The sequence below is a fragment of the Piliocolobus tephrosceles genome, chromosome 16, assembly GCF_002776525.5.
Source record: "Piliocolobus tephrosceles isolate RC106 chromosome 16, ASM277652v3, whole genome shotgun sequence".
Taxonomy (NCBI): domain Eukaryota; kingdom Metazoa; phylum Chordata; class Mammalia; order Primates; family Cercopithecidae; genus Piliocolobus; species Piliocolobus tephrosceles.
In genome coordinates this window covers 23811606-23883139 of record NC_045449.1, presented here as the reverse complement: position 1 = coordinate 23883139, position 71534 = coordinate 23811606, and the positions used below count along the sequence as shown (strand labels likewise).

General features: G+C 42.4%; 2 protein-coding genes across 2 annotated transcripts; one reads left to right on the top strand and one right to left on the bottom strand.

Moving 5' to 3' along the window:
• The first annotated feature begins 18361 nt into the window (after positions 1-18361).
• NUFIP2 (nuclear FMR1 interacting protein 2) lies at positions 18362-57110 on the top strand. Its single transcript, XM_023183942.3, has 4 exons — positions 18362-18869; positions 25470-27194; positions 44674-44706; positions 48354-57110. Exons 1-4 carry the CDS (start codon positions 18593-18595, stop codon positions 48404-48406), a joined length of 2088 nt encoding a protein of 695 aa, XP_023039710.1. The 5' UTR covers positions 18362-18592; the 3' UTR covers positions 48407-57110.
• Positions 57111-58399: 1289 nt separating this feature from the next.
• On the bottom strand, positions 58400-67496 carry CRYBA1 (crystallin beta A1). Its single transcript, XM_023183873.1, has 7 exons — positions 67382-67496; positions 65354-65524; positions 64049-64113; positions 62627-62745; positions 60720-60861; positions 59117-59259; positions 58400-58698 (listed from the first exon to the last, which is right to left on the bottom strand). The coding sequence occupies exons 1-7, from the start codon at positions 67494-67496 to the stop codon at positions 58551-58553; spliced, it is 903 nt and encodes a 300-aa protein (XP_023039641.1). The 3' UTR covers positions 58400-58550.
• Positions 67497-71534: the final 4038 nt, after the last annotated feature.

Below are 71534 nucleotides of genomic sequence, written 5' to 3'. Positions count from 1 at the left end.
TCTCTCTGTCATTAGTCTTAGTCATGTGACTTTTTAGAAGCGATGGACATGAAATGAAGGAATAAGAATTTCTTCCTGATGGCTGGGCTCAGTGGCTCACACCTATAATCACAGCACTCTGGGAGGCCGAGGCGGGTGGATCATTTGACTCCAGGAGTTTGCAACCAGCCTAGGCAACGTAGAGAGATCTCACCTCTACAAAAATAGAAAAAATCAGCCAGGCATGGTGGCGTGTGGATAGAAAAAATCAGCCAGGCATAGTGGCATGTGCCTTTAGTCCCGGCTACTCAGGAGGCTGAGGTGTGAGGATCACCTGAGCTTGGGGAGGTGGAGGTTGCAGTGAGCTGTGACTGCCCCACTGCACTCCAGCCTGGGCAACAGAGTGAGACCCTGTCTCAAAAAAATATTTTTTCTTCCTCTACGCAACGTTGTGCAAATGCATCACACTTGTAACCTATAGGCCAAAACAGAATAGGGCAACTTAATTGTTCAACAAGTGATTAAATACCTGTTGTATGCTAGACACTGCACTAGGAGCTAGATAGACATAAACAGACGACACATAGTTTCCAGGGAGGAAAATTAATCAAATATATTAATTACATAAGGTGTTATGAAGAAAATGTGTAGGATACAATAAATGCAAATAAGAGTAGGAGAGGCAAGAAATACTTTGACAAGACAGGAAGGAAAAGATTATTTGAAGTGGCACTTAAATCAAGCCTTAAGAAGAGCAGGAATGTACTATGGGAAGAGCAGAATAAACAGAATGTGCTAAGGCTCTGACTTGTGCAAAGATGTAAAAGTCATGATGAATGGTGGTGACGCAGTGGTTGAGCAGAGAGTGAGATAAAATAAGGTTAGAGTGGAATGGAGTGATTAGATTCATGTTTTAAGATTACTCCATGTGTTTTGTGGGGGAATGGGTAGGAGTTGGAGAATGAAGGTAGACAGGATGACACCAAGATTGAGGGGGGAACAAAAGAATGAAAGTAGAGAGACCTATTGGGAGACTATTGTAGCTTAGACTAGGATGTAGAGGAGACAGAAGGAAGAAAATCCAATTAGTATATATTTGTAAGTAGAGTTGATAGATCTTATCAATGAACTAGTTGAAGGAGTGGAAGAAAAAGAAGAAACAAGTATGACTCCCAACTTTCTGGAGCAAGTCACTGGCGAATGGTGGTACCATTACAGATGGTGAAGATCAGAGAGAAAGGGATTTGGAGAAGAAAAACTAAGAGTTTTTTGTTTGTTTGTTTGTTGGTTTTGTTTTGTTTTGTTTTGAGATGGAGTTTTGCTTGTGTCACCCAGGCTGGAGTACAGTAGCACGATCTTGGTTCACTGCAACCTCTGTCTCCCGGGTTCAAGTGATTCTCCTGCCTCAGCCTCCTGAGTAGCTGGAACTACCGGCGCGTGACACTAAGCTGGGCTAATTTTTGTATTTTTAGTAGAGACGGGGTTTCACCATGTTGGCCAGGCTGGTCTCAAACTCCTGACCTCAAGTGGTCTGCCCACCTCAGCCTCCCAAAGTGCTGGGATCATAGGCATGAGCCACGGCAGCTGGCCAGAGTTTGGTTTTGGACATGATAAATTTGAAATGCTTGTGATGTATCTAAAAAGATATCACAGCTAGACAGGTGCGTGTCTGGAGCTCAGAGGAGAGGACTGGGGACATATACTAGGAGTGAACACTACTGGGATAATATTTTAGCCCTGGAAATGGGTAAGATCTCCTAGGAAGACAATGTAGAGAGTAGAAAAGAGAGTGCATACCAGCACCAATGAGAGGGTAGGGGAAAAAAGGAAAGAAAAGAAATCCCAGAATTGAGCCTGGAGAACTAACCAGGTGAACAGTTACGTTACTGAAAAGAAATGCTGAAAGAAATTAAGAGGAGCACATGGTTTAGAGAGGAAGTTGATGATTTATGTTTGGAACTTGACAAGTGTGGGGTCCTAACTGGGTTCCCATTGTTCCTAATACGGTGCCTGAACAAAATATATAGGTCCCTTTTCAAATGTTCATGCTACATTTATAGTTTATTTTATGATTCAGTCTTATTGTATCTCCATGAATTTTCAGAATAAAACATCCCTAATCACGCCTGAGTTGGAGTTTGGAATGAGAGAAAACAACTTTACTAAGATCCATGACACTGCAGCTGTTTCTGAATTATGCTGCTAAATGGCTCTCTATTTCACCAATCTTAGACAACAAGCAGCTACTTTATTTTAGTAATGGACATGAGGTGAAGAATGAAGGATTTGTCCAATGTTGAGCAAATGCACTTTGCTGGCAGCACAGAAACTGAGGAGAACACAGTGGTAATAGACATATATTGAGCATCTACCATGTGCCAGGCACTGTGCTAGGCTCTCGGGATAACTTAGAACATGACAGACAAGTATAGGAGCTTACAGACTAGTAAGGGAGATGGAAAAAGTTAACTTACAAATAAAATAACTACAAATTTTGGTAAGTGGAGTGAAAGAAATACAGGAAATAAGCGGGGGATGGTACTTCAGGTTTGGATAGGTTTTTTTTTTTTTTTCCTTTTTTTTTAAAATTATACTTTAAGTTCTAGGGTACATGTGCACAACGTGCAGGTTTGTTACATATGTACACATGTGCCATGCTGGTGTGCTGCACCCATTAACTCATCATTTACATTAGGCATATCTCCTATTGCTTTCCCTCCCCACTCCCCACACCCCAGGACAGGCCCCAGTGTGTGATGCTCCCCACCCTGTGTCCAAGTGTTCTCATTGTTCAATTCCCACCTATGAGTGAGAACATGAAGTGTTTGGTATTTTGTCCTTGCAATGGTTTCCAGCTGCATCCATGTCCCTACAAAGGACATGAACTCATCCTTTTTTATGGCTGCATAGTATTCCATGGTGTATATGTGCCATATTTTCTTAATCCAGTCTATCACTGATGGACATTTGGGTTGGTTCCAAGTCTTTGGTATTGTGAACAGTGCCACAATAAACATATGCGTGCATGTGTCTTTATAGCAGCATGATTTATAATCCTTTGGGTATATACCCAGTAATGGGATGACTGGGTCAAATGGTATTTCTAGTTCTAGATCCTTGAGTAATCGCCACACTGTCTTCCACAATGGTTGAACTAGTTTACAGTCCCATCAACTGTGTAAAAGTGTTCCTATTTCTCCACATCCTCTCCAGCACCTGATCTTTCCTGACTTTTTAATGATCTCCATTCTAACTGGTGTGAGATGGTATCCCATTGTGGTTTTGATTTGCATTTCTCTGATGGCCAGTGATGATGAGCATTTTTTCATATGTCTATTGGCTGCATAAATGTCTTCTTTTGAGAAGTGTCTGTTCATATCCTTTGCCCACTTTTTTATGGGGTTGTTTGTTTTTTTCTTGTAAATTTGTTTGAGTTATTTGTAGATTCTGGATATTAGCCCTTTGTCAGATGAGTAGATTGCAAAAATTTTCTCCTGTTCTGTAGGTTGCCTGTTCACTCTGATGGTAGTTTCTTTTGCTATGCAGAAGCACTTTAGTTTAATTAGATCCCATTTGTCAATTTTGGCTTTTGTTGCCATTGCTTTTGGTATTTTAGACATGAAGTTCTTGCCCATGCCTATGTCCTGAATGGTATTACCTAGGTTTTCTTCTAGGGTTTTTATGGTTTTAGGACTAACATTTATGTCTTTAATCCATCTTGTATTAATTTTTGTATAAGGTGTAAGGAAGGGATCCAGTTTCAGCTTTCTACATATGGATAGCCAGTTTTCTCAGCACCATTTATTTAATAGGGACTCCTTTCCCCATTTCTTATTTTTGTCAGGTTTGTCAAAGATCAGATGGTTGTAGATGTGTGGTATCATTTCTGAGGGCTCTGTTCTGTTCCATTGGTCTATATCTCTGGTTTGGTACCAGTACCATGCTGTTTTGGTTACTATAGCCTTATAGTATAGTTTGAAGTCAGGTAGCATGATGCCTCCAGCTTTGTTCTTTTGGCTTAGGATTGTCTTGGCAATGCGGGCTCTTTTTTGGTTCTATATGAACTTTAAAGTAGTTTTTTCCAATTCTGTGAAGAAAGTCATTGGTAGCTTAATGGGGATGGCATTGAATCTATAAATTACCTTGGGCAGCATGGCCATTTTCACAATATTGATTCTTCCTATCCATGAGCATGTAATGTTCTTCCATTTGTTTGTGTCTTCTTTTATTTCGTTGAGCAGTGGTTCGTAGCTCTCCTTGAAGAGGTCCTTCACATCCCTTGTAAGTTGGATTCCTAGGTATTTTATTCTCTTTGAAGCAATTGTGAAGGGGAGTTCACTCATGATTTGGCTCTCTGTTTGTCTGTTATTGGTGTAGAAGAATGCTTGTGATTTTTGCACATTGATTTTGTATCCTGAGACTTTGCTGAAGTTGCTTATCAGTTTAAGGAGATTTTGGGCTGAGACGATGGGGTTTTCTAAATATACAATCATGTCATCTGCAAACAGGGGCAATTTGACTTCCTCTTTTCCTAATTGAATACCCTTTATTTCTTTCTACTGCCTGATTGCCCTGGCCAAAACTTCCAACACTATGTTGAATAGGAGTGGTGAGAGAGGGCATCCCTGTCTTGTGCCAGTTTTCAAAGGGAATGCTTCCAGTTTTTGCCCATTCAGTATGATATTGGCTGTGGGTTTGTCATAAATAGCTCTTATTATTTTGAGATACGTCCCATCAATACTCAATTTATTGAGAGTTTTTAGCATGAAGGCTGTTGAATTTTGTCAAAGGCCTTTTCTGCATCTATTGAGATAATCATGCGATTTTTCTCTTTGGTTCTGTTTATATGCTGGATTACGTTTAATGATTTGCATATGTTGAACCAGCCTTGCTGGATAGGATATTTAGGGCAACTTTCCTTGAGAAGGTGACATTTACTGATTCCTGAAGGATGGGGAGTCAGTCATACCAAGATTAGGGGGTGATGAGCAACCAAATTGTCTTTTGCAGTATTTGGCCCTGAAAAGTTAAGGCAGGCCAAATAGCTTGCATTGGAATATTCAGTAGTGGCGCACCAAGAAGGCGGGTGGCTGGGAGTGGCCTGCTCCCATGGGGAGTATTTTATCATCACTGACAATTAAAATTACCAGCTGGAGGCTGGGCATGGTGGCCCAGGCCTATAATCCCAGCACATTGGGAGGCCAAGGCTGGAGGATCACTTGAGGTCAAGAGTTTGAGACCAACCTGGCCAACATGGCGAAACCCCGTCTCAACTAAAAATACAAAAATCAACCAGACATCGTGGAGCATGCCTGTAATCCCAGCTACTAGGGAGGCTGAGGCAGGAGAATCACTTGAACCTGGGAGGCAGAGGTTGCTGTGAGCAGAGATTGAGATCCTGCCGCTGCCCTCCAGCCTAGGTGACAGAGAAAGACTCCATCTCGCTGACTCTGTTTCAAATAATAATAATAATATAAATAAATAAAATTGCCAGCTGGGCAGGTGGCACACACCTGTAATCTCAGCACTTTGGGAGGCCGAGGCAGGAAGATTGCTTGAGCTCAGGAGTTTAAGACCAGACAGGGCAACATAGTGAGACTTTGTCTCTCCAAAAGCAAACAAACAAACAAAAAAATCAGAAATTAGCCAGGCATGGTGCCCCATGCCTGTAGTCCCAGCTCTTTGGGAGGCTGAGATGGGAGGATCACTTGAGCCTGTAAGATTGAGGCTGCAGTGTGCCAAGACTGCACCACTGCACTCCAGCCTGGGTGACAGAGGAACAGCCTGTCTCCAAATAAATAAATAAATAATAAAAATAAATAAAATAGTCCAGGTGTGGTGGCTCATGCCTGTAATCCCAGCACTTTGGGAGGTGAGGTGGGCAGATCACCTGAGATCGGGAGTTTGAGACCAGCCTGACCAACATGGAGACACCCCGTCTCTACTAAAAATACAAAAATTAGCTACCTGGGAGGCTGAGGCAGGAGAATCACTTGAACCCACGAGGTGGAGGTTGCAGTAAGCCGAGATCATGCCATCGCACTCTAGCCTGGGCAACAAGAGTGAAACTCTGTCTCTAAATAAATAAATAAAATATAAATATAAATAAAATTGGCTGCACGTGGTGATAATAAAATAGGTGGACTTTTAGTCAGTTTTGCTATTATTCTAAAATTCTCTATAGATAATGACTTTATAGTGGGCTGAATGTTGACACCTAGAAAGATATGTCCATGTCCTGATCCCGCAAACCTATGGATATCACGTCATATGGCAAAAGAGTTAATACCACCTTATGTGAAAAGATGTGATGAGGGACTTTTAGAATAGGAGCTTGTCCTGGATTATCTGGGTGGTCCTTAAATTCAATGACAAGTGTCTGTAAGAGTGAGTCAGAGGCAGATTTAATGGACAGAAAAAGTGACAATGGTCTGCAAATTCAAGATAGAGGAGATGGTTGGATGAATGGATGGATGGAAGGATAGATGGATATATAGAGGGAGGAACATTTACTAAATAACTGACAAATGGTAAATCTGTTTTTACAAAACGGCTGTGGAAATTTCCATGCTGTACTGCTAAGTTAACCATGATTTTTCTTTTGATACATAACAGTGACTTTGATCTAAACAGTTTCATTTTACCTTTTAGACATAACTTTCATGCTTGACAAAATGCTCCATAAGTATTCATATCTCTTTACTTTGTCTTAAAATAAACTTTTTAAGGAGAGGGATATTTTATTTTATTTTTATTTATTTATTTATTTTTTGAGACGGAGTCTTGCTCTGTCACCCAGGCTGGAGTGCAGTGGCCCCATCTCAGCTCACTGCAAGCTCCGCCTCCCGGGTTCACACCATTCTCCTGCCTCAGCCTCCCGAGTAGCTGGGACTACAGGCGCCCGCCACCGCACCGGCTAATTTTTTGTATTTTTAGTAGAGACGGGGTTTCACCATGTTAGCCAGGATGGTCTGGATCTCCTGACTTCGTGATCCGCCCGCCTTGGCCTCCCAAAGTGCTGGGATTACAGGTGTGAGCCACTGCGCCCGGCCTTATTTTATTTTTGAGACGGAGTCTCACTCTGTGGCCACACTGGAGCGCAGTGGCGCAATCTCGGATCACGCCAACCTCTGCCTCCTGGGTTCAAGCGATTCTCCTGCCTCAGCCTCCCAAGTAGCTGGGACTACAGGCGCACGCCACCATGCCCAGCTTATTTTTTGTATTTTTAGTAGAGACAGGGTTTCACTATGTTGGCCAGGATGGTCTCTATCCCTTTTTTCTTTTTTGAGACAGAGTCTCACGCTGTCGCCCAGGCTGGAGCGCAGTGGCGCTATCACAGCTCACTGAAAGCTCTGCCTCCCGGTTTCACGCCATTCTCCTGCCTCAGCCTCCTGAATAGCTGGTACTGCAGGCACCAGCCACCACGCCCAGCTAATTTTTTTTGTATTTTTAGTAGAGACAGAGTTTCAACGTTAGCCAGGATGGTCTCGATCTCCTGACCTCATGATCTGCCCACCTCAGCCTCCCAAAGTGCTGGGATTACAGGCATGAGCCACCGCACCCGGCCTGGATCTCTTGACCTCATGATCTACCCGCCTCGGCCTCCCGAAGTGCTGGGATTACAGGGGTGAGCTACTGCGCTCGGCCGGATATTTTATTTTTTAAATATTAATTAATTAATTAATTTTTGAGACAGGGTCTTGCTCTGTTGCCCAGGCTGGAGTGCCGTGGTGCGATCATAGCTCACTGCAGCCTTGATCTTCCAGGCACAAGTGATCCCTGGACTCAAGCAATCCTCCCACCTCAACCTCCTGAGTAGTTGGGACCACAGGCATGCAACACCATGCCTGGCTAATTAAAAAAGATTTTTCTTTGCAGAGACAGGGTCTCACTATGTTATTCAGGCTGGGTCTCGAACTTCTGAGCTTAAGCAATCCTCCTGCCTCAGCCTCCAAAAGAGTTGTGATTACAGGCATGTGCCACTGTGTCTGGCCTCTTATTTATTTATCGAGACAGAGTCTCCCTCTGTTGCCAGGCTGGAGTGCAGTGGCGTGATCTCGGCTCACGCAACCTCTGCCTCCCTGGTTCAAGCGATTCTCCTGCCTCAACCTCCTGAGTAGCTGGGACTACAGGTGCGTGCCACCATGCCCAGTTAATTTTTGTATTTTTAGTGGAGACAGGGTTTCACCATGTTGGCCAGGATGGTCTCACTCTCCTGACCTTGTGATCTGCCCACCTCAGCCTCCCAAAGTGTTGAGATTTCTGGCATGAGCCACTGTGCCTGGCCTCTTTTCTTATTAATACTTTTTAGTTTTAAGTCAATATTATGCAAGTAAGAATTTTTTTTTTTTTTTTTGAGATGGAGTCTTGCTCTGTCACCCAGGCTGGAGTGCACTGGAGCGATCTTGGCTCACTGCAAACTCCACCTCCCAGGTTCAAGCAATTCTCTGCCTCAGCCTCCCAAGTAGATGGGATTACAGGCGCCCACCACCACGCCAGGGTAACTTTTGTATTTTTAGTAGAGACGGGGTTTCACCATGTTGGCCAGGCTGGTCTTGAACTCCTGAACTCATGGTCCACGTGCCTTGGCCTCCCAAAGTGCTTGGATTACAGGCGTGAGCCACTGCGTCCGGCAGCAAGTAAGGCTTTACAATATAATTACATTGAAAGATAAATAAATAAATTACAGAAGAGGCTGAGGTCTAAATTTACTTTGGGAACAGATTATCTGTCAAAAAAAAAACTTTTCATTTTGGGAGGCTGAGGCAATTGGATCACGAGGTCAGGAGATCAAGACCAGGCTGGCCAACATGGTGAAACCCTGTCTGCACTAAAAATACAAAAAATAGCCAGGGGTGGCGGCTTGTGCCTGTAATCCCAGCTACTCAGGAGGCTGAAGCAGAATTGCTTGAACCTGGGAGATGGAGGTTACAGCGAGCCGAGATCCAGCCACTGCACTCCAGCCTGGGTGACAGAACGAGAGTACATCTTGGGGGAAAAAAAAAGTTACATGTTCACAGGAGGTTGCAAAGAAACATACAGGGAATTCCTACGTACCCTTCCTCCAGCCTCTGCAAATGTTGACTTTTTTTTTTTTTTGAGACGTGGTCTCCCTCTGTCGCCCAGGCTGGAGTGCAGTGGCACTACCTTGGCTCACTGCAACCTCTGTCTCCCGGGTTCAAGCAATTCTTCTACCTCCACCTCCCGAGTAATTGGGTTTACAGGTGTATGCCACCATGCCCGGCTTTTTTTATTATTTTATTTTATTTTATTTTTAATAGAGATGAGGGGGGGGTCTCACCATGTTGGCCAGGCTGGTCTCGAACTCCTCACCTCAAGTGATCGGCCCACCATGGCCACCCAAAGTGATGGGATTACAGGCGTGAGCCACCGTGCCCAGCCAAATGTTGACATTTTACACAGCTATAACACAATATTAAAATCAGGCAGTTGAGACTGGTATAATCCATAGAGCTTATTCAGATTTTACCTGTTACACATGCACTTATTTGTGTGTGTCTGTGTCTGTGTGTGCATTATCTTTTTGCAGATACTGCACTGAGAAATTAAGTCATCTAGTTCTTAAGGTACACAGGTATGTATTTTAATAGAACTATAGAATTTGATGCTGTGTTGGGAGAAATGTTTCTTACACCAAAATTTTCTTATACACAAGTAACGTAGCCCAAGTTATCTGCCTGGCCCATGTATGCATTTTTTTTCAAGTATGCATTCTATATTGTCACTTCTGCTGCCCAGAGCAGCCTCCTAACTGCTCAGGTAGGCCATCTCAAGGCAGAACTATAGTCCTGGGTATGGTCATAAGTTCAGGTTCAGATACTGACTAGCATTAGGGACATGGAATCACAGTAACCCAAATCACAAGTCTAGCAAATGACAAAATTCAAGCATATAAAAATATTTATTAATGTAATAAATGATGAGGAATACCTGTGTGCTGGTTAGTATACTTTCTCTCCTTGTAGATAACTCATATATGAAATAAAATTACATTCAGAATATAGTGATGACATCAGAGCAAGCAGAGTAAGTTTGATGAATGTTTTTATACCTGTAGTAGGGTATGACCCCTGTGAGATGACCCCCAATGATCCCTGCCTTCTACTATTTACAGCTTGTGTGATCCCTTCCCCTTGTATATAGGTTGGACTGACTAACTCACCTTTTTTTTTTTTTCCCCCAGAGGGAGTCTCGCTCTGTCACCCAGGTTGGAGTACAGTGGTGAGATCTCAGCTCACTGAAACCTCTGCCTCCCAGGTTCCAGTGATTCCCCAGCCTCAGCCTCCTAAGTAGCTGAGATTACAGACATGCGCCACCACGTCCAGCTGATTTTTGTATTTTGGTAGAGACAGGGTTTCACCATGTTGGCCAGGCTGGTCTCGAACTCCTGGCCTCAAGCAATCCACCTGCCTTGGCCTCCCAAAGTGCTGGGATTATAGGCATGAGCCACCGTGCCCAGCCTAAATAACTCACTTCTACCAAATGGATGTAGAAGTATTAATAACACTATGCCACTTCAGAGATTAGGTTACAAAAAGACAGTAGCTTCTACTCTTGTTCTTTGCTCTGAGGAAAGACAATTGGTATGTTGTGAGCTGCCCTATGGAGAAACTTTCAGTGAAAAGTCGTGAGGAACTGAGTTATTCAGTCCGACACCTCAACTAAGTCCTTCCAACAACAATGGGTGAGCTTGGAAGTAGATCTTCCCACTGACTTCATGAGTGACCCTGAGCTAGAGGCACCTAGCTAATCAGCACCCAGATTCCTGACTCACAGAAACTGTGAGACAATCAGTGTTGTTTTAAGGCACTAAGTTTTGGGGTAAATTGTTAGTAGCAATAACTAACAATACCAATCATACGATGTGAAATACTAATTTGAAGCATTAAAATAGAATAGAGGAAGGAAATAAAATCAATAGGCTGTAGTTTTGTGGGTTTGGTTTTTTTTTGTTTTTTGTTTTTTTTTTTGAGACATGGTCTCATTCTGTCACCCAGGCTAGAGTACAGTGGTGTGATCATGGGTCACTGCAGCCTCCATCTCATGGGCTCAAGTGATCCTCCTACCTCAGCCTCCTAAGTAGGTGGGACTACAAGCACACACCACTACGCCCAGCTAATTTTTTTTTTTTAAAGAGATAAGTTTTCACCACGTTGCCCATGCTGGTCTTGAACAGTTAGGCTCAAGCAATCCACCCACCTCCGTCTCCCAAAGTGTGGGATTACAAGTGTGAGCTGCCATGCCTGGCCAATAGGTTGTAATTTTTTTATAGCTTCTTAGACATCAAATCATACTGACTAGATTCTTATTAGTGGCTAATTTAATCCAGTTTATGTTGAGTCTTACTAGTTTTACTTTCAGGGATCACTTTTAGACAAACTTCTGGATGCATCTAACTATTGATTCTAACATATTGCATACACCTACTGACAACCAAATATTTATTGATTCATTCATACATAAATTCATCATGTCTTCTAGAGATTTAAAATGGCATCCAAAATGGCATACTAATTTCCTTGGTCTTTATTTTGTTTGCACGTTTTTGCTCGTCACCCAGGCTGGAGTGCACCAGGCTGGCACAATCATAGCTTGCTGCAGCCTTGAACTCACGGGCTCAAGTGATCCTCCCACCTCAGTCTCCCAAGTAGTTAGAACTACAGGTACAGGCCGCCACATCTGGCTAATCTTAAAAAAGTTTTTTGTAGAGAAGAGTCTCACTATGTTGCCCAGGCTAGTCTTGAACTCTCCGTCTCATGTGATCCTCTCACCTCAGCCTCGCCAAATGCTGGGATTACAGGTGTGAGCTACCACGCCCAGCCCCTTGGTCTTTATTTTAGATTAATGTTTATAAGACAGTTGAATGATGAATTCATTCTTTAAAAACAACTATTTTTTCTTTTTACAGGAAAGAAATACATATTTAATGTTCAACATTTAGAGAAATAAACAGAAGAAAGCGAAAGTCACATTTTTTGGGGGGGGATGGGGTTTCACTCTTGCTGCCCAGGCTGGAGTGCAATGGTGTGATCTCAGATCACCACAACCCCCACCTCCTGGGTTCAAGTGATTCTCCTGCTTCAGCCTCCCGAGTAGCTGGAATTACAGGGGCCCACCACCATGCCCGGCTAATTTTTTGTCTTTTTAGTGGAGACAGGGTTTCACCATGTTGGCCAGGATGGTCTCAAACTCCTGACCTCAGGTGATCCACCCACCTTGGCCTCCCAAAGTGCTGGGATTACAGGTGTGAGCCACTGTGCCTGGCCAAAAGTCACTTTGCAATCTGACACTTAGAGAGGACTGCTATTGAGATTGAATGTACTTTTTTGTTTGTTTTTGTTTTTTGTTTTTTCAGATGGAGTCTCATACTGTCATTCAGGCTGGAGTGCAGTGGCATGATCTTAGCTCACTGCAGCCTCCACCTCTTGGGCTCAAGTGATTCTCTTGCTTCAGCCTCTCAAGTGGGAGGGATTATAGGCGCTACCACCATGCCCAGCTAATTTTTTGTATTTTTAGTAGAGATGGGATTTCACCATGTTGGCCAGGCTGATCTTGAATTCATGACCTCAGGTGATCTGCCTGCCTCGGCCTCCCAAAGGGAGGGATTACAGGCAGGAGCCACCGTGCCCGGCCTGTATGTGCTCTTGAATTTCAGTTGACAGCATCTGCCTGTCCTTTCAAAATTTGGGAAAACACTCTATCCTTGGTTAAATAGATAATTGATTTCTTTAAAACTCAGTTTCCTTAATGAAATATCTGAAAGGTTAGCTTTATATACCTAATATTTAATAACTCAGTATCACAAACATTTAATATTTAGTATTAGCCTCGGCAACATGGCAAAACCCTGTCTCTTAAAAAAAAAAAATACAAAAATCAGGTTGGGCGCAGTGGCTCAAGCCTATAATCCCAGCACTTTGGGAGGTGGAGGTGGATGGATTACCTGAGGTCAGGAGTTTGAGACCAGCCTGGCCAACATAGTGAAACCCTGTCTCTACTAAAAAATACAAACATTAGCCAGGCATGGTGGCACATGCCTGTAGTCCCTGTAGTCCCAGCTACTCGAAAGGCTGAGGCAGGAGAACTGCTTGAACCCAGGAGGTGGTGGTTGCAGTGAGCCAAGATTGCACCATTTCACTCCAGCCTGGGCAACAGAGTGAGACTCCCTTTCAAAAAAAAAAATTGCTTTCATTTTTCAAATTCTCTCATGGTCCTTAAATTTATATATATATATATATACACACACACACACACACACACACATATATATTCTTTACTTTAAAAAAAATAAAAAATTTATATGTATGTATTTTGAGACACCCAGGCTGGAGTGCAGTGCAGTGGTGCAATTATGGGTCACTGCAGCCTTGACCTTCTGGGCTCAGGTGATCTTCCCACTATAGTCTCTCAAGTAGCTGGGACCACAGGCACATACCACCACACCCAGTTAATTTTTTGCATTTATTAGAGATGGGTTTTTGCCATGTTGCCCAGGCTGGTCCACCAACTCCTGGGCTCAAGTGATCCAGCCACCTTGGCCTATCAGAATGCTGGGATTACAGGTACAACCCACTGTGCCTGGCTGAAATTTTATATATATATAATTATTATATGGAGTTTCGCTTTTGTTACCCAGGCTGGAGTGCAATTGCATGATCTCAGCTCAATGCAACCTCCGCCTCCTGGATTAGAGCAATCTGCTGCTTCAGCCTCCTGAGTAGCTGGGATTACAGGCACCCGCCACTGTGCCTGGCTAATTTTTGTATTTTTAGTAGAGACAGGGTTTTACCATGTTGGCCAGGCTGGTCTCGAGCACCTGACCTCAAGTGATCTGCCCGTCTCGGTCTTCCAAAATCCTGGAATTACAGGCCTGAGCCAACGCACCCAGCCTGAATTTATATTTTGTATGCAGTCATACTACATATATATAATTTGCTTTGCTTTTTGTACTTGAGTTATTGGTGTCCATGTTTTTCCGTATTGTTATGAAATATAATCCTTTAAAGTACTTACTGCAATTACAATACTTCTAAGTCGAATTCCAAAATGACCATAAGTAGAGGCGAATCCAGGTTTTGGGGAACTCTCATTAAGAGAAAAAAATGTAGCTGGGCACCCTGGCTCACGCCTGTAATCCCAGCACTTTGGGAGGCCGAGTGGGCGGATCACGAGGTCAAGAGATGGAGACTATCCTGGCCAACATGGTGAAATCCCGTCTCTACTAAAAATACAAAAATTAGCTGGGTGTGGTGGCAGGCACCTGTAGTCCCAGCTACTTGGAAGCCTGAGGCAGGAGAATCACTTGAACCCAGGAGGCAAAGGTTGTAGTGAGCTGAGATCATGCCACTGCACTCCAGCCTGGCGATGGAGTGAGACTCCGTCTCAAAAAAAAAAAAAAAAGAAAAAAGAAAAATGCAAAAATTTCTAATGACTTCTGGATTCTGGTCAACAGAAATTGAAGAAAAAAAATTGACTTGTGAGATCTTTGGGGAAAAATAAGAAAAAAATACAAAAATAGATTACTTTTAAAATTTCCACAAGGCCAGGTGCAGTGGCTCATGACTATAATCCCAGCTACTTGGGAGGCTGAGGCAGAAAATCACTGGAACCTCAGAGACAGAGGTTGCAATGAGCCGAGATTGCAACACTGGACTCCAGGCTGAGCGAGAGAACGCGACTGTGTCTCAAAACCAAAACAAAATAAAAACACACAAAACAAAACAAAACAAAACAAACCCAAAATCATCCAGGCATGGTGGCATGTGCCTGTAGTCCCAGCTTGGGAGGCTGAGGTGAGAGGATCATCTGAGCTAGGAAGTTCAAGGCTGCAGCGAGCCGTGATGGCATCACTGCACTCCAGCTTGGACAACACAGTGAGACCCATCTCAAAAAAGAAAAAGTATATGAAAAGTAACAACTACTAAAGAACATTTGGAATACAGAGAAAGTTTAAAAAAAAAAAGCCCCTATAATTTCATCAGACTTATGCTATATTCCCTTCTTGTGTTTTTTTCGTCAATGCAGATTCCATTTTATAAAAACATGCTTGAAATAAGTAGAACCAGTTATTTTCTTTTCACAAAAGGTTAGTATTAGGGCATTATTACTATTATTATTATTATTATTTTGAGACGGAGTCTCGCTCTGGCTCCAGGCTGAAGTGCAGTGGCACAATCTCAGCTCACTGCAACCTCTGATGACTCCCTGGTTCAAGCGATTCTCCTGCCTCAGCTCCCTGAGCAGCTGGGATTATAGGCATGCGCCACTGTGTCCAGCTAATTTTTATATTTTTAGTAGAGATGGGGTTTCACCATGTTGGCCAGGATGGTCTAGATCTCCTGACCTCGTGATCCACCCCCCTCGGCCTCCCAAAGTGCTGGGATTACAGGAGTGCGCCACCACATCCAGCCTAGGGCATTATTATAATAGAATATTTAACATTCATGGCAAATCCCAAACATATTTTGTATACAACAACTTCAGAAAAATCAAGAAGAAAAAGGTCTATGTTTTACTGTTGTATTTCCATTCTTATTTTTAAAATTCATGTTCTTCAAGATTATGATTCTAATATATACAAGAATGTAATATTCTGCATTTTTTCTTACATTATATCATAAGCCTTTCTCCATACTACTGCATACTACTAAGACAACATTCATAGTAACTAGAGTATCTGAGAATAAGATTTAGTTTCTTAAACTCAGTCAGTACAACTGTAAGTGAAAAGCTAAGGCAGGCAAAAGTGTGATAAATCAGAGATACAGAATGAGTGCTTTTGGTTTGCCTGCAAGCCTAATGTAGAAAACCTAGACAGGGAAATTGGAACTCAGAAATTCAAGTCTTCCAACTAAATGTCTAAGTCAACAAAAAATACCAACATAATCCTACATTTTATATATACTTTTCTTTCTTCTTTTCTTTTCCTTTTTTTTTTTTTTTTTTTTTGAGATAGGGTCTCGCTCTGTTGCCCGGGCTGGAGTACAGTGGCACAATCACAGCTCACTGCAGCCTCCACCTTGAGGGCTCAAGTGATCCTCCCATCTCAGCCTCCCAACTATAGGCACACACCACCATGCCAGGCTAATTTTTAAAAATTTTTGTAGAGAGAGTCTCTGTATGTTGCCCAGGCTGGTCTTGAACTGCTGGGGTCAACTGATCTGCCTTGGTCTCCCAAAGCGTTGGGATTACAGGTATGAGCCACCACACCTGACCTGTTTTTTCTTTAATAATTGGAAATGTGGTAGAATATTATTCAATGGCAAAGACTTATTTATTGTGATATGATATTATTATTAGGGTTTTCATTCTCAAAATTGGGTAAATGTACCCCCAAAGAGGTTTTTCTTTAAAATTTAGCAAGGCTGGCTGGGCCCAGTGGCTCATGTCTGTAATCCCAGCACTTTGGGAGGCTGAGATGGGCAGATCACCTGACGTCAGGAGTTTGAGACCAGCTGGCCAACATGGAGAAACCCCATCTCTACTAAAAATACAAAATTTTTAGTATTTTTTGTATTTTACTAAATACACGGTGGCGCGTGCCTGTAATCCCAGCTACTCAGGGGCTGAGGCAGGAGAATCGCTTGAACTCGGGAGGCAGAGGTTGCGATGAGCCGAGACCATGTCATTACACTCCAGCCTTGGCAACAAGGGCAAAACTCCATCTCAAAATTCAATAAAATAAAATAAAATTTTAGCAAGGCAATACAAATCTTCACTATACAGAACATGCCAAAATTTGGTCATGGTTTTCAGGACTCAATGACATTTATTGTTGGAAACCAGCTGTTATGTTTTAAATAAGCTTTTGCATTGACATTCATTAATTTCATAGCATAAACTTTTTGCTTTTAAGCTTATTGTTCCTTTAATGTTGTCCTGTTGTAGGAATTCAAGCCACATTTTAAAAATTCAAAAATTTAACATACATTGAGGAAACAGTCGGTATGTCCGCTGCTGAGTGAATAAACAAAATATGGTATATACATATAATGGAATATTAGCCTTAAAAAAGAGGGAAATTCCGATATATGCTACTCTGAAGACATTACGCAAAAACGCTAGTCACAAAAAGACAAATACGGTACAATCCCACTTAAATGAGGTACCTAGAATAGTCAAGTTAGTAGAGACAGAAAACAGAACAGTGGTTATCAAGGGTTGGAAGGAGGAGGGAAAGGACAGTTATTTTTATTGGGTATGAAGTTTCAGTTGGAATGATGAAAAAGTTCTGGAGATGGATGATGGTCATGGTTCTACAACAATATGAATGTACCTAATGCTCCTGAACTCTACACTTAATATTAAGATGGTAAGTTTTATATTATGAATATTTTACAATTAAAAAAATCCCCCAACCTATAACATACATTGGGAAAAGTACATTTTACCTGTATATTCAGTTTAACAAATAATCACCACCAAATATATGTATAATCACCACCTAGCCCCCAAAATGAAATATTATCAGAGTAACCTGTGTCCCTCCCCATCACAACCCTTTTCCTTCCTGAGTAACCACTATCATGGCTCTAATATTTGCTTTTGAAAATCATATTGTGATGTGGTAATGCAGGATAAGTTAAATCTACACTACAACACGCTACAGAATATTTCTTTAAATTTCATTTTTTCCATAAGTGCCAAAAAAAAATCCCACTTAATAACTTTCAAGTGCTCTTTCTCCCCTTCCTTTGCTCTTGAAACTTCATATTCTAAAACCTATTTTGGTGCCACAGTTGACCTCACCTGCAGAGTTTAATTAAAAAAAAAAAAAAAAACCCACAACCTTCAGTGTAGATTTTCATTCCTCCCGCTCTCCCTTGCCTCCAACTACAAAGAAACAATGATTTAAACCCTTTGTGCCCTTTTAGAAAATTACACAGATACCCCATTGTGGAACCCTATAATCCCTTCGTGGAAAGGAAGAGATTAGCATATGAATACAAAGCAAAATGAATCCAGAATACAAAATGATCTACTGGATTGTGAAGCTCTTGTATTCTTAAAAATGTATTTATTTCCTCTTTTTGTATTGCCCCTTTAGTGGTCTCAGGGTTAAGGGAATTGAGCTTCCCTTTCTGGTTACCCGGAAAAGGATTAAAAACAAAAAACAAAAAACAAAAAAAACAAAAAAATCACCAGATTCTAATAGGTGCAAAACCAACAGATGGCTCCCAGCGCCAGTGGAATCGCCAGTGGAATCTGCTACCCTCGACACGAGCTTGCTTGCCGGTGAGGAGTGTAGAAAGTGCTGTTCGCAGACTGCGTGGTGAAGGAGAGAAAGCGACAGAAGAGAGAGCCATAGTGCTGACGTTGAAAGCCCGGCCCTGTGAGGTTGCACAGGGTAAGTAGCGTTGGCCAGGCGGCAGCGGCGAAGGGGAAGGAAAGAGGATTTGAGCTGGGGGCGGGGCTTGCGGTACAGCGTGGCTCCTGATTGTTGGAGCGCGGCTGCCAATCTCGCAGAATCGCTCGGTTAACCAGTGCGCTGGCGAGACGCGCTCAGATATACTGAGTGAGCCCTGAGAAGCAGTCTCAGATCCTGACGGTGCAGCAGCCCGCAGCCTCAGCCAGGGAGTCCCAGCCGCTTTCAATGGAGGAGAAGCCCGGCCAGCCACAGCCTCAGCACCATCACAGCCACCACCATCCGCACCATCACTCTCAGCAGCAGCAGCAGCAGCCGCACCACCACCACCATTATTATTTCTACAACCACAGCCACAACCACCACCACCACCATCATCACCAGCAGCCTCACCAATACCTGCAGCATGGAGCCGAGGGCAGCCCCAAGGCCCAGCCAAAGCCGCTGAAACATGAGCAGAAACACACCCTCCAGCAGCACCAGGAAACGCCGAAGAAGAAAACAGGTCTGGGAGGGAGGACGGGTGGGGGAAGGGGGTTGGGGGTGGAGGACAGGGAGATGGGGGTGGGGCTGGATCCGAAAAGCGCGGACGGGGTCGGGATGTGTGTGTGTGTGTGCCCTCCGGCTCTGGGGATGCCCCTTTCATTCTAGGGCTCGGGCTGAGCAATGGGGTTTGCAGCGCCCTCTCCTTCCCTCCAGCATGGGAGAGGCCCAGCCAGGCCAGCGTGACCTTCCCGGCCCCCGCCCCGGCTGAAGGGAGACCCACTGGGTCGGCCTTGCAAGTCCAACCTCTTTATTCTTTTCCCATTCACCTCCCTGCGTCCCTGGAGTTACCTCAATATGGGGGCCCTGAGATGGGGTAAACCTACCCCCCAAAAAATCCCTCGAGGTGTAACTCAGGAAGGCCTAGCGAATCCCGCCTCGGATGGTGTCGCGAGACCCTTTTGCAGGCGGCGAGGGGTGGGTAGGTAGGCTGAGTTGAGGAAGTGCCCCTCACCCGCCACGCCAAGCCCACCTGTGGCCTTGGGGCTCCCCATCTTGTTGGGGGGGGGCTGCTGGGACCCTTCATCTCACGGATCGTTTCCACCACTAAACGCCCTTTTTGGGCGCCGAACCCCGCAGTCTTGCCCAGCGGCTCCTCCCGAGGCTGGTGCCCTGGGCCCGCTCCCCCCAGAGCCGGCGCGGCTGGAATGTTCTCTCCTCCTCGCGGGGCCGCTTCCTGTCCGCCATGTTGGAAGCCGATTCCTGTCACCGACTCCGGCCCACTGAGGAGCGGAGGGGGAAGGGTGTCGAGGGCCACACGGCGCGTCGGAGCTGGGTGACCCGGGATCACCACCGGCCGCCGCCTCGCCCCCTGCACTGCGGGGGCGGCGCCACCGCCCCCCCGCTCCGCGGCCGCCCCTCCCCCGTCACCGGCCGGGGTTGTGTAACCCGGTGGCGGCACGAGGCCCCGGGCGGGTCCCTGGGGTGAGGGGCGGGGGCGGTTGGGGTGGGGGAGGGAAGCGGCCACGAGGGGAGCGGCCTGCGCGAGGCCCCGCGCGCCAGCGGCCGCGTTTCCCGCTCCCGGGTGCGGCGGGCGGCGCGGGCAGTCGGGGCGGGGAGCCGGCCTCGAAGCGGAGCTGAGGGGGAAGGAGGCCGCGGGCGGCGGCGGCGGCCGCGGCGCTCCTAGGGGCAGGAGGCCTGCGGGGGCGGCGGGGGGATTCATTTTGGGTAGAGGCGGTGCCTGAGGCCGGGTGGGGTACCCAGCGGGAACCCAGCTCCCCGGTCACGAGTTTCTCTGCCACAGGAACCTCGTCTCCTGCCAGGTTCGCTCACGACTCCGCCTCTGAGGCTTTCACTTGGGCCTTTTCCTTCTAGCAGCTCATTTTCTACAAAAAAAAAAAAAAAAACACAAAACAAAACAAAAACCTTGTTCCATTCCCCTCCCCACCCGGCACTTACCTTCTGAGCTTGGGTAGTGTCTTTGAGGTGAGGGATTTTTTAAAATGTTAGGATGAGGAGGAGGGCGAGCTTTTTGACCCCTTTTCTTGTCCTTAAGGGTGAACCCGAGTGGCTCATGCATGAGGTTAGATTACTACCATCTTGCCTCGGATGAGGCTTCTCTCCATGTTAAAAAGAAAGGTGTTTTTTCGTATTTTAAAATCGATATTGATCCCCAAACTAATATTAACAAACGAGAAATGGAGGGTAAAAGTCATGTAAGAAAGTATTTCACGAGAAGTAAGTTTAAAAGTTTATAACCCACGCAGATTTTAAAAAATAAGGGCTCTTTATAAATCGAAGAGAAAGGAATCATAAAGCGTATGTTAAACCCAGCGTATCAAATTTGATAGAAGGAATTGTTGAGAGCTGGAGAAAAACTAAGTGCTTTTTTTTTTATTGCAGATTGTAACTTGAAGACTGAAATTAGAATGTCAGATTTTCCATTTTGGGAGTTCGTTAGGGACCCGATGGTATGCAACAGAAGTGAACACTTAACACACGAGTTAGGTGTTTAATCCTAAAGATTTGGAGCAGTTTAAAAACTGTTAGGGACTACATAACTAGATTTTTTTAGCATTAGCTCTCGTTCAAAAGATGAGAAAATACTACCGTATTATGGCTGCATAAGGCAATATTACTGTTGAGACTGAAAAATTATATTTCATCGGTCAGGTTAATATACTTTTGCAAGACTTCTCTCTACATGTAGAAGCAGCCCCTAAACCATTCAAGGTGGTATTCCTCCAAATATTTCTTATCTTGGAAGACGTGGATAAAGAGGAGGAAACTGGAATTAGTTTTGACAGAGTATAAACAATTTGGGGCGAGTGTGTGGTTTGGTCACAGTACTGTTGCTTTGACATGCATTATGTTAATAACTAAGAAAATATTACAATATTTTTGAAATTTATTTAACATGTTGAGGTAGGCTTTTGTAACCCATTACTCACAAACCTAAAGAGAAACAGTTTTTTTTTTTGTTTATCCAGAAGAGGGCGCAAGAGAAGGCCAAATGTGTTGAGTAATTTGTTTCTAATTGAAAAGCTAGATTTATAAGGACTCAAGTTTTGCTGAGTCTTTTGAAAGTAGGATTAGTATGTATAAGCAGCCCTAAATAATAAAAGCGCTAGGAGTTCTTTAATTTCTTAAATTTATTCTATAATGTTTACATTTTTCTTAGATGTAAAAAAATTTCTGGCATACTTTATACATATCAACAAGGTTGTCATGAGGAAAGTTTTATGTAGTTAAACGAGATTTTCTTTTTTTTTGTTATTATATTAAAACTTGCAGGTGGGAGCACAGTGGCTTCTAAGCCGTTTTTTCATTGTTTGGTGAATTCTAATAGCTGAGTCACTACAAACTAGAATCTTAGGAAGAATTATGCTAGTTAGTTTTGGTTCAGCTCAGTTTGGAGATTGGATTTTTTGCTATTTCAGGTTGCTCATCTGTAATTGAAATCTGAAAAGTTGTGACTAATGGACCCAAGGATACAAACCTTTGTTTAACCTGTTGGTATGTTAAATGATATAGGTAGTCTTGTATTCCCTCCAGAGTTAGGTAATGTATGTTACATTTTTGAATTTTTTAAATGTGGCTTGAATTCCTGCAACAGGACAACATTAAAGGAACAAGAAACTTAAAAGCAAAAAGTTGTACTATGAAATTAATGAATGTCAATGCAAAAGATTATTTAAAACATAACAGCTGGTTTCCAACTGTTTCCAAGTTGTATCTGTTAAAAATGATGACAGCCTTTATTTAGGGGACTTTCTGCTTTTCTTTGTTTCCTTTCTCTTTTTTTTGAGGCGGAGTCTCATTCTGTGGCCTAGGCCAGAGTGCAGTGGCATGATCTCAGCTCACTGCAACCTCTGCCTCCCGGGTTCAAGCGACTCTCCTGCCTCAGCCCCCTGAGTAGCCGAGATTACAGGAGTACGCTACCATGTCCAGCTAATTTTTTTTTTTTTATTTTTAGTAGAGGTGGGACTTCACCATATTGGCCAGACTGTTCTCAAATTCCTGACCTCAAATGATTCACCTGCCTGGGATCCCAAAGTGCTGGGATTACAGATGTGAGCCACTGCTCCTGGCATTTTTCTGAGGAAAAAATAAGCTTTTAGAAAACATCCTAAACAATAATCTCTTTCTTCCTGTTTCATAGTTAAATTTTGCCACCAAAAATTTGATTTGATCAGCTATCATAGCTTTTCCAGCAGCCAAAAAATTTTTAAAAATGTAACCCTGTGGAATCTAAGAACTCTTTAAGAGTTCTAAGAAATCTTAAGAGGTTGGTGTGGTGGCTCTCACCTGTAATCCCAGCACTTTGGGAGGCCAAGGCAGGTGGATCACTTGAGGTCAAGAGTTTGAAACCAGCTAGGCCAACGTGGCGAAACCAGGCATTGTGGTGCATGCCTCTGTAATCCCATCTACTTGGGAGGCTGAGTCAGGAGAATCTCTTGAACCTGCGAGGCAGAGGTTGTGGTGAGCCGGGATCACACCATTGCACTCCAGCCTGGGCCACAGAGTGAGACTGTGTCTCAAAAAAGAAAGGAAAAAAATAACTCTTATAAGATGTATTATCTCGTGGTACAAGTTTTGTGCCAGTCTGTTTTAGGAATGATTATGCCTTGAATATGTTTTCTTGGGTTACTTTAATACAGTAGAAGAATGCCTTTATTTGTTCAGTTTTAGTATTTGTACTTTCTTTCTTTTTTCTTTTGAGACGGAGTCTTGCTCTGTCGCCCAGGCTGGAGTGCCGTGGCGCGATCTGGGCTCACTGCAAGCTCTGCCTCCCAGGTTCACGCCATTCTCCTGCCTCAGCCTCCTGAGTAGCTGGGACTATAGGCGCCTGCCACCACGCCCGGCTAATTTTTTTGCATTTTTAGTAGAGATGGGGTTTCACCGTGTTAGCCAGGATAGTCTCGATCTCCTGACCTCATGATCCTCCTGCCTCAGCCTTCCAAAGGAGGCTGAGCCACTGCACCCGGCCATTGTACCTTTTTTTCTAATGTAGAATGAGTAAATCTTGTTGTGAATCTGATAGACTTATACATTAAGTTATTTTGGAACAATGATTCTCAGACTTATAAAAATAGCAGTATTTCTATTATACTCCTCATTTCTGCTGCCTTAAATATGTGGAGTATCCTATTGTGTGTTTTTTGTTTTTTGAAACAGAGTTTTGCTCTTCTTGTCCAGGCTGGAATGCAATGGCCCAATCTGGGCTCACTGCAACCTCCGCCTCCCAGATTCAAGCTATTCTCCTGCCTCAGCCCCCCAAGTAGCTGGGATTACAGGCGTGCACCACCATGCCTGGCTAATTTTGTATTTTTAGCTTTGTATTTGTAATTTTGTATTTTATTTGTATTTGTAATTTTGTATTTTAGAGACGGGGTTTCACCATGTTGATCAGGCTGGTCTCGAACTCCTGACCTCAAATGATGCACCCACCTTGGCCTCCCAAAGTGCTGGGATTATAGGCATTAGCCACTGCACCTAGCCTGTATATCTGTTTCTAATGAGTTGACCTCAGGATGCTTTTATGAACATTTCATAAAAAGGTAGATAACTAATAGCACCATTTTGTTATAGTGGAAAACTATTTGCATTAGCTATAATAGAATTGACTTTTTATGGTGGTTGAAGGTTTTTTTTTTCCTTGAGAGAGGGTCTCACTTTGTCACCCAGGCTAGAAGGCAGTGGTGCCATCTCAGTACCTGCTCACTGAAGCCTCGACCTCCGAGGTTCAAGCTATCCTCCTCCCTTAGCAGCCCCAGCTGGGAGTATAGGCACATGCCCCACGCCCAGCTAATTTTTGTGTTTTTAGTAAAGACAGGGTTTCTCCGTGTTGCCCAGGCTGGTCTTGAACTCCTGAACTCAAGCAGTCTGCCTGCCTTGGCCTGCCAAAGTGCTAGGATTACAGACATGAGCCACTGGCAGTTGACGGTTTTTAATTAAACCTGAATACCATAACACTAAAAAATTAGATCCTTTTTATTGTAGTTTTGTTAAATATTTTCTCATCGCATCTTTTGAGTCAAGGCAGTATTGCATAGTGGTAGGAAACCATGGATTGCAGATAGACTGAAGGTCAGATTTCCACTGACAGAACTGGAATTCTGTCAATTGTCAGGATTGACAATTTACTTCATCTCTCAAAGTCTCTTTATCTAAATGTAAAATGAAGAAAATATGTTTTATAAAGGTTAGAAACATTGGGGCATAGATATTTTAGTTTCACGTATTAACGGTGTGATCCAATATCTGGGAAATGTCAAAATGAAATTTAAGAATACTTTAGAAAAAGTTCACACGTTTTAGATAGTTGTCTGATAGATGCATTGGAAACTGCTGATAGTGACTACCACCTATTTATGGTTTTGTAGAAATGAAGCCTTTAATTTCCTTGTAATAATTACTGTTTCAATAAAACTTGATTTTTGCCCAGAGAGTATCTCTGCTCTGAATTGTAAAGAAAATTTTAGGCCGGGTGCATGACTCACGCCTGTAATCCCAGCACTTTGGGAGGCCGAGGCTGGCGAATCACGAGGTCAGGAGATCAAGACCATCCTGGCTAACACAGTGAAACCCCATCTCTACTAAAAATCCAAGAAACATTAGCCAGGCGTGGTGGCGGGCGCCTGTAGTCCCAGCTACTCTGGAGGCTGAGGCAGGAGAATGGCATGAACCCAGGAGGCGAAGGTTGCAGTGAACCGAGATCCCGCCACTGTACTCCAGCCTGGGCGACAGAGCGAGACTCCGTCTCAAAAAAAAAAGAAAATTTTATAACAGCCTTGTGAGAGTGATGGGTAGATTGATTCTGTTAGATGAGAGGTATTTGGCATACTGCTTAAGAGGTCTTGTTTTTTCTGGCCTCAGACTTTGCTGTGAATCTTGGCTCAGTTCTACCTCTTGCTTTGCTTAGCAGTAGATTGCATTTCCTAGTCTGTAAAATGGGGCTGACAAGTGTCTTCTCATAGAGATGTGGAATAATATAAAGCTACAGTTCATAGCATAGTGTCTAGCATAGAGTAAATAAACAGTTCTTAAATGTTAGGTATTAGTGTAATTTACATGTTGTGATTTTTTTTTTTTAAATAAACCGTTTTTTTCCCTCCCCTAGGCTATGGTGAACTAAACGGTAATGCTGGAGAAAGAGAAATATCTTTAAAGAACCTGAATTCTGATGAAGCCACCAACCCTATTTCCAGGGTCCTCAATGGCAACCAGCAAGTTGTAGACACTAGCCTGAAGCAGACTGTAAAGGCCAACACCTTTGGGAAAGCAGGAATTAAAACGAAGAATTTCATTCAGAAAAACAGTATGGACAAAAAGAATGGGAAGTCTTATGAAAATAAATCTGGAGAGAACCAGTCTGTAGATAAGTCTGATACTATACCAATTCCAAATGGTGTGGTAACAAATAATTCTGGCTATATTACTAATGGTTATATGGGTAAAGGAGCAGATAATGATGGTAGTGGATCTGAGAGTGGATATACAACTCCTAAAAAAAGGAAAGCTAGGCGCAATAGTGCCAAGGGTTGTGAAAACCTTAATATAGTACAGGACAAAATAATGCAACAAGAGACCAGTGTCCCAACCTTAAAACAGGGACTTGAAACTTTCAAGCCTGACTATAGTGAACAAAAGGGAAATCGAGTAGATGGTTCGAAGCCCATTTGGAAGTATGAAACTGGGCCTGGAGGAACAAGTCGAGGAAAACCTGCTGTGGGTGATATGCTTCGGAAAAACTCAGATAGTAAACCTGGTGTGAGCAGCAAAAAGTTTGATGATCGGCCCAAAGGAAAGCATGCTTCAGCTGTTGCCTCCAAAGAGGACTCATGGACCCTATTTAAACCACCCCCAGTTTTTCCAGTGGACAATAGCAGTGCTAAAATAGTTCCTAAAATTAGTTATGCAAGCAAAGTTAAGGAAAACCTCAACAAAACTATACAGAACTCTTCTGTGTCACCAACTTCATCATCATCATCATCATCATCTACTGGGGAAACTCAGACCCAATCATCAAGTCGCTTGTCCCAGGTCCCTATGTCAGCGCTGAAATCTGTTACTTCTGCCAACTTTTCTAATGGGCCTGTTTTAGCAGGAACTGATGCAAATGTTTATCCTCCAGGGGGTCAGCCACTGCTAACTACTGCTGCTAATACTCTAACACCCATCTCTTCTGGGACAGATTCAGTTCTCCAGGACATGAATCTAACTTCAGCAGCTGTTGAACAAATTAAGACTAGCCTTTTTATCTATCCTTCAAATATGCAAACTATGCTGTTGAGCACAGCACAAGTGGATCTGCCCTCTCAGACAGATCAGCAAAACCTGGGGGATATCTTCCAGAATCAGTGGGGTTTATCATTTATAAATGAGCCCAGTGCTGGCCCTGAGACTGGTATTGGGAAGTCATCAGAGCATAAAGTGATGGAGGTGACATTTCAAGGAGAATATCCTGCCACTTTGGTTTCACAGGGTGCTGAAATAATTCCCTCAGGAACTGAGCATCCTGTGTTTCCCAAGGCTTATGAGCTGGAGAAACGGACTAGTCCTCAAGTTCTGGGTAGCATTCTAAAATCTGGGACTACTAGTGAGAGTGGAGCCTTATCTTTGGAACCCAGTCATATAGGTGACCTGCAGAAAGCAGACACCAGTAGTCAAGGTGCTTTAGTGTTTCTCTCAAAGGACTACGAGATAGAAAATCAAAATCCTCTGGCCTCTCCTACGAACACTTTGTTAGGCTCTGCCAAAGAACAGAGATACCAGAGAGGCCTAGAAAGGAATGATAGCTGGGGTTCATTTGACCTGAGGGCTGCTATTGTATATCACACTAAAGGTAACTCATTTGTTTCCTATGCAAAGATTTTTATTGGCAAATTTAGTATATTTATATTAAGAGAATTTTAAGAGAATTAGTTGTTCATATTAAGAGTATTTTAAGAGAATGACAATGTGGATAAGCAGCTAACATCAAACTGATTCAGGGTCTTTGGAACTACTATGATTAAAATTTAGAAGAAGGCCGGGCGCGGTGGCTCAAGCCTGTAATCCCAGCACTTTGAGAGGCCGAGACGGGCGGATCACGAGGTTAGGAGATCGAGACTCTCCTGGCTAACACGGTGAAACCCTGTCTCTACTAACAATACAAAAAAAACTAGCCGGGTGAGGTGGCGGGCGCCTGTAGTCCCAGCTACTCGGGAGGCTGAGGCAGGAGAATGGCGGGAACCCGGGAGGCAGAGCTTGCAGTGAGCTGAGATCTGGCCACTGCACTCCAGCCTTGGGCCACAGAGCGAGACTCCGTCTCAAAAAAAAAAAAAAAAAATTTAGAAGAAATGTTCACTTTTCCCACTTAAAATAATTTTTAAAAATACAAACATAATTGACCTACCTGGTTCAAAGAAGTGAGGAGAATTTGCTTAAAGGTGTTGATGTTATATTTTCTCTTGACCAAGTGCTTAAAAAAATTTTTATTGAACATACGTTCTCCTTCCTTTGCTTTTTTGTTTCTCCTTTGCTTTTTGTTTGTTTGTTTTTTCTTTGAGAGGGAGTCTCACTCTTGCCAGGCTGGAGTGCAGTGGTGTAATCCTGGCTCACTGCAACCTCCACCTCCCAGGTTCAAGCAATTCTCCTGCCTCAGCCTCCTGAGTAGCTGAGATTACAGGCACGTGCCACCACACCCGGCTCGTTTTTATATTTTTAGTAGAGATGGGGTTTCACCATGTTGGCGGGATGGTCTCGATCTCTTGACTTTGTGATCCACCTGCCTTGGCCTCCCAAAAAGTGCTGGGATTACAGGTATGTCGCCACCGCGCCCAGCTTCTTGTTTGTTTTTGAGACGTAGTCTCTCTCGCCTAGGCTGGAGTGCAGTGGTGGGATCTCGGCTCACTGCAACCTCCGCCTCCTGGGTTCAAGTGATTTTCCTGCCTCAGCCTCCCGAGTAGCTGGGATTATAGCCATGTGCCACCACGCCCAGCTTAATTTTTGTATTTTAAGAGACTGGTTTCACCATGGTGGCCTGGCTGGTCTCAAACTCCTGACCTTGTGATCCACCCGCCTCTGCTTCCCAAAGTGCTGGGATTACAGGTGTGAGCCACCGCGCCCAACTTCTCCTTTGCTTTTTGTATCATATGCTTCTTTATTAGTGAGCTCATTTAGTAGTTCTAATTTGCTTAAAATGAGTAGAAGCACTATTTTTGAAGAGGAGTCTGATAAGTCTTAAAAGGAGTAATGGATGCCAATTTGTAACTAGAAAATAAGTTAGACAAATTACAATGTCAAGCATGATTAGCATAGTCGAGACCAGGCTCTTGGGAGTCTCCTTTTCATAGCCCCAAAGCCCAAGTTTAAAGGGAACCAGGTGTCTTTCAAGTTTCATGCTAATAACTCTTTCTTTTCTTTTTTTTTGAGATGGAGTCTCGCTCTTGTCGCCCAGGCTGGAGTTCGGTGGCGTGATCTTGACTCACTGCAACCTCTGCTTCCCGGGTTCAAGCGATTCTCCTGCCTCAGCCTCGCACATAGCTGGGATTACGGGCGCCCACCATCACATCTGGCTAATTTTTGTATTTTTAGTACAGATGGGGTTTCACCGTGTTGGCCAGGCTGGTCTCAACTCCTGACCTCAGGTGATCCACCCACCTGGGTCTCCCAAAGTGCTGGGATTACAGATGTGAGCCACCGTGCCAGGCCTCATGTTAATAACTTTCTTAGAAGGTGATATGTTTGTGTCTTAAAGAAAATTTTGCTGTATGGCATAACTGTAATCTAAATCTTCAGAGCAAATAATGAGGTTTAACGAATGATGTTTATATCCTTTTGCTTTTGAGAACAGTGGGTTTCAGTATTCCCATACTTTGCTATGTCTTCCTCCCTTCTCTAACAGAAATGCATACTCCATGCATGCATGTACACACTTAGTACATAGTGTACATTCCTATTTTAATAGTGGTTCATTTAGGCAGTGACTTGCAGGGAAGGGGGACCATACCAGATTGTGGGAATTAGGTCATTACCATATTCTCTTTTTTTTTTTTTTTTTTTTTTTTTGAGGTGGAGTCTTGCTCTGTCGCCCGGACTGGAGTGCAGTGGCCGGATCTCAGCTCACTGCAAGCTCTGCCTCCCGGGTTTATGCCATTCTCCTGCCTCAGCCTCCGGAGTAGCTGGGACTACAGGCGCCCGCCACCTCGCCCGGCTAGTTTTTGTATTTTTAGTAGAGACGGGGTTTCACCGTGTTAGCCAGGATGGTCTCGATCTCCTGACCTCGTGATCCGCCCGTCTCGGCCTCCCAAAGTGCTGGGATTACAGGCTTGAGCCACCGCGCCCGGCCCACCATATTCTCTTTGGAAGAAATATTGCCTGAGAGATGAATAACAAAGCAATTTATTTGATTTTTAAGCAAATTTCCTAGTCTGCATACCTTTCCTTATCTGCAAAGTAGAAGACTTGAGTATAATAAATAGATGGCCTTTTAATATTATTTTACTTCCTTAAAAATGGAAGTAGTTGAATTGCTTAATGGAAGTTTAAGTGTAGGAATTCTCACAGATAACATTTACCTGATTTCACTTGTTCTCCAGCTCTGCTCTTTGGAGGTAAATATAGGAGTTGGTTGTTTTTAGGAATATTAGGACAAAAAGAAATGCTTCATTTTTTAAGACATGTATTGTACATTAGTTAACCTCTGTCGGGAGAGTTGGGTTTTTTGGTATTGCTTTCTGTGCCGTCTGCCCTCTAGAGACTGTCACTAGAAAATGTTTACCCAAGTATTTTGCGCTGGTGATCATTGTGTGAGCCTGAGAGGACATCTAATTGTGTTATGTTCTCTTACCATCTGCAGAAAAATTGTGGGAGGCCCAGTGTGGTGGATCATGCCTGTAATCCCAGCACTTTGGGAGTCTGAAGTGGGAGGATCACTTGAGCTCAGGAGTTTGAGGCCAGCCTGGGCAATAATGTGTAGTCCCAGTTACTTGGGAGGCTTAGGAGGGAGGATCACTTGTGCCTGGGAGATCCAGGTCTGCAGTGAGCTATGATTGCACCACTGCACTCAAGCCTGGGCAGCAGAGTGAGACCCTGTCTTTCAAAACAAAACAACAAAACGTGGGATATGCTCCCTTAGGTGACTGGTTAATAGTTTTGTGTACAATTTCTATTATGTGGAATTGCAGGCCGTTTTTAAATGGGAATGTTAACTTGCATTATTCTTTATGCATTTTCCCTATCCATGGGCTAACTGAATATGAAATCAGTTGTATTTAGATAAGCTAAATACCCCTATATGGGTGCAGTTATATTTAGTTTTGCTGGTGTTAATGAAAAAATTTGCTTTAGGTAAAGTGTGTCATCTTGAGTTTTGTATTTGGACATGATTGGAAATTAATCAGATTGGCATCAAAATTTTTACACCTCTACAACAATAAATAATATTCAGTTCAATTAGGTTCCAGAGTAGCAAGTTCTTTGAATTCCTGCCAAATGTTGATTGGTCCATGAGTGGTCCATTGGCCCACTCATTTTTCTTTACTTGAATTAGATTTGAAGATCTTTTATAAGTGAAGGCTTTTTTTTTTTAAGTTAAACTCTAGAAGAAGTCATAATCAGTTGGGCTACTGGAATATCCTTTAAGAACATCTGTATTATTTTCTTCGTGCTTTAGTGTAGTCTTCAAATATTCAGTAGTAATCTCTAAGTGAGTTAAGTTGGGCTTAGAATTGGAAGTTTTCTGCATTTCTCCTAACTTCAAAAATAAACTGTTCAGCAACTTAATTTGAAAATAGTGGTTAAGAGAGTACATTATGTCACTTCTTTGGGAATGGTGTGCTATTTATATAAAGGAAGGTATTTTTATTTTTATTTTATTTTATTTTTTGTTGTTGTTTGTTTGTTTTGAGACAGGGTCTTAGTCTGTTGCCCAGTCTGGAGTGCAGTGTTGCAATCTCGGCTCACTGCAACCTCTGCTGCCTGGGTTCAAGTGATTCTCCTGCCTCAGCCTCCTGAGTAGCTGGGATTACAGGTGCACACCACCATGCCTGGCTAATTTTGTATTTTTAATAGAGATGGGATTTTACCATGTTGGTCAGGCTGGTCTCCTGACCTCATGGATCCACCTGCCTTGGCCTCCCAAAGTGCTGGGATTATAGGTGTGAGCCACTGCACCCAACAAAGAAAGGTGTTTATTTGACTCAAGGTTTTGGCAGCTGGGAAGTCCAAGTGCATGGCAGTGGCTTCTGGCAAGGGCTTTTTTTTTTTTTTTTTTAATACAGGAACTTTTTAGATTAAGTGTAATACGGATTTTTAAAAATTTGAATGTTAAGTACTGTTGAGGGTATGAAGTAAAGATAGAATAGAGCATAAAAGGGATTTGTGTGGATTCTGATTCTTGGGATTTTCCTTTTAGCCTTTTTTTTTTTTTTTAATTAAAGAGACAGGATCTCATTGTCACCCAGGCTGGAGTGCAGTGGCACTATCATAGCTCATTGCAGCCTGGAACTGGGCTCAATCTCTCCTCCTTCATCAGCCTCCTGAGTAACTGGTACTACAGGTGTGTGCCGCCATGCCTGGCCTCTTTTAGCTTTTTCTTTCTGTTATGCTATTAACTTTGCTTTCTTTTTTTTTTCCTTTTTTTTTTTGTTTTTTGAGACAGGGTGTTGCTGTGTGTTGTTGAGGCTGGAGTACAGTGGTGCAGTCATAGCTCACTGTAGCCTTGAACTCCTGGGCTCAGGTGATCCTCCTGCCTCAGCCTCCTGAATAGCTGGGACAGCAGGTGTGCACCGCAATGCCTTGCTAATTTTTTTATTTTTATTTTTTGAGACAAAGTCTCGCACTGTTGCCCTGGCTGGAGTGCAGTGGCGTGATCTCAGCTCACTGCAACCTCTGCCTCGCAGGTTCAAGAGATTTATCCTGCCTCAGCCTCCCTAGTAGCTGAGATTACACGCATGAGCCACTGTGCCCGGCCGCCCAGCTAAGTTTTATGTGTGTACATATGTATATGGTGACGGTGTCTCTGTATTTTACCTAGGCTGGTCTTGAACTCCTGGCCACAAGGGATCCTCCTGCCTCAGCCTCCCAAAGTGCTAGAATTATAGGTGTGGGCCACCATGCCTGTCCTAACTTTTCTTTTCTTTTCTTTTTTTTTTTTTTTTTTTTTTAGGACAGAGCCTCACTCTGTCACCCAGGATGGAGTACAATGGTGCGATCTTGGCTCGTTGCAACCTCTGCCTCCTGGGTTCAAGTGATTCTGCCTCAGCCTCCCAAGTAATGTGGATTACAGGCGTGTACCACCGTGCCTGGCTAATTTTTTGTATTTTTGGTAGAGATGGGGTTTCGCCATGTTGGCCAGACTGTTCTTGAACTTTTGACTTCAAATGATCCGTCTACCTTCACCTCTGAAAGTGCTGGGATTACAGGCGTGAGCCACTGTGTCCAGCCTAATTTTTGTATTTTTAGTAGAAATGGGGTTTCACCATGTTGGCCAGACGTGTCACAAACACCTGACCTCAAGTAATCTGCCTGCCTCGGCCTCCCAAAGTGCTAAGATTATAGGCATAAGCCATCACACCTGGCTCCGATGGCTTTTTTAAGAGACAAAGTCTCACCCCATGACTCAGACTGGAATGCAGTGGTACAATCCTAGCTCACTGCACCCTTGAACTCCTGGGCTTAAGGGATCCTCCCTCCTCAGCCTCCTGTGTGCGTAGCTGGGACCATATAGGTTCATGCCACCACCCATGTTGTCTGGGCTGGTCTGGAATTCCTGCCCTCAAGTGATCCTTCTGCTTCAGCCTCCTTAAGTATTGGGATTACAGGCATGAGCTACCATGTCTAGTTTGTGATGGCTCTTAGTGTATGTGGGACATATACCTGTGCCTTCTTAAAAGTTGTTATCTCAGTCATTTGAAGCCAAGTCTTTTGAAATAATAATTGATATGAGTTGTGTGTTTGGTCAGAGTGCCAGTTTGAACTGGGTTGATCTGTCTTGCATGGCTATTATGGCACTGAAGGATATGAAGCATTTGAAATGCTGACATTTTGGTCTATTTGTTTTAAAGTAGGCTGGGGCCGGACATGGCTCACACCTGTAATCCCAGCACACTGGGAGGCCGAGGCGGGTGGATCACCTGAGATTAGGAGTTTGAGACCAGCCTGGCCAACATGGCGAAACCCCATCTCTACTGAAAATAAAAAAATTAGCCAGGCATAGTGGTGCAGGCCTGTAGTCTCTGCTAATTGGAGGGCTGAGGTGGGAGAATCGCTTGAATCTGGGAGGTGGAAGTTGAAGTGAGGCCGAGATCTCACCACTGCACTGTATCCAGCCTAGGAGACAGAGCGAGACTTCATCTCAAAAAATGAAAATAAAAATAGTCTGCATACTGTGGCTCTCGCCTATAATCCTAGCTTTTTTGAAGGCTGAGGCAGGAAGAGATCTGCTTGAGCCAAGGAGTTTGAGATCAGCCTGGGCAACATAGCGAGTCCTGATTGCTACAAAAAAATTTTAAGCATTAGCTGGGCATGGTGGCATGTGGAGGCTGAGATGGAGGATATTACCAAGCCCAAGAGGTCAAGGATACAGTGAGCCATAATCATGCTGTTGCACTCAAGGTTATGCAACAGAGTGAGACCCTGTCTCAAAAACAAAACAGTTGGTATTAAGCAATTGCTTACAGATCTATGTTCACGTAAATTAATATGGCACCAGTTTGGGTAGACTGGAAGCCATTTTTCTGTTGACTAGAAGATCAGTTTCTTGGAATAGTGCAGGCAGAGGTATAATAAAGGTTTTCTGCTTTGTATTTTCAGCCATGTAAATGATCTGAAGTTTTAAAAATCATTTTTTAAAAAAGCTTTTAGATTGGGAAAGGGCATAAGGGAATGGATAAGATTACATCAGCAAGATTTGGGAAACAGGATATGAAGAGACAAATTATGATTAATCCATAAAATTGATAGGGACTAGGCATAGTTGACATTTGTTTACAGAAGGATCTGAATATTAAATTTTCTCTTCTAAACACAATGTGAATAAGTATTTTCACGTTTGCTGCATTTTATTGAAATTGCTACCTGAATGCTATGGCATCACAGCTGTCTTCCTAATAATCTTATTAATGTGCACCTGCAAATTTAACAGTTTTAAGGTTTGCTTTGGTTTTAGCCCTGGTTGAATTCCCTAGATTTGGAAAGGATCCCTGTTCATGAGGATATAATAATGTGGGACATGTAGGAATGAATATAACAAATAATTCCTAATTTGATATAAGTTCTCCTTTCTCCCAGTGAGAGAACTCATACTGGCTGTTTAGCACCCATACCGGCTTCTTGATGTGTCATGATGTCTGCTTTATGAATACAGTAATAATAAATTCACCTTGATACTGGTGAAAGATCACTTGTAAGGAATTTATGGAAGTTAAAATTTAACTTCCAGTTTTCACTAGCTTAAGTCCTGAGTGTGAGGGAAATAACCATCTGTGCTGTAAGAAGAGCAGACACTATTACTGTAATGGTAGTAGCAAAACCAGAAATTGTTTATTACTATTATAGTAGTAGCAGTTCCATTCCAAGCAACTTTTACCCTTATAAAGTACATGGGATTAGAATAAGTAGAGCAGTAGAAAAGAGAAAAATAACAAAAAACAACTTGAGTTCTGAGCTTCTATTTAGGGGTAGTCTGGATAATTCTTATCCTGGTTTGTTGTAGCTTCAGAGAAGAGTTCATTAAGGGGTCTACTGAAAAAGTGGTGACTTCTAACTATCTTAATTCAGAATTACTTGAAAACATGCTGTTGTCTTCTCTTCTCTTCTCTCTTTTCTTTTGCTTTCTTTCGCTTCCTTTCCCTTTTCTTTTCCCTTTCCCTTTCCGACAGAATTTCACTGTTGTTGCCCAGGCTGGAGTCCAATGGTGTGATCTCGGCTCACTGCAACCTCTGCCTCCTGGGCTCAAGTGATCTGCCTCAGCCTCCTGAGTAGCTGGTATTACAGGCATGCATCACCACGCTCGGCTAATTTTTTATTTTTAGTAGACACTGAGGTTTCACCATGTTGGTCAGGCTGGTCTCAAAAACTCCTGACCTCAGGTGATCCACCCGCCTTGGCCTCCCAAAGTGCTGGGATTACAGCCGAAAGCCACCGCACGCGGCCTGAAAACATGCTGTATTTCTCTCTGGGTATTGTCAAACTGAAAAAGGGTGGTAGAAATTTCTGACAAGCTTCTTTGTAAAAGAATAGGCAAGTATGGCAGACTAGTTAAGAAAAAGGAAATCAGAACAGCAAAACATGGTATAATAACCTGTAATCATCCAAAAAATGGGCAAATCTGAATTAAAGGGGAAAAGCAGAATTTTAATTTATCATGTCATCATCCTTGCCGAATTGTACAGGATTTGATCTAAAATGTCTTAATAAGGGATTGGAAAGCATGATTAGTGATAAATCGATTTGGGGGTTCTCAGTTGTGGGAGTCAGTTTGTTTGGCATTATGTTTGATTTATTCTCTATCTCTGGTGGAGCCATTTACTTTGGATGTTAATTTTTAAAAGATGTTCTAGGTTCAGGCGCAGTGGCACATGAAAATCCCAGCACTTTGGGAGGCTGAAGTGGGCGGATCCCCTGAGGTCACAAGTTTGAGACCAGCGTGGCCAGTGTGGTGAAACCCGGTCTCTACTAAAAATATAAAAATGAGCCAGGCATAGTAGCGTGCACCTGTAGTCCCAGCTACTCCGGAGGAGAATCTCTTGAACCTAGGAGGCAAGGTTGCTATGAACCGAGATTGTGCTGCTGCACTCTAGTCTAGTCAGAAAAAAACAAGCAAAATGTTCTATTAGCTGAGACAATAGTATTCTTCATTTTTAAATGCAAAAAATAAGCTTCTAGTTAGGTTTAGCCCTTTTAGCTTCAGTTGTTTTCCATGAGGGATTTAATAATTAAATGCTGGATCTGTTTGGTTTGATTATATGAAATTACTGTTTTTAAGGTCAGAAGTTGAGTGTGAGCAATGCCAAATGGGTCTACCTAATACTGTTTACAGTTATATTATTACTTCCTGGCTGATTTATGAATAGTATTTGTTCAAATCAGTATTTACTTATTGCACCAAGCCCTGTGGGAAGCAGTAGTGATAAATAGATGAAAGGTGAGAGTCTGTGTCATTGAGAAACTTGGTCTAATAGAGAAACACATGGAAAGAAATGTATTACTATTGTTGGCTGGGCACAGTGGCTCACACCTATAATCCCAGCACTTTGGGAGGCCAAGGCTGGCGGATCACTTGAGGTCAGGAGTTAGAGACCACCCTGGCCAACATGGTGAGATCCCCATCTCTCCTAAAAAAAATACAAAAATTAGCCGGGCATGGTGGCACGTGCCTGTAGTCCCAGCTAATCAGGAGATTAAGGCAGGAGAATCGCTTGAACCTGAGAGGTGGAGGTTGCAGTGAGCCAAGATTGTGCCAAATGTAGTTGGAACCCCTAAGGTGGGGGTAGGGTGAGGGAAGGGTAGTCAGGATTCCAAAAAGAAGTGGATGTTAGTCTGTTTATTGTGCCCAGATAGTAGGATTACTTTAGGTGGAGGAAATAATAGTGTTTGAAGATTGCCAGCCATTCAGTTTGTTTAAAGGAAGGTGAATGGTACAAGTTTAAAGTCCTTTATAATTATATAACTTAGTTATCTAATTAATATGTTGATGTACTAGCTATTGTGTCAGGTGCTAGGAGACACAAATTCAATTTCACAGTGCTGGTAGCTTTTGCTGTGGGCAGTGAGAATCCATTGAAAAGTTTTGAGCAGTGTGGTCACTTTCAGATTTCTATATCTATATTTGAGACGGAATCTCTCTGCGTCACCCGGGCTGGAGTGCTGTGGCGCAATCTCGGCTCACTGCAACCTCTGCCTCCTGGGTTCAAGTGATTCTCTTGCCTCAGCCTCCTGAGTAGCTGAGATTACAGGTGTGCACCACCACGCCCGGCTCATTTTTGTATTCTTAGTAGAGACAGGGTTTCACCAAGTTGGTCAGCCTGGCCTTGAACTCCTGACCGCAAGTGATCCACCCGCCTCGGCCTCCCAAAGTGCTGGGATTACAGGCATGAGCCATTGCACCTGGCTAACACATTTATACTTTTAAAGGAAAAGAATGGTTAGCCAGATTGTAGAAGACAGAAAGTGAGGCCTGAGTAATGGCAAAGGAGGCCATTTAAAAGTCAACTGCATAAACACATAAACATTCAGAAGATACTACTGCTTGAGCCTGGGCAATGACATTGGGCTAGAGAAAAAGAGATAGATAACCAGAAAGTTGCAAGTGTCTTACCTTTGGTTAAGATTTACCAGAGGTGAACATTGCCTCTGTTTACATTCCTTAGTTTGAATTTCCTTGACTCTACCCACTCTTGTATCTTACACCTTCACTATAACTGTCTTGGGGTCATTCTCTGTTTCTCAAATGTTCCTTGAGTTCCCTTTTCATGTTACATCAATTTCCCTGGATAATCTCGTCCAGTTCTGTTACTATATATACTAGGGTTAAGACTTCAGAGGCCGGGCGTGGTGGCTCACGCCTGTAATCCCAGCACTTTGGGAGGCCGAGGCAGGTGGATCACCTGAGGTCGGGAGTTCGAGACCAGCCTGGCCAGCATGGTGAAACCCTGTTTGTACAAAAAAATACAAAAAGTTAACCGGGTATGGTGGCACATGCCTATAATCCCAGCCGCTTGGGAGACTGGGGCAGGAGAATCACCTGAACCCAGGAGGTGGAGATTGCAGTGAGCCGAGATCAAGCCATTTCACTCCAGCCTGGGTAACAAGAGTGAAACTCTGTCTCAAAAAAACTTGAGTTCAGACCATATATATTCCATATCATCGCTGCAATTCTATATATATTAAATTGAATTCATTCTCTTCCAAAACCTGCTTTTTCTTTCCTACCCTTAGTGAATTAGCATTAACCCAATTTTTTGTCATTAGATTATATGGACCATTTCTCTAAGAGCTCCTTTTTTTTCTTTTCTATCTCGGGTACTGTCTTCATTTCTTCTTAACAGTTATTGGGCTGTCTCTCTATATTGTCACTTCATCTGTTCTGTTCTGTTCTGTTCAGTACCTGGAAGAATCATCACTATCTAGTACAATAACCTTAGATTTCTTCAGTGGTTTCCCTTCACCTATATGATTAAGTAATAAACTTTATTTCATATGTAGCTTTTTACTCTGTCCCCTGAATAATGTTCTTTAAATCTCTCATTCTTAGTGACTTTGTGAACCATAGCGTCTTTGTTGCAACCACTCAATACTTGGTTCTGTATTGTAGCTCAAAAGCAGTCATAGATGGTACATATACAGTGGATGTGGCTGTGTTCCATTAAAACTTTTTTTTGTTTGTTTTTTAAGACACCGTTGTCTCACTATATTGCCCAGGCTGGAGTGCAGTGGCATGATCATAGCTCACTGTCTCCTTGAATTCTTCGACTCAAGCAATCCTCTTGCCTCAGCCTCCTGAGTAACTGAGACTACAAGCATGTGCTGTTAGCACACCCAGCTAGTTTTTAAATGTTTTGTAGACACAGGGTCTCACCATCATGCTAAGGTTGGTCTCAAGTGATCCTCCCGCCTCTGCCTCCCAAAGTGCTACAATTACAGGTCTAAACCACCACAGGCCCTCATTAAAATTTAATTTGCAAAAGCAGACGGTGGATAGTAATCGTTTGTTCACCCCTGCTCAAACACACCTTGTTAAAGCACACACATACCACTAACCTTTGTTCATTGCTGATGCTCCTGCCGATAACCCACCCTCCCAATGAAGTTGCTTACTAGAATAAGCTCACAGAGGGCAGACTCTTTCTGGTTTTGCATCTATACCCTGAGCTGGTGATTAGTATTTTTTTTCAATCAACTTGGAATTAAGAACTTGTGGATAAGTGGACATTTCGCTATAGGAAACATTGTGATAGGGTGGTATTATGTAGAAAGTCTGCTCTAGGAAATTGAACATTAACTTTTCATTTGAGTGGTGTAGCTAAATATAAGTTTTGATATAAAGAAATTTCAGATTGGATGGTGGTAGTGGTTTAAAATACAGGATTTTGCTCTTAAGATATACTTGGTATATCTTAAGAGCAAAAACTTTTACTTAGGTTCTATTAGGTCTGGCCCTGTGGGCATTTCTCAATAAATATTTGCATAATTAGATGCTGTGATCACTCTTCAGAAAGAACTGGCAAGTTAGATTTTGTGCTGTGTCTGTATGTGTAGAAGAGAGCAGTGTTAAAAGATCAAGGCTGGGTGTGGTGGCTCATGCCTGTAGTCCCAGCACTTTGGGAAGCCAAGTGGGTGGATCACCTGAGGTCAGGAGTTTGAGACTAGCCTGGCCAACATGGCGGAACCTGTCTCTACTAAAAATACAAAAATTGGCCAGGTGTGATGGCTCACGCCTGTAATCGCAGCACTTTGGGAGGCCGAGGCAGACGGATCACAAGGTCAGGAGTTCCAAGACCAGCCTGGCCAACATGATAAAACCCCGTCTCTACTAAAACTACAAAAATTAGCTGGGTATGGTGACGTGCGCTTGTAGTCCCAGCTACTTGGGAGGCTGAGGCAGAAGAATTACTTGAACCTGGGAGGCAGAGGTTGCAGTGAGCGGAGATCTCACTATTACACTCTAGCCTGGGCAACAGAGTGAGATTCTCTCAAAAAAAAAAGAAAGAAAAACAAAGAATCAGTTACTGAGGTGGAGCATCCCAAATCTGAGAATCTAAGATCCAAAATGCTTTGAGATCCGAAATTTTTTCAGTACTGACATGATGTTCAAAAAGGAAATGCTGCTTGTCCAATAATATAATGGAAACATTCCAAAATCTAAAACACTTCTGGTCCCAAACATTTCCGATAAGGATACTGAACTTGTACGTGTATGATGATTTTGTATAATTCAAATTGCTTTCCTTAGCCTTCTTTATACTATTCACTTGCTTTGCTTCTCAGGATAGTCAAAACATTAAATTACACAAATGAGGGGCCAGGCGCGGTGGGCTCTCGCCTGTAAGCCCAGCACTTTGGGAGGCCAAGGTGGGCGGATCACAAGGTCAGGAGATAGAGACCATTCTGGCTAACACAGTGAAACCCCGTCTCTACTAAAAATACAAAAAATTAGCTGGACATGGTAGCAGGCACCTGTAGTCCCAGCTACTTGGGAGGCTGAGGCAGGAGAATGGCGTGAACCCTGGAGGTAGAGCTTGCAGTGAGCCAAGATAGCATCACTGCACTCCAGCCTGGGTTGACAGAGCGAGACTCTGTCTCAAAAAAAAAAAAAAATCACAAACACATTTCATATTTAAACTCTGAGTTGAGACTTAGGTAACCTAAAAGAGGACAGAATGTAATGTCAGCCCTTTCCTATGTGTTCTATCGATAATGTCATTTAATTTTTTTTTTTGGAGACAGTCTTGCTCTGTTGCTCAAGCTGGAATGTAGTGGTGTGATCTGGGCTCACTGCAATCTCCGCCTCCCATGTTCAAGTGATTCTCCTGTCTCAGCCTCCCGAGTAGCTGGGACTACAAGCGCCCGCCACCTCGCCCGGCTAGTTTTTTGCATTTTTTAGTAGAGACGGGGTTTCACTGGGTTAGCCAGGCTGGTCTTGGAACTCCTGACCTTGTGATCCACCCATCTCGGCCTCCCAAAGTGCTGGGATTACAGGCTTGAGCCACTGCGCCCGGCCTTTATTTTTTAATAATAGAGACAGGGTCTCCCTCTGTTGCCCAGACTGGTCCCTCAAGTGATCCTCCTGCCTTGGCCCCCCAAAGTACTGGAATTACAGGCATGAGCCACTACACCCGGACTATCTCTATGTTTTTCAACATACAACTAAATACAGATTTATCTTTGCAGTAGACAAAATGAGTATCAAGTTATTACTATATACAAAATTCTTCAGGAGTTTATTGGCTAAAAAATATGAAAATTCTGTGCTTTAACTAAAATATTGGTTGTATTGGATCAATTTTTTTGCAGTAGGTCAACCAAGAGAAGGCTTATATTTGGACTTGTTAAAGTAGGCTCTTCTGAAATCCAGAAATTTGTAAGATAATAAAGACCATTTAACTGTTCCTCATTGTTTGAAACTAATGGAATAAGAAATTATATTGAAGTGATAAGTATGATTTCTATGAGTAGAATTCCCGAGCGTCATCCTTTTTTTTTTTTTCCTCCAGATTAGATAGTTCTCCCCTTTTTAGACCTCTCAGGAGAAAGGGAATTTTCCTGCCTTTCTTTGTATAGATGTCTGTGCAGAGAGTTGATGGACATACCGTGCCATACAACTAAGCTTGGACAATTGGCAGTTTTTCTGCATACTTCCAGATTTGGTTTAATCAGGGAATTAGTATGATATATTGAATGGGATTTTATCTGGTTAATTATCTTGTTCATCCTGAATTATTAATTGATCCCAATATATGGATCTGACAAATTTTCAAAAGGCTGGTTACTGTAAAAAATACTTTTTAAGGCTGGGCGCGGTGGCTCACGCCTGTAATCCCAGCACTTTGGGAGGCCGAGGCAGGCGGATCACAAGGTCAGGAGATTGAGACCATGGTGAAACACCATCTCTACTAAAAATACAAAAAATTAGCGGTGGCAGGCGCCTGTAGTCCCAGCTACTCAGGAGGCTGAGGCAGGAGAATGGCGTGAACCTGGGAGGCGGAGCTTGCAGTGAGCCAAGATTGCGCCACTGCACTCCAGCCTGGGTGACAGCGAGACTCTGTCTAAAAAAAAAAAAAAAAAAAACTTTTTAAAAGTGCCAGACTTGGCTGGGTGCAGTGACTCACGCCTGTAATCCCAGCACTTTGGGAGGCTGAGCCGGGTGGATCACGAGGTCAGGAGTTTGAGAGCACCCTGGCTAACACGGTAAAACCCTCTCTCTACTAAAAACACAAAAAATTAGCTGGGCGTGGTGGCGGGTGCCCGTAGTCCCAGCTACTCGGGAGGCTGAGGCAGGAGAATGGTATGAACTCGGGAGGCGGAGCTCGCAGTGAGCCGAGATCGCGCCACTGCGCTCTGGCCTGGGTGACAGAGCAAGACTCTGTCTCAAAAAAAAAAAGGTGCCAGGCTTGGTGGCTAACGCCTGTAATCCCAGCACTTTGGGAGGCTGAGGTGGGAGGATTGTTTGAGCCCAAGAGTTAAAGACCAGCCTGAGCAACATAGCAAGACCCCATCTCTACAAATGGCATGTGTCTGTGGTCCCAGCTACCTGGGAGGCTGAGGCAGGAGGATCGCTTGAGCCCAGGAGTTTGAGGCTGCAGTGAGCCATGATTATGCTACTGTACTCCAGCCTGGGCTGCAGAGCAAGACCTTGTCCCCCTGCTTACTGCCCCCTGTGCAAAAAAAAAAGAAAAAAATATTGGTTTTTAGACACAGTTTTAATTTTTGCTTGGGGAGTGGGGAGAGAGATAGGAATATGGTTCCACCATTCCCTGCCCCTATTTATACACATACAATCAGAAAATAATAATTTTAGATCTGTATCTTATAGTCCTATGGAGGGATTATGTTGTGCCTTAACTGTAACCCAAGTCTAGATATATCCCATCTTAATGAGTTTCGATTTTATTTTTCTTGAATTATAATTGATTGCTGTTAAATTGGAATGTAGTTACACATAATAGTTAAGCAGGGTTAAAATAATCTTTTTGTCGTTTCAAAATGATAGTTTTATTACCACAGAAAGACTACTTATCCTTAACGTTTGTTATAGTTCATTTCTGTTACTAAGTAGTTTGTGTTAATCTCCAGATAGAATATTTCCTTTCAAGGTCCAATTATTTGGTTCTTGTGTAATATTCAACTACTGTTGACTATATATAGCTGAAGCTTTCATGTATCACAGGTAGAGTTTTTAACTGCATTCTCTGTATGTCACTATAATTTGGACATGTACATAATTTTCTTATTTTAAGATGCCAAACTAAGCACATTGTAGACATTTTGGATGAAATTGGAACAAACGGGGATTGTGTGCCTTTAATAATAGGTGTGGATTGGCATTTTGACCTTATAGGTTAAAATAAGAGGTGTGGTTAGGGCTGGGCGCGGTGGCTCATGCTTTGGGAGGCTGAGGTGGGCAGATCACTTGAGGTCGGACCAGCCAGACCAACAAGGAGAAACCCTGTCTCTACTTAAAAAAAAAAAAAAAATTAACTGGGTGTGGTGGCGCATGCCTGTAATCCTGACTACTTGGGAGGCTGAGGCAGAAGAATCACTTGAACCTGGGAGGCGGAGGTTGCCGCGAGCCGAGATGGCGCCATTGTGTTCCAGCCTGGGCAACAAGAGTGAAATTCTGTCTCAAAAAAAAAAAAAGAAAGGTGTGGTTTAGAGGTTAGAACCACTTGCCTGAATGGTTAAACTAATTAAGCATCAATTTTAATTAGTCAAATTTAATGAATGCTTTGTTCAGAAAATTTGGGCACCTCATTGAGGAGTTAATGGATTACCAAGAAATACTTGGTGTTTTTTAAATAATGATGAGCTGTTATGAGAAGTATTATTTTATCTGTAGCATGCTTCTTGCATATCCTTACAATTTGTGAAGACAAAATTATTCTTGCAGTTTGATTTCAGATAATAATAATCTACATGACACTTAAGAATTATAAGAGCCAGCTGGGCAGGCACAATGGCTCACGCCTGTGATCCCAGCATTTGGGAGACTGAGGTGGGTGGATCACCTGAGGTCAGGAGTTCGAGACCAGCCTGGCCAACATAGTGAAACCCTGTCTTTACTAAAAGTACAAAAATTAGCTGGGTGTGGTGGCGGGCACCTGTAAACCTAGCTACTCGGGAGGTTGAGACAGGAGAATCGCTGGAACCCAGGAGGCAGAGGTTGCAGTGAGCTGAGATCAGGCCACTGCACTCCATCGTGGGCAACAAAGAGCAAAACTCAGTCTCAAAAGAAAAACAAGAATTACAGGAGCCAGGTTCACACCCAAGGCGGGAGGACCAGCCTGGGCAACAGACCCTGTCTCTACCAGAAAAAAAAAAAAAAAAAAATTAGCTGGGTGTGATGGCATGCAGCTGTAGTTAAGAGGCTGAGGTGGGAGGATAGCTTGAGCCTAGGAGGAGTTTGAGGCTGCAGTAACAGAGCAAGACCCTGTCTTTTAAAAAAAAAAAAATTATAGGAAAATGTGAATGCTTTGTCTGAGCTTCATAGAATTTTGCCATTTTCAGCCCTACCTCCGGTCTGGCGGTAAATCAGCCTAGGATTTTTAGATTTAAAATGAAAAACATAGCTTCAAACTTTGTTCACCAAAACTTAGTGTGTAATTCTCTTTTTTTCTTTGCAGAAATGGAATCTATTTGGAATTTGCAGAAGCAAGGTAAGAATGATTAGATTACTTAAAATGTCACTAATAAGTAATCACTGGACATTATTTTTGGGTGGGATTAACAGATGGGTGGTAATTTACCAAATAGACTTTGTATTTTGAGTTATTTAATAACTGCAATCAAAAGGCACTAGCAACTGGGCTGGGTGGCTCATGCCTGTAGTCCCAACACTTTGGGAGGCCAAAGTGGGAGGATTGCTGAAGTCCAGGAGTTCAAGACCAGCCTGGGGCAGCATAGCCAGACCCCATCTCTTTTTTTTTTTTTTTGGGAGACAGAATCTTGCTCTGTCGCCCAGGCTGGAGTGCAATGGCGCGATCTCGGCTCACTGCAGGCTCCACCTCCCGGGTTCATGCCATTCTCCTGCCTCAGCCTCCTGAGTAGCTGGGACTACAGGCGCCCGCCATCACGCCCGGCTAGTTTTTTGTTTTTCTGTTTTTTTTTTTTTTTGAGACGGAGTCTTGCTGTGCCACCCAGGCTGGAGTGCAGTGGCCAGATCTCAGCTCACTGCAAGCTCCGCCTCCTGGGTTTACGCCATTCTCCTGCCTCAGCCTCCCGAGTAGCTGGGATTACAGGTGCCCGCCACCTTGCCCAGCTAGTTTTTTTTTTGTATTTCTTTTAGTAGAGACGGGGTTTCACCGTATTAGCCAGGATGGTCTCGATCTCCTGACCTCGTGATCCGCCCGCCTCGGCCTCCCAAAGTGCTGGGATTACAGGCTTAAGCCACCACGCCCGGCCAGTTTTTTATATTTTTAGTAGAAACGGGGTTTCACTGTGTAAGTCCGGGGTGGGATGGTCTCGATCTCCTGACCTCGTGATCCGCCCGCCTTGGCCTCCCAAAGTGCTGGGATTACAGGCGTGAGCCACCGTGCCTGGCCGATGGCTCTTATTTTTTAATTAAAAAAAAAAAAAAAAAATGTAGGCAAGGCGTGGTGGCTCACGCCTGTAATCCCAGCACTTTGGGAGGCCGAGGCGGGCGGATCACGAGGTCAGGAGATTGAGACCATCCTGGCTAACATGGTGAAACCCCGCCTCTACTAAAAATACCAAAAAAAATTCGCCAGGCGTGGTGGCGGGTTCCTGTAGTCCCACCTACTCGGGAGGCCGAGGCAGGAGAATGACATGAACCTGGGAGGCAGAGCTTGCAGTGAGCTGAGATCTTGCCACTGCACTCCAGCCTGGGCAACAGAGCAAGACTCTGTCTCAAAAAAAAAAAAAAAAAAAAAATGTAGGGCCAGGCACAGTGGCTCACAACTGTGATCCCAGCACTTTGGGAGGCTGAGGCAGGTGGATCACCCGAGGTCAGGTGTTCAAGACCAGCCTGGCCAACATGGTTAAACCACATCTTTACTAAAAATACAAAATTAGCTGGGCATGGTGGCAGGTGCCTATAATCACAGCTACTCGGGAGGCTGAGGCAGGAGAATCGCTTGAACCCAGGAGGCGGAGGTTGCAGTGAGCCGAGATTGTACCATTGTACTCCAGCCTGGACAACGAGAGCAAAACTCCATCTCAAAGAGAAAAAAAAGTGATAGTATTAAGAGTGAATATGAAAAAAGAAAAAACAGCGACAAAAAGATACTACCGTATCACGACTGGTGAGGATGGGACAATACTGTAAGTGAAAAAAACAGTGGAAGGTATTCTTTACCTACTAGGTAAAGATACGAATGATTTTTTTTTCCCCTCCTGGTTATGAAAGTAAGACAAGCCATAAATGTTTTTAATGTGGGAAACCAACATGAATAAGTTTCCACTTTGGCTGGCCTTTCTCTGTGTTTGTGTGGTAGACAACAAATAGCCTAAGAACTGAAATTCATAGTTCAGAAAAATATTAGCTGTTATAGGAACCTTATCTGGGCTGGATATTCTCTGAAAAGATGGTTAAAAATTAAAATAGATTATCCTGATTATTGTGTACCTTCTTCCTGAATATATTAAAATATGATTATTGTGGAATACATGAAATAAAGTGAGAGTTTTGTAGTAGTCACTGACAATAGATTTGGGTTTTTGAACCACGTAACTGAATTGTATCCTATTCCTCATTTACTTTGCTCATTAATACAAGTGCATTTCAGATGGATGTGAAATTCCTAGAATTTCAGAACTTGAAATGTGTAAGAAATTCTCTTATTTTACGTATTAGGAAAATGAGTTCCAGTGAGGTTCCTATAAACTAGAAAGTGGCAGGACTAGAATGTAGGTTCCCCTGATTTCCCGACTTTGCTCTTTCTTCTGGAGTTACTTTCTGTGTATCTTTCCAAACAAATGAAAAAAAACGTAGACTAGAAAATACACCCTGCAGGCTGGGCACGGTGGCTCACACTTGTAATCCCAGCACTTTGGGAGGCGGAGGCAGGTGGATCACCTGAGGTTCAGGAGTTCAAGACCAGTCTGGCCAGCATGGTGAAACCCCATTTCTACTAAAACAAAATTAGCCAGGCGTGGTGACACATGCCTGTAAATCCCAGCTACTAGAGAGGCGGAACCAGGAGAATCGCTTGAACATGAGAGATGGAGGTTGCAGTGAGCTGAGATCATGCCATTGCTCTCCAGCCTGGGCAACAAGAACGAAACTTCGCCCAAAAAAAAGGAAAAGAAAATATACCCAGAAAAGTAGACCTACCTGTCTTTACTGTAAAATGGCCATTAACTCTTTGGAATGAGCATGTTCTTCATGGAGGGTTTCCAGTGGGTGGCCCTAGGAGTCCCAGAAAGGATATTATTATATTATCTCTGGACTAAACTAGATTGATTGTTAGGCTGAAGTGGACTTGAGTTTTTCCAATACTATTTTCAGGCCTTTAAAATTTTCTATTGGGTAACCAGTTGTATTGACTTGCCTTTTTTTTTTTTTTTAAAGCATGTATACTTGAAAAAGTTGTTAGGTAGAAATTACATATGTGTGTGTGTGTATATATATATAATAGTATATATATATAATGAAAGCAGTGCCCCTCCAGAAGAGGGGAGCATGCAGCTAAATAGTAAGAATTTAGAATAACTCTGGAGTCTTTGTCCAGACACATTCTAACAGTTCTATATTTTGAATCTGAAAGATCCATAAGCTTTTGTTACTGCTGAGAATAAAGGCTGGTGTTACTGTGGGAAATGGAGTAAGCCTTGATTAGGACTGAATTGGTAGTTTTGCTAATTAATTTAATGTCAAGTTTTTGGTGCCAGGTTTTACTTAGATAGTTCCCACACTGGTTAAAATAAATTTTGACTTCATTTGCTGAGAACAGCAAAAGAAAAATCCAAGTGTTTCTTTTAATATTGGATTATTGGTGACAAGCTTTTTTATTTGGCTGCTGTTTTCAAATACACTGCTTTTGTAATCAGTAGAAGTACATAAAACCCTTATTAAGTGAACTCAACCATCTCTGATCTGTAGGAGTTGAGGCCCTCACTGTCTAGAGGACTCTGTACTTGGAATTCATTGGAATTCCAAACAGCTACTTCCAGGTTGAGAAACTGGATCATACGTGTGTTAGTACAAAGAGGAAATGGGCTTGAAGTTTTGTTTTCATAAAAAAATGGGGCGATTTAAATGATGATTATTTGGGATTTGTTATTGGAACATGGGTATTTTGATGTTCTAGAACTTATTTTTATTTTTATTTTTTAACCTTTCTAGATCCCAAAAGGATAATCACTTACAATGAAGCCATGGATAGTCCAGATCAATGAAGGACCAGACTGCCTATTTGTAACCTTTCTGCAGCATTAGAGCCATCGTTCATGGGGGACACAAGGCTTTTATGCTCCTAGATTTTCAACGCAGCAGAGGAACCATAAGTAGAATCACAGGATAATATATACAAATATATATATATACATATATATATATATATATATATAGTTATTTAAAAAAAGGCAACTGAAAGTAATTAGACTTCTTAAGGAATCAAATTTATTTCAAGAGACTACACATGGTTATTTAATCTCCGGTACTGAATAGGTTTTTTTTCTTCTGTTAGTTTTTGTTTTTAAGTGTGAATGCAAGTGATTAATGAATACAGACTTAACAAGTGTGGTTCTAAAGTTCCTGCTGTCATCAACTTGGGCAACAAATGACCCACTGGAAAGGCAAATCCACTTAAAAGATCTCTGTATCTTGTTCTGTGACTGAAGTGATACACTAATCACGGGGAACCCAGAATAATTCAACATTTTCCCCCACTCCTCCCTTGATCTTTTTGGTTTTACTTTAATTAAGCCCTGCGAGAATGCTGGATAAATGCCTTGAAGTTAGCAGGGTGTATTTTTTTAGCGAATATGATTTGCATGTCTTGCCAGGAGTTAAGCGGCCTCTGTGGGGTGTTGGGGGAATACTTTATTTCTTTCCATTTATTTTTTGTGGGGTGGGGATAGGGGAGGGCATTGAAGTTCTACAATTCTGGAATAGTTGATGGTACATAGTTAACTTGGCTTCGGTTACATATTGGACTTTAACAACTGAAGAATCTATGCGTGTCATTTAAAGAAAAGTTGCAGAACAAGCAATTGGCTTAGATATACGATCTGGAAAAATATTCCTGTGCCCATATTTTAATGTAATTGTATAACTGGGAGCAAAAATATATTCTGCTTTTCAACTGTAGGTGCTCCAGACTTGCTCTCTGTCACTAACACTAAATGTGCTGTTTTCCTTGTTTTTCATCAAACATTTAAGACAAACTTAGACCTTTCTGTAAATTCTCTTTTTAATTTCTCAAAAAAATCTAAAAGGGGAAGAAAAAAGTCCATGAAAACTAAAACTTTTCATGTTTTTAGCCAGTGAGAAGGTAATAAACCCTGACTGTAGAAGGTGTGTTGTCATGCAAACTATACTTCTGAGCTTATTAGCTTCTAATTATATCTTAATAAATATATTTTATTACTAGAGCAAGATGGGTTTTTAAGGAAAATAATGTGAAATTCTGGAAATTTTCTTTGGGGCAGAGAAGAGCATTAGCCCTGTCTTATCATTACATTGCCATCCTGTTGCACTGCAGCTTGTGTATAGCATGCTAAAATAAATTTTTGTGTGTGTGTGCAGAAATTAAGGGTCCAATTGAGATTGGGTGATGTTTGTAGCATAGTAACAAGTTGTCTGGCCTGACACAGCATCACATCACACACACAGAAATTAGTATATCCATGTATGTCAAATACAGGTTAAAATATCAGGGCATTTATATAAAGAGTTGTAGTCTTCTGATAAAAGTAGACTGGATCCCCTGGGGTATCTGGGGAGAAAGTAACTACTTTTGCTCTACCCCTAGAAATGTCCAGTTTTGAGTGACTGTAGTATGGATGGGTTTTCTTGTTTTGTTGATTATTTGAGGCTTTTAAAACAAGTAGTTCATGAAAGAAGCTGTTGGACTCAACATAGAGTAGAGTAACTATCTTTTTAGTCTGGATTTCTGCCCTGCTTAGATTTTAAAAGTATAAGCATGGATTGCCAATTCCACTTGATGTAAACAAAACTTTTTTTTATACATAATATATATATATATATATATATATAAAATAACTTATTGTATCAGTCCAGGTTCAGAAACTTGTGGTAGGCCAGTTCCAGATAGTTTCATTTCACCTGTAAACTGTATCACTTTTACCGATATTGTAATTTTCAAATGTATAATATGTTTACAGATGTGCCCTGCATTTAGTCTGCCTTGTTCCTATTTTGATTTTTGTTGAGTCTCCTGCCTGCTTGCCAAAAGCTAGGATGCTTCAGGCCCATGTACAATTGAAAGCAGAGGCATCCTTGAGCTTTAAAGCATTGAACAAACTGGAAAATGCAACATACCACATAACTGAAGTGAAAAAAGTCTGTGTTTTTGTGTTTTTTTAAATAAAATTTTTCAAAAAGTAAAAAAAATATATATATATATAAGGTTGATTAAAGGGAAAAAAGGCTCCAGTTTGTTTTACAGGTTTTAAAGTTCTGCTGTGTGTTCAATTGCCTTGTGTAACCACTTGTCGCCTTAGGGCCAGATTCCCCTCACCACTCCCCCTTTTTAAATGTCCATTTTGCTTGCCTGGAATTTTAAAGTTCTTCTGTCTCACAACTCACAAGAAACTCTGGGTTTGTGACATACAGAGGTTGAATGAATATATATTTGAAAACGAAAAAAACAAAAAACAAACCCAGCCTCCACCTGAATTGGGCTTTTTAACTTAGAAGCAACGCTTGATTGAACATCTTTAGAAAGCTGTTGCTTTTCTGATTTCTTTCCATATCCCTCAGGCCTCAGTGTTTGGAGAAGCCAAAAAGAATGTATCACTTCTCTGTCTGTCCAAAGGTTTTTTGAGAGTCTCACTTTTAAATGAAACAATGCAACATTTCACTTTGATTTCTCCACTGAAATTTCCTTGATTATATGGTTAGAGGTATGTAGTTAGGAATGTCTGTTAACTTTCTGAGAACCCTAGTGCCCCATCATATTAACTGTCAGTATTTTGGGGGCATTAGGTTAATAGACTTAATTGCCTAGGTACAAGCAGGACTTTGGGACAAATCTCTTTGTGCTGTTTGGTAACACTTAACTCTATTTGTTGCAATCCTTCTCCTTAGGTCCTCACACAATTCCTTACAGAGCACTTATTAAAAAAAAAAATCTTAAGAGTTGATCTGTTTTCTGATTATTTTGTGTAAGCTTCTAAACAGACTTCAGCTGTGATTAATTTAGCACATTTAAATAACGTGTTATTGTTTGGTATAAAGAATTTTCCTCCAACTCAGAGTATTAGTACTGTAGCATAAACCAAATACAGTCTAGAGGGGATTTTTAACATCCCTCCATTATAAAGACTGAAAAAGGGGTGTGTGTGTATGTATGTGTATGTGTGTGTTGAGTGTGTGTGAGGAAAAGATGGAGATATTAAAAATTAGTAAATGAATGTGTATAAGACATTAGTATTCAGAGAATGAACTTGTATTTATTTTGTGCCATTTGTTTTCATTACACAGAAAAAAGTCAGGTGGTTTAAATCCTTAAAAGGGTAGTATTGAAAAATGGCACTAAGAATGAAATTATGACCTATTTTTTTAATAGCTATGAAGATACTAATTATGGGTGAATATTTCTTTTTAAATCTGTTTTGATTATTGTAGGCTTCTGTGTCACATACCACTCTTGTAGGTGTCCTCAATAATCCCTTTTTCCCGCAAAACACACAGGGTGTATTATCTTTCTTTTTATTCACCCTCACTTTGCTGAACTGAAGTTAATTACATAGCCTTTCTCCTCCTTAGTAATGAACCTTCACATAAAGTGTATTTACAGCATCTATGGTAGCCAGCCCTTTCTCCTCTACTTTCTAGGAGGGGATTAAATTCCAATAACTAGGAATTTAATAACAGATTTTTTTTTCTTTGAAATAAATGGCCAGAGAGTTTCTCCATTTTAGAATTTTGCTGTCCTCCTTAGTCATCTGCTTACCTAGTCATTACTCATCTGCAGAAACTTCATAAAGGAAAAGTGCTGCATTGTTTTACAAATAACAGTTTTAGGGAAAACCTCAACTATGGGAGTTGTCCACAATACAAAATTTTCAAAAAACATTACATAGCGGTCATTTCATATTTGGTTGTTAGACTTGTTGCTTCCCCACATCAGAGGCATCTAATGATTTATCTTTTGTAATTGCTGTAAACTTTTTAAAATAAAGCCATTTACTGTGAAATTGTCAGGTATCAAATGGCTATTGGAAAGGGACTTTACTCAATTTTAATTCCGCTGTAAATAAGGAGGGAGTCATTCCTGTGAGGGTCTCTTCAGAGAAATAGGTTAGAAGTCCAATTTCCAGGTATTACGAGTATAGTTATGCCACTGGGCCATATCCTCAAATAACAACAGCTGATCCCTCTTGTATAAATATGTTAACTGTGCAGAACAGTTATGCTATAGGACAAATACAATGGTCTTTAGGGTCAGATCGGTTGATGCCACACCAGTCAAGGTAGAGTCTGATAGGGCAGTATCTTAATAAGCCTACCCATGACTTAACTGTTGAATTTGAAAGGAAAACTTAGGATTTGCTCTCCTCCCCTTCACCCCCACAAAATTTTGATAATTTGTTTAAAAGGCAGAGGAAAAGATTAGAAGCATAAATAGCTGCTCTAAGTTTGCCAGAGGCACATAGCTTAACATTAGTTCTTAATATCGATGTTATTTTTACTAATGTAATTAATCAACAGAGCACCAAGATTCTTTCATGGTGAAAAAGGTGGGCTTCTGTTTTGGTCTTTTAAAATGTTTCTTTTAAAATATGTATCACCTGTGTGAGAACCGGGACCACCTGGGAGAGTGATGAATCATTGGCTGTACTCAAAAGCATTGCTTTACTGAGTTTTAAATTTCACACCGTTTTGCTGCTCAAGAAAGGTCTTAAAGTAGTTAAAGGATGCCAGCAATAGTCTGAATAGAATTTTCGGTTGTCTGCATAATAAAAACACCCAGTGCAGCATGATTGGAATATTGCTTTTGCATTACTGGCAATGGTACATCAGTTATGGGCTAGAAACTATGGAACAGCCATCCTGGGATGCTGATTCAGACTTCCCTATTTATCCATACAATTTTGTTATGTCCAGAGTTCTAAAGCCGTTTTGTAATACTGCAGTATCCCCCCCCCCCCTTTTTTTTTTTTTTGAGACGGACTCTATTGCCCAGACTGGAGTACAGTGGTGCAATCTTGGCTCACTGCAACCTCCACTCCCTTGGTTCAAGCAATTCCCCTGCCTCAGCCTCCCGAGTAGCTGGCATTACAGGCGCACACCACCATACCAGGCTAATTTGTATTCTTAGTAGAGATGGGGTTTACCATGTTGGCCAGACTGGTCTTGAACTCCTGACCTCAGGCAATCTGCCCGCCTCGGCCTCCCAACGTGCTGGGATTACAGGCAGGTGTGAGCCACCGTGCCTGGCCAGGTATCCCTTTTCTACAGCCTTACTAAACTAGCTACAAACATTTATTTTCCAATTTAGTTTTACTTTCAGTGCATATCAAAGTTATACTCTTCAGACCAACAAACTTGAGGGCAAATTATATAGCTTTCCATATACTCTTTTTTCCTCAGGTGCTAATCAAAGGCTCTGAAAATGGATACTGCTTTAGTAATGTCTGCTTTATTCTTAAAATGCTTATTTCTTTTGCTAGATGTAAAGATTTGGTGTTAACAAAAGTGGTTTTAATATGTAAATAGGAATGAATGCCTTTAGTTTACCCTGTCTGTCTATTATTATTAGTCTGTTTTCATTTATCCTTCATAGAGGAGGATCCTTTCTTGATCTTGAATACATTTCATTAGATATTGTTTTATTTTAAGAATGAAAATACAACTGTTTTCTGTCTTAGATTAATCCTGCTGCTGCTATGAGAAACTGAAAATCAAGAATGTGATGCACTTTTTACATTACTATATACCATACATATACCATAGGTTGCTTTGATACCTTTACTGTAGCACAGCCACTAACAAGAGTGAGTGAATTATAAAATTCTCTTTGGGAGGGAATCAGTAGAAGTAACTAATTCTTAGCTGATATTGGCCTATGAAGGACAATAACTTAGAAATAAAAGAATTCTGTTAATAGTAGTACACTTTTTGGCCTTAAATGTCTTCTACTACTGAAAATAGTTTAAATCTTAGCTTTGTTTCTATTACTCCCTCTCTCTGCCTCAGAAAGAGGAATTGGGAAGAATGGCTTAAAGGATGTGGTGTCATTGATTTGTTGTTGATCTTTTAGAAAACATTTGTCTATGTAAGCTGGGAACTTAATTTTGTTTGTATATAGAGAAGAAATAATGCTGCCCTGAACCAATCAGATTTATTTTAAATCAAATCAATCAAAACTCCAACTATTCTGTTTCTCTCGTCTTTTTACTTCGCAAAGGAAAACTTTAGTAAGAATGCTACTTGACAAGAAGAAAAGTCCTTTCTCAAGCACATACCCAAACTTGAAGGTGGTGATTGAACCCAAAATAATGGGTGGGAAACACCAAATGAGGTGGAGGAATATGAGAAAGATGTGTGGGCCAAAGCTATCTGGTTATATTTTGATGTTGCCAATATTGCAAAGCCAAAATTTTAATTTGCTTATTTAATATATTTGTTGGCCAGAGATCTATTTTTATATCAATGTGCCTTGCATGTATATTAAAAAAAAAGAATTGGAAAGGCCATGTAGTAATGCCTGAGATAGTTGATGGTTCTTACCACCTCACTAATTTTTATGCAGTATGAAATGCTCATTCTATTGCCCAACTGGTGCTCTCTGTTTAAAGTTATAGATCTTGTCAAACTGGAACTATTTTATAAGCTGGGGAAGTGATTTACTTTTTTTGTTGTATCTTTTTTGTTCTTAATCTGTTAGTGGCTGTCCTGTAGTGGGAAATAGTTAAAGGATTCTTCACTCCCTTTTCTTCTCCCTTCAGCACCTTCTTCAAGTAAACATTTCTTCTGTGCTTTGAAAAAAGTTTCAGCTTGCTGTCTCTTTTAGTGTTTTAAAGAAGTGTTATACAAAGCATTGTTTGCAAAATGTAGGGAGATAATGGAGTCCACTTTAATTTGGAATTCTGCGTGAGCTATGATCCAAGTTATCAGCTCTTTCCAACTTTAAAAATTTTGTTAAAAGCACCTTGCTTAGAAATTTTAAAATATTTATGTCTGCGACAATTGTTTCAAAATAATAAACTGTGCAATTCTTGTCATTAAAAAAAAAAAAGATCTGAATTCTCCCTAATGTGACTTGTTAGTTTCTCTCTGTATTTCCTGCCAGTGTAAATGTGAAAGCTTTGCTTGCATTACGTTTTAGAAATGCATTTTGCACACTCAAATTTTGCCGAAGCTCCGTGAAAAGGTTAGATCTAAGTAGATGAATAAAGCTATGCACATGTTTTGAAAGTTTAATTTGTGTGTCATTACCAAAAGTGACCGATTTGTCCTTATTACTTTGCTGTTCTTAGCTTTACCATCTTTGGAAACTTGGCTCAAAGTTATATAGGTCTGGGCTGGCTCATCAGTGGAACTAGGAGAGAGGAAAACTGGCACCTATTTTAATAAAGTTCAATTTAAACGAGAGCTTGACTTGTATCTATTAAAGGGCTTTTCTTGAAACAGGGCAGTTTTATCAGCTTTACAAATCATTGGATGCTCTTCCTTAGTAATATTTTGGTTTATTTGATCAAATAGAAATGGAAAGTAATTCAGACTGAAAGACCCTTTTTTGTCATATGGAACTTGGTGACAATTTTATGTCTTAAAGCTGGTTTAAAGGTAGGATGGCCTTTTACCTTTATTGCTTTTGCGTAAATTTGGTTTACTGAATTGACTGGCTTGAGATTAGAATTATTCAGTTGTTTGTAAGATCAAAGCACAGGTGGTTTTAAAGATAACATGTATCTTTTAAAAAATTGCCCAAGCTGATTAGAACAAATTTAGAAATTGGGTGCATTTGGTTCAAGTGCTGCAGTGTGCATGTACTAAATAGCTTTACCTTGTGTGTATGTGTACTTATAATGTATAGATGTACTGCCCAGGTTTTGTCAAATCTTTTTTAAAGCTTTTTTTTTTAATTGCTTCAGGACTTTTGTAGGAGAGGCTAATATGTTTAAGTAGAAGATATTACTGATGGTATTTTCCCCGTGTTCCTACATATAAAATAAATATTTCCGTTTTATAGCTTTTTCAATGTACAGAAGAGGGTTACTTCTTCATCAAGTATATTGCCTTTGAGGACACAGCAAAACCCTTCTATATGTATCTTCATTGATAGTGGCAGTTAAAAACGAAGTCATCCAGTTAAGACTCAAAAGGTGACCCATAATTAATTGCATGGCCTTAAAAGGCAGAAATACAGGAGTGTAGCAAGCATCATCTTAGATGGCTATGGTTCTTCTTTCGCATCTGTCAGTAGTTCACTTATGTTCAGTCTTAGAACCTATTGGAAAAGCAAAATAATTTCTGTGTCTTGTGCAGAGGCACTTAGGAGCTGAGTTACATCTTAATCTAGGGGAATGGATGATAAATGGAGTACAGTTACGTTAAAGAATGTTTTCCCTTCCCCCTCTCAAAAAGTTTCAATGTTTGTTTTGCCCAGTCAAAAATATAGGTCTTTTCTAGATATAAGAACAGTGACCAGAAATTTTCCCTTTTGCTAAATGCTTAGGTATTTGCTATAGCTGTTTCTGATGTCATGGATTCTGAGGAAGTGTCAGTTACGTGATGATCTTCCTTTATTGTTGTCTTCATCATGTTCAGTGTTTTAAAAATATAAATTACAAACACTCTACAACCATACCCAGATTTACTTATTTTATCAGAAAAAAAAAACTTGAGAAATTTGTAGATCAAATTGAGAGACAAGTGTACATTGTTGAATAAAAAATTTTAAAGTTTCTGAGGTGTTTGTTATCTTTTGTGTGCTTTAATTTTTAAAAGTCTTTACTGACGAATCTTAAATTCAACTGATAAAAAGTAAAAAACAACCTGAAAGCAAAGTTTTATATTGATGATGATTTTTTTCCAAAGGGTCAAATATGTGAAGAATTTAAGTCTTAAGTGTACTATGGTCCTGTGATTTTTTTTTTTTTTTAAATCATAGAGGTTTTTACAGTGCTTAGAATTAGCTTGCTTATTGAAAAATCCAGAGCTATCCTGCCTTTTTGCAGGACATTAAGTCTTATGCTCTTCCAGTTGAAATAAATCAAAATTGAGCTAAGCAGTTAAGCAGCTAGAATGTTAAGCTGCCAAGATTCTGAATTTATTCATAACTTTATGTTGAAACATGTGGCAGTACACACTGGAGAAACTTCCTGTTTCTATAGTACTGATTTGTCACAAGGTGGAAGGAAAATGAATGCCAACTTCAGCATTATTAGAAAGAGCAGGAGACGGGAGGAAAAGACATGAAAACATTTACCAAAAGTGTTAGTCACTATAGAGATTGATAGCATTTAGGTCATGTGCTTTATTGTTCTTTGAGATAAGGAATAATTGTCCTTGGCCTGGTAAGTGACTTGCAAGGACACAAAGAGAATGTGGAGCTTTATGGAAGCTTAACTAAAAATTCTCATCCAGGCAGGCGCAGTGGCTCAACACCTGTAATCCCAGCACTTTTGGGAGGCCACAGTAGGTGGACCACTTGAGCCCAAGAGTTCAAGACCAGCCTGGGCAACATAGACCTCATCTCTATAAAAAGTACAAAAATTAGCCAGGCACAGTGGCAGGCGCCTGTAGTCCAAACTACTCAGGAGGCTGAGGCAGGAGGATCACTTGAGCCCAGGAGATCGACACTGTAGTTAAGCCAGATCGCACCACTGCACTCCAGCCTGGGTGACAGTGAGACCCTGTCTCAACAACAAAAATTGTCACCCACAGGCCAGGCGTGGTGGCTCACACCTGTAATCCCAGCACTTTGGGAGGCCGAGGCGGGAGAATCACCTGAGGTCGGGAGTTTGAGACCAACAGTAATTAGCTGGGTGTGGTGGTGCATGCCTGTAATCCCAGCTACTCGGGAGGCTGAGACAGAATCTCTTGAACCCGGGAGGCGGAGGTTGTGGTGAGCCGAGATAGCACCATTGCACTCCAACCTGGGCAACAAGAGTGAAACTCCATCTCAGAAAAAAAATTCTCATCCACATAGGTGTGATTTGTGTGAAGCATGGTAGTTAATTCAGTCTACAAAGTTTTTTTTTTTTTTTTTTAAATGACGTTTATTGTGGATTTCAGCAGCTAACATTTGAAAGCAATGTCTGTGAGCAGAACATAAAACTCATTCTAGAGTGCTTAGCAAGGTCTCATGCTTGAGGAATTATCGTACTTGGAGCTTTTAATCAGCTACTGTTGGATTCGGCGAATCGATTGGATCTGGGAAGTCTGGGCATGAGATCCCCACTCTCTCCAATGTTTATAGTCTCCTCCGTGATGGTCACATTCCAAGATATACTGATACCCACGATATCCAGGATATTGGTAGCAAACCCAGCTGGGAAATTCAAAGTACATTTCATTATTAAAACTAATTAGGAATCTGGTTAACACCCCAAAATCTGAGCCTCTTTCCTCAACTTAATGGTATGGGATGCTTTTAGTCTTAGAAAAACATATCCATCCTAAATGTGTCAGGCACTATTTGTAAGCATAATACGGCTACAGCTAGTTGATTAGCCTTAATCATCAAAAGAGGTATAAGTAGTCAACATAAATTCTTCCATAGAGGCATGTCTGGGGGAGATAAATCTGCAACCTTAAGTGGTAGTTGGTATAAAGAACTTGTGATTCAAAATTATGTATAACTAGAATGTGACATCTATACCAATACATATGAAATCTGATTAAAACAAGCATTGATGCAACTTCAGGAGTTACTCTGAAGTGTATTCCAACCCTGTTTTTGTACTTACGCGCCACTTTGTATCTTCATGGAGCCGACTTCGTTGTTGAGCCAACCCATGGCTTGCAAGGAGGGGTAGTCGTCAGAGATCTCCCACTGGCGTCCAATAAAGTTTTCCTTCTCAAAGATGGTCATCTTAGACTCCTTATGATTCTGTAATTCAGAAATCGTTTTAAAATGTTCAGTACTAGTGCTATGGCTATCATTCACGTTTTTCAAAATTGAAACACTTTTTTGGATTACACAAGGAAGCACATGATACTTTATTTTAAAAAGATTAAGGCAACAGATATGTGAGAAAAAAGTTACCCATAATTTTGTTTATTCAATTTAAATACCATAACATTTGGAATAATTCAATTTAAATACCATAACATTTGGAATAACAAATAACTGATATACTATTTTGGAACAATGAAGAGGATTTGACAGTGGGAAAAAGTACTAACAAAATGCAGCCAACCAAGGGATGAATACTCACTAATGTGAAAAAAGATCTCACAAATTAATACAAAAAGTAAGCCCAAATATGTATGTGTGTGCTTGCGTGTGTATGTGTGTTGTTGGAAATAACCTGTATGTCCAGTAGGGGACATGAATACCACACAGGCATTAAAAAGGCAGAGACCAACCTGTATGAACTTCAAAAATGGACAAAACTGTTTGATGATAGAAAGTGGTAGGGGAGCAATTGAGTGGAAAGGGACACCAGGGAACTATGATGGAATGTTCTTTATATGGTTAGGGTGTTAGTAACATGGATCTATATATTTTTCAAAACTCATGAGAATATGCACTTAGGATCTGTGCATTTTACTGTATGTCAGTTATACCTTAGGGTGGAAAAATGAAATGTTTTTAAAAGACAAATAATTTCCAGATAGGGAACTATTTGTTTTGGTTAGAGCTATTTCGGTTAACTTCTCCATCAGTTGAATTTTGGCAAGACTTTGAACCAAGGTGAGATTATTAACCAAAATCACAAGAAACTCACATATAGACTGAATATTTGGAAAGGTTCTAGCCCAACCTAACTCCTAATACAGGGATCATTTTTCAACACACCCCTGAAGATCATCCTGCTTTCTGCTTGAACTCTTTCCAAAGACCAGAAACATCCCAGCCTGATGCATTATTGAGTAATACTTAAGTGTTCAGAACAAGAAGATGATTATCAATCAATGTAGATAGATAATGGAAGACTTGCCTGTTTTTTAGTCATTCCCACTTACTGAAAGGTTACTTCAGCATTTCCCTGTTTCTGCAGTAAAATGTTGCACAGATTGAAATTTAACTGGCCAAGGATTTGCTTTTTACTACAGGGTAAAGACTTTCACTCATTTACTAGTGTTTCACAAGTTTACTGGGCTCTTGAGTATCCACTTATTGCCACCTGTAAGACCCTTAGTTTTAACTTAAGGGAAATACCACCTGGTGGAGAAAAATCAAATAGCAGGCTTAGAGGAGAAAGTGATGTTTTCTCCTTTTTTTACTTTTGTCTTTTTTCCTGCCACATTCAGCATAACTGATGAGAAATAGCATGAACGTCAGTCTGTCCACACCCTCTTGTCCCATCCCTCATATGCACAGAAGTGGAAATTTCAGAGACTCACAGCTGAACAGATGGGGCGGAAGGACATGAGACGCTCAATGTGGTAGGCATTACTCCCACTCCAGGCATCCCAGCGAGGGTATTCTCCTCTCTCCAGGATAAACTGTTGCCCACAGAAGCTGGTATGCTCATAACCAATCCAGCTGCCAAAGACATGTAGTGTTTGTTTATGGTGTTCAAAGCCTATATGGCCTTGGGGAGAAGGCATCTTTCGTTTTAGATAAGTTAATAGTAGGGTAAAATATCAAGCCAATCCCAGTAGAGCTGTACAAAGTAATTTATCACAAGAGGTGAGGAATGAGTTGGCAGGTATACTAAGCAGGTTTATAAATGTAATATTTGTTTTGGGATTATCACTGAAAAGTTCTGTCTACTTCACTGGTCTGAGTGAAGTGTATTAGCAAAGCCAATCTAAAATTGTATTTCCTGGCTGGGTGGGGTGGCTCACTGTAGTCTCAACACTTCAGGAGGCCAAGGCAAGCAGATCGCTTGAGCCCATGAGTTGGAGACCAGCCTGGGAAACATGGCAAAACCCCATCTACGAAACTCAAAAATTAGCCAGGCGTGGTGACACACTACTGCAGTCCCAGTTATTCAGGGGGCTGAGGGTTGAGCCTTGGAGGTGGAGGCTGCAGTAAGCCATGATTGTGCCACTGGCACTCCAGCCTGGGCAACAGAGTAACACTTTGTCTCAAAAAAAAAAAAAAAAAAAAAAAAAAATTTTTTTTTTTTTTCTCTTTCTCCATACCTGGTTCAGGATCTGGTGACTGACTATTGCAAGCTTGTCCAACCTGTGGCCCAAGGGCTGCATGCAACTCAGGACAGCTTTGAATGCAGCCCAACACAAGTTTGTAAACTTTCTCAAAACATTTTGAGTTTTTGTTGTTGTTGTTGTTAGCTCATCAGCTATCGTTATTGTATTTTATATGTGGCCCAAGACAATTCTTTCAGTGTGGCCTAGGGAAGCCAAAAGATTAGACACCCCTGGACTATTGCTTTGGCTCAAGCCAAACCTGTTGACTTATTCTTAAGAAAGCACAGGGATGAACAAGCAACTGATGGATTACTAGTCTCTTTTTTCCTGTGACTTGCAAGTTCTTTCTCCTAGTGCCCCATACTTATACTTAAAACTTGAAACACTCAGTTCAGTTTTTCACAATTGGGTCTCAGTGATGACACCTTAAAGTGTTACTTCTTTCAAAGGACTGAAGAGCTTAATTTTGGTGGCAAGCAACTTGTGGAAGCCTGTCCACATGCAAGGCCAGTTCTGCCTAGTCAAGGGTGAGTCTTTTCCTTAGGTGTTTTCAGGCTAATGATAAAGGCCTCAACTACTCTGCCAAGAGTCAGAGGACAAAAATGAGAGGGTCTCCCTTACCAAGATTAACCATCAACAAGAAACTGCCTGAAAGATGAATCAGGAGCTAATATGTCTCTGGAGTCATGGGGTTGAGGTGTTTTTTTTTTTTTTCATAAAGAAATTAGCTAACAGTGTCTGCTCTGGGACATGCAGGAGGAGAGTTAGCCATAGAGGCAGCCACTTGACACCTTCTTCTTTACCAATTTTCTGCAGGCAAGAAAAACTCAAGGGTCTTGTGGCTGTTCTGAGGGCACCCTAGGTAGCAGCCTGTGAACTCCAGAAGCAAAAATTTGATTACTGCCACTGCCCCACCCCATTGTATGTATTTCTTTATCCAGCCGCTGAAATCTAGTACCAGGCCACTAAGAACCTCGTGTTCCTTCTAGCTTTGGCTTACTAAATTATGCATGTAGTGATTTCTTTCAAGGCCTCTCTCTGAGAAATGACTAGAGCCTAGGGGGACATCCTTCTTCCCCTATCCCCACTCTATGGTCCCATGTCTGAAGGGACTTGAAATGAGGGACTGTGGTTCTGCAGAGGTCCATACTCACGCGCCACATTCCACTTTGAGGGACCGGACATTATCAAAACTGCGCTCAGAGACATTTGGACAGGAGCTGGTGAACTCCATCCTCTTGCCCTGAAAGTTCTCCTGATCATAGATGGTTATCTGAAATGAGATTGAATGGCACAAGAGAGCTAGAACCTGGTACATCAGGAAAAACAGAGGCCCAGGTCAACAGCTTAACTTGTGTCTGACTCTGTGCTTTCTGTTACCTACCAGCTGTAGCCTGGGATGCCTCATGAGATCTCTTCCAGTGTAGACAGGGCAGGAAGGGGTCTGAATTAACGCCACTGGTTGGTGTTCATTTGTCCAGAGTAGGGATGATGTGGAGGGAGGATTGGTTTATTGTAGAAATGGTCTGCCAGGGATAATAGCTAGACCAATGGACAGGCCAAGGACTTATGGGCTCCCATTCCACCACAGTTCCTTCATAAGCATGGCCCAGAGGCCAGGATTCTGGGAGTCCCAGAGTTCCTTACAGATTCTTAGCTTCTCCAGCCACACCCCCATAGAAACCTAGGGTGTAAAGGAGAGTTATGGTTGGCCGGGCGCGGTGGCTCAAGCCTGTAATCCCAGCACTTTGGGAGGCCGAGACGGGTGGATCACGAGGTCGGGAGATCGAGACCATCCTGGCTAACACGGTGAAACCCCGTCTCTACTAAAAAAAAAAAAAAAAAAAATACAAAAAACTAGCCGGGCGAGGTGGCGGGCGCCTGTAGTCCCAGCTACTTGGGAGGCTGAGGCAGGAGAATGGCATAAACCCGGGAGGCGGAGCTTGCAGTGAGCTGAGATCCGGCCACTGCCCTCCAGCCCAGGCAACAGAGCGAGACTCCGTCTCAAAAAAAAAAGGAGAGTTATGGTCAACCTTTTTGCACTTTGAACTAAAACCTGGCTTGTGGACCTGGCCAGAGGACCACTCCCAAAGCTGTGAGTTGGCCTCAGAGTTGACCCAATGAGAAGAATGGGGAGTGCTGGAGAGAGGCCAGTGAGAGGCCTGAGGATCAGCCGCTTCGGCCAATGGTTAAAGCCAGCCTCAGGCTGGGAGGCTGAGTCCTGTAATTGATTTGGGATCTAGTAGTAAATCTCTTTATGGGCCCTCATTTTCTCCATGGATATAATCATTGCTGGGCTGCTGTATTTTAAGGTGACTTTAGTGGGAAGGAGAGAGGAGTTAGGAAACTAGGTATCATCTCCCACCCATCATTGGCGTCCAGAGTCATCCTTCCTTTGTCCAACAGGATATCCTGAGAGATCCTTCCTTTGACAGCACTGGAGCTTGTGTGGACCTTTCCCCTACAAACTGGGTTTTTTCTGGTCAGTCACTGCTTCATGGATGAGCACAGGCTTGGGGCCTGCTCTGTGCAGCATCTCACCCCTGCCCTGTTGGATGTGATGGGGGTGGGCTTACCTTCCATGGCCCCAGGGACCCCTGCGTAGGGTTGGTCTGAGCCATCTTCGTGGTTGGAAGGGTTTCTGGAAGACAGAGCACACATGAATGAGGTGGCCTCTGGGGAGGAGGGTGAGGTGAGGGAATGCCTCAAAAGGTAAAGGAGACTTCAAGTCTGCAAGACAGACTTTGGTTGGAATTCTGGCTCTGCCGCTCACTAGCTGTGCCTCGGGATTTTTTGTTGTTGTTGTTCCTGTTTTGAGACAGGGTCTTGCTCTGTCATCCAGGCTAGAGTGCAGTGGCACAATCTCACTTCACTGCAACCTCTGCCTCCTAGGCTCAGGCGATCCTCCTGCCTCAGCTTCCCATGTAGCTGGGACTACAGGCATGCACCACCATGCCCGGCTAGTTTTTGTATTTTTAGTAGAGATGGGGGTTTCACCATGTTCGCCAGGCTGGTCTCGAACTCCGAACACCCACCTCGGCGTCCCAAAGTGGTGGGATTACAGGCGTGAGCCACCGCACCCAGACTGAGCCTCAGTTTTTCCATTGGTAAAGCTTCAACATGCAGAGTTATTGTAAGGATCAGAAACAATAGGCTGGGCATGGTGGTTCACGCCTGTAATCCCAGCACTTTGGGAGGCTGAGGCGGGTGGATTACCTGAGGTCAGGAGTTTGAGACCAGCCTGGCCGATGTGGTGAAACCCTGTCTCTACTAAAAATACAAAAATTAGCCGGGTATGATGGCACACGCCTGTAGTCCCAGCTACTCGGGAGGCTGAGGCAGGAGAATCACTTGAACCCAGGAGGTGGAGATTGCAGTGAGCTGAGATCTCGCCACTGCACTCCAACTTGGGCAACAGAGTGAGACTCCATCTCAAAAAAAAAAAAAAAAAAAAGGATCAGAAACAATAATGCAGGTAAAGCACTGACAAGCATTGTAACCCTGTCCTCTCATTTGCTTTCAGGTGACAGTATTGCCTCTGTCCGCAATATAAACTCTTTGGCAGCCACCTAGGCCAGACCCCTCATGTGACTAGCCAAACAGTCAGCCATGCCAGGATCCCAAGCCCCAAACTCCCTCGTAACCCTTCACAGTCTCATCCTTATCTGGCTCCTTTCGCTTTTCTTTCTTTCCTTTTTTAGACGGAGTATTTTTGTATTTTTAGTAGAGACGGGGTTTCACTATGTTAGTCAAGCTGGTCTGGAACTCCTGACCTCAGGTGATCCGCCCACCTCGGCCTCCCAAAGTGCTGGGATTACAGGTGTGAGCCACCGTGCCCGGCCATTCCTTTCTGCTTTTCTATCTCCTAGGTCCTACCCAACCTTGACCTTGCCTCCTCAGAGGCTTTCCTGCCTTCTCCAGCCCACAGCCACTTGCCTTCTTTCTTGATTTCTGGCACTCATCACAGTACCAATCTGTGTTCTGGTTGGATGTCCTGGTGAGCACCTCAATGGCAAGACCTGGGTCTTCTAGGGGATTGGTATAGCATCGTGCTGAGCACATGTGGGGATGAGGGATTGGGGGACATTGAAAAAGACTAATTGAAGGAAAGTGAAGAAGAAAAGAGTTACAATAGTTAACACTCAACAATGGCTATCTACATGTCCGGCTCTGTTTTAAATGCTTTACATGCATTCACACATTTAATCTTCACACAAAGCCTATGAATTAAGAATGGTCATTATCCCCATTTTACAAATGAGGATACTGAGGCTCATAGAGGTTAGGTAGACAGTAAAGATGGTAGGATGAGTTTGAAAAAAGGAACGACAGCGCAAGAAAGGAAGGAAAAGAGCGGGGAGGAAGGGAAGAAGGAAGACAGGCAGGTGTGTATTAGGTTTCTTGACTTAGGACAGATATTCATGGCCCTCCATCTGGCTGGTATCGGGCCCAGGAATGATGCGTGTAAACTCTGTAATACATCTTTCCATTCTGAATCTCTGAATAAGCAACATTTCCCAGGTCCTGCCCCCATACTTTCTCCCTGCTCATTTCTTGGGGGCTCATGCCCACCCCCCAGCCTTGGTTGCTAGGGCAGTGGTTATTGCTATATAAGTGACTCCTCTTGGGATGACAAGAGAAGGCTGCCTTCCACCAGAGTTCCCCAGTCTTCTCCAGCCACCCTAGAAGGCTCTACACACTAAGCAGGAGAACTGGGCCCTCTCCTGGGCATCTGCAGGGCAAGGAGAGGAAGGGCAAGGGCACCCTGAGGGCCTTACTCACCCAGCTCCTGCTGCACAGTCTGGGTCTCCATCTGGTGCCACTTGCTCTGTGGCCCCCCTCTTTATAGCCCTGCGGCCTCTGGCCTCTGGCCCTGTCAGCAGTCTGCTCTCCCTCTGCCTTTGTTCCCCCTGATCCCCAGAGCTTTGGTGGCTCAGCTTGCTGGGCAGGCATCCCTTGGGCCTTTGTTTAAACCAGGGATACAGAAATCCAGAGAGGCCCCTCTGTTGTGGGCATGGCTGGCTGCTGCAGGCCTTGGCTGCTCTAGTCTTTCTTAATCTTAGAGCAGCTAGGGGGTGAGGACAGAGGTCTCTGCCATGAGTATTTGTCTCTTGCCCTTCTCCAGGTTCCTCACACCACCTTAGGATCTTCCTAAGACCCTGGGAGACCCCATGTCATATCAAACACATCAAAATGTACCTCACTTCCATACAGGATATGCATTTCTTGTTGTATAAAAATGTGAAAGAATTATTATAATTCTGAACTCTATTGAGAAAAAATGGTTCGTTGCATTCTTGGGAATCTTTTTTATGCTGTATTTATATATAACTATGTAAGAGTTGACTTCAACTGTAGTTGACTAGCAGACATGAGTCTCTCTGTAGCTATTAAATATTCCTTTTACTTTTGTAATTTTCTTTTAAAATTTTGGAGCTATAACTTTTGGGGTTTTTAAAAAAGAATTAAACCATTTATTGAATAACTCCTATATATTAGACATGTGTTCAATGCTTTACTTGAAAGGTTTGAATTAAATACTTTTCCACAAGAAAAGAAAGAAATACTTTTCCACAGCCACCACAACAGTGCTATTTTCACCTCTGTTTTCCAGATGAACAAACTAAGACAGAGAACAATCAAGTGACTTGCCTAAGGTCACGATATTTATAATGGCAGAGCCCAGACTCAAACCCAGTTCTAACCAACACCAAAGTCACTGCCCTGCACTGGCCCTCCCTCAGGAGTAATGCATAAATGGCCCAAAAAAATTCCTGGAGAGGAAAGAGACCTCCCTGGTTAGAACTGCAATTCTGAATATAAACACTGAGCATATAATGGATGCAACTTTATCTGTTTCAAAAGGGGAAGGAGCCTAGAAATGAAGCAATTTTTCCTCCTCAAATTACCTTGATTGCCTGTCCCTTTGTCTTTAATGTTAATTCCTTTCACCATTCTGCTCCCAAACAGGCCAGGTCCCATGTCAGTTCCAGGAGGAAAGGGCTCTTTCAGCCTGCAGGCCATCGTTGGGCAGCAGTAGGAAGGGGAAGAAGGCAACCCTCTGAATACCTCCTCTGGACTTACCATCTAGATGTGAAGGGTTCACCTGCTCCGTCTCAGATTCCCAGGGGCCTTCCTGTGAAGTTGTCTAGGCAAGTGGTGATAGGGACCTAGATGTCCTTGCTTCTCCCCTCTAGCTCACCCAGGCCAGGGGTGAGAATTCCTGCCATCCACGCCTTCAAAACCAATTTTTTTTTTTTGTATTTTTGAGACAGAGTGTTGCTCTGTTGCCCAGGCTGTAGTGCAGTGGTGCGATCTTGGCTCACTGCAACGTCTGCCCCCCAGGTTCAGGTGATTCTCCTGCCTCAGTCTCCTGAGTAACTGGGATTACAGGCACCCACCACCATGCCCGGCTAATTTTTTTGCAATTTTAGTAGAGATAGGGTTTCACCGTGTTGGCCAGGCTGGTCATGAACTCCTGACCTCAAGTGATCTGCCCACCTCAGCCTCCCAAAGTGCTGGGATTACAGGCGTGAGCCACCACGTCCAGCCAATTTTGATGTTTTACTGTATTGTTTTAGGTCTTTGGAAATCTCACAGGCCCAAGTTACTATGTGTATAGTACCTTAAAGGGTGAAATGACTTCTCCCCAGAAACTTTAGGACACTTGATGAAGGTTAGGTAGGGAAATCATGGGCCTCCCCAGGGGCCCTGAAGAGGCAGATGTGTTCTTCAAGCATCACAGATATTGTGAGAAGCAAGAGGCTGCAATGGATGTGGAGGTCTTTGAGCCAGGCAGATGTGGGTTCAAATCCCAGTTTCCCGGCTGGGAGATTTGAACAAGTCACTCAGACTCTCTCAACTTCAAAAATAGAGAGAATATCTGCCTGATACATTGTAGGCTTATGATTCCTTACCCTACTCTCTTTCTAATGACAGATACTATTGAAAATTTCATAGCAGCTTGGAGAGAAGAAGAAAGTTCTCCCATTTCCTCTGCAGCCCCCGACTCAAGTTTCATCAGTGCCCCCTTTTTTCAGAACCAAAAATAAGGGGGTGAGGTCTGGTATGTATTCAAGTATTTGCAGATTTGGGCAGAACGTTCGAGACCAGGGGTGTCCAATGTTTTGGCTTCCCTGGGGCACATTAGAAGAAGAATTATCTTGGCCCACACATAAAATATACTAACACTGATGATAACTGATGAGCTAAAAAAAAAAATTGCAAAAAAAAGATCTCATAATGTTTTAAGAAAGTTTATTAATTTGTGTTAGGATGCTTTCAAAACTGTCCTGGGTCACATACCACCTACAGGCTGCCAGTTGGACAAACTTGCTCTTAGACATGTAAGCCTGATGCTAAGCATGGCACATCGCCCCAAGGATGTTTCTGATGCCTTGATTAACTTGTGATGTCTGGACGGATGTCTAGCAGGGGACAGAGTTGCTTTTGGTATCATAGCGTGCTCTGGCCACCTGGTGGCTGTGCAAGGGCTTAAAGCACTAGCTGTCTATGGTTGGTGATTCTTCTTTCCTTTCCCTTCTCTTCTTCTTTCCTTTCCTCTCCAGAATTAGGGTCTTCAGGAAACACTCATTTAGTCATTTTTTCAATCATCCACTCTTAGGCTGGCTTAGGCCCTCACGGTGTGTCCTCATGGCATCCCGTGCTTTTCCAATTACACAAGGTCACATTGATCATGCTGCAGAAATTGCTTTAGGAACTAGAAGTACTGGTTTCCAAGGGTTCAGGGGAACTGAGGCACTTGGGGCTCAGAAAAAGGACAAGACTTTTCATAATATATTTTTCTGTAATCTTTAAATTTTGAACATTGAGAACATATTTTCTATTAAAACAAAGTGATTTTAAAAAATTAAACATTGTTTACCTATCTAATTCTTCCACTAGGCTCCATGCTCTATAAGGGCAGGGGCTTCATCTGTCTAGTTCACTGGGTTTTTTTGTTTGTTTGTTTCTCTTTTTTTTTTTTATTGAGACAGGGTCTCACTCTTTTGCCCAGGCTAGAGTGCAGTGGCACAATCATGGCTCGCTGCAACCTCCACCTCCCAGGCTCAAGCAATCCTCCCACCTCAGCCTCCCAGGTAGCTAAGATGATAGGTGTGTGCCATCACGCCCAGCTAATTTTTGTATTTGTTTGTAGAGACATGGTTTTGCCGTGTTGCCCAGGCAGGTCTCGAACTCCTGGACTCAAGGGATTCACTGGCCTCAGCCTCCCAAAGTGCTGGGATTACAAGTGTGAGACACTGCACCCTGCCTGATTCATTGTCATGTCTTCGGCTCTAAGCATAACTTCTAGCTCAATAAGTATATTTTGAATGAATGAATGAATGAATGAATGAATGAATGAATGAATGAATGAATGGGTTTTGTGATTTTGGTGGCATAGTCCTTATTGTTAGGAGCACCCAGCTGAGTTTGGCCTTCTCACCCCAGCCACAACTGGCCTGCTTGTGCTGCACACGCTCTCAGCATTGTAATATGGGGGCTTTCCATCCTACTGAATTGCTAGTACATGGAAACCAACTTAGCTAATTTTTAATTTTTGCAGAGAAGCGGGGCTTTTATGTTTGATTGAAAAGCCCAAATGCACATGCACAGAACTATAGTGGGGGGTCGGGTGGGAATCAGGATTATTGTGCAAACAATTTACAAATATCCATCAAACATTCCTGGAGTCCTAAGTCCTCGTCTGGCCTCAACCCACTTTTCTCAATCACCTTAAGTCCCGAAAGATTGAGGATTCTCAGCTGTCCAGTACTGACCACTAAGCCTTCCAAATATCAACTCAGTATAGTTTTTAACAGAGATCTAGAGGATTCCCCCTCTGACATTGTCTGGCACTGCTGCTTCCCTTGCTGCAGCCCCTAGCCCCAACTCGTTCCAGGAAAGTTAAAACAGAGCCACTCAAGGAGTGGGAATGAAGGGAGCAACCAGCTTGGAATCCCTTCTCCCAGGCTGGGTTTGGGTCTCTCCTGCTAATCCTTATTAATAATAACTACAGCTTACTGAGCACTGACTGCAAAACCAGACAGTCCCTTTGTAATCCTTACCACAATGCCGTGAAGTAGATAATAATAATAATAATAATAATAATAATAATAATACCCATTTTATAGATGAGCTAACTGAGGTTCTGAGAGGCCAGGGAAGTTCTGGGCCAGGGAACCTAGCAGGGACTTCAGTACATGTCTATCTGACTGCAAAGCCCATCTTCTTTCTTCCTGGCACGAAGTAGGATGATAATATCTACCTTAACCACTGCTATCAGAGGAAGGGAAATAAAGGAGTTTAGGGCAATGCTAGGTACTCAGAACTCATCACCACATGGTAATTGCATTACTGATTGTGCCAAGTCAGATACCATCTTTTGCCAGATTCTCATAGAGACAAGTGGAAGCAAGCAGCACAGATTTTAGAAAAAAAAAAAAAAAAAAAACAGATAAAAAATGTTTCCTTTGAATTTGGAAAATTCACTCCATTTTTCTTGTTTTCCAAAATTTTTCTTTATTAAATTTTAGCAGCGTATTTTGTCAGTTTAGTTTTCTAAAGGGCATGGATCTATTGGGGACACAGATTGCAAACTGTGTTCTCAGCCTACACACTCATTGCTCAACTGAGTGAGAAAACTGGCTGTCCAGAGGGGTGCGCTGTTAGATTTAGGGGTGATATCTGACATTAAGAGGACCATGACAGCTCCCCAAATGCAACCTGGGCAGTTCGAACCTTGGGCTTCTCGACACCAGGGCTACATGCCAAGCATTGTAGATGCTCAATGGAATTTTGTGGATGGCTTGGACTCCCTGGCCTTGCTTCTAGGCCAGGGGAGAGGGAGTGAGGTCATGGGGCCAGGGAAGCCCTTGGACTCAGCACTTTGTGGTAAGTGCACAATGGAGTTGGCCAGGCGGCTGAGCAGCACTTTTGTTGTGTGGGAATAAGCAGGATGGGTACAAAGCAAAGGGCCCAGTCAGCGTTCAGCATGCACCCACCTCCCCGATGAGGGGCTGCTGCTGCAGGATCTTGTTTTTTTGCGCTGTGCCTTTATAC

Bases quoted from the DNA above. Each gene is read 5' to 3' on its own strand.
- NUFIP2 (XM_023183942.3), top strand. From the start codon at position 18,593: ATGGAGGAGAAGCCCGGCCAGCCACAGCCTCAGCACCATCACAGCCAC. The intron at 18,870-25,469 runs GTCTGGGAGGGA...TCCCTCCCCTAG, and splicing joins AACGCCGAAGAAGAAAACAG to GCTATGGTGAACTAAACGGT. The intron at 27,195-44,673 runs GTAACTCATTTG...TTTTCTTTGCAG, and splicing joins TATTGTATATCACACTAAAG to AAATGGAATCTATTTGGAAT.
- CRYBA1 (XM_023183873.1), bottom strand. From the start codon at position 67,496: ATGGCCTGCAGGCTGAAAGAGCCCTTTCCTCCTGGAACTGACATGGGA. The intron at 59,260-60,719 runs GTGAGTCTCTGA...TCTGAATTACAG, and splicing joins TCCGCCCCATCTGTTCAGCT to AATCATAAGGAGTCTAAGAT. The intron at 58,699-59,116 runs GTAAGTACAAAA...TGAATTTCCCAG, and splicing joins ATGAAGATACAAAGTGGCGC to CTGGGTTTGCTACCAATATC.